Genomic DNA, 62386 nt, shown 5'->3' with positions numbered 1-62386 from the left:
CCGGCACCATGCCCCCGGCCCCGCACAAAGAGGCCCCGGCCGAGCCTCCCGATTTTCCCGGACATGCCCGGCTTTTGGGGATTTCCCCCCGGACGGGGATTTGAGCCCCCAAAAGCCGGACATGTCCGGGAAAATCCGGACGTATGGTAACCCTAAACAAACTCCTTTGAGCCAAGGTAAAAGTCAGCCATGAGCAGTGATGGCTTAGGAGTGACCAGATCTATACTTGGATCCCTGGTGATGAGATCTTGTAATAGACATGGACAGATAGAAGTAATCCAAGAGATGTGTTTCTGGCTGAGTTCATTCCCATGACTCAGATTAACTCTTTCAGAGGCAAGGATGTGCTCTGCCCCAAATTCCTCATTCAAACACTGAATCTCCCACCTACTCCATTATCTCAGACCCTCTCCTGTCTTCATATATGTCAAGTCTCACTCACTGGGTGTGAGACTCGCTCATTAGCATGCTATCTCACTCTCTCACATACATTCCTAAGCTTATCCCTCATTTTGAGTAAATATATATAGATTTAAAATATTTTTACTCAGGCACTGCAAGAGACAACAATAGATCCGAGGCCTGAGGTATGGGGCTTAGAGCCTGGAAAGCTGCTTTCCAGGCTTGTGTACTGTCTGACTCTGTGGTAACCATGGAGCTACAGGCCAGCATTCTATATGCTTGCGAGAAGATGCTCTGCGGGGTAGGGGTGAATATTTGAAGGTCAAAAAAATATGAGTTTGCCCCAAAAATGAGCAGAACTTGATTGAAAGTTTGCAGGTTCTGCAAAATACAGTTCAAAATTTAAACCACACTGGATAAATTCATGTTCTTTTTTCACAAGTAACCTGCGGATTCATAGAACATCAGGGTTGGAAGGGACCTCAGGAGGTCATCTAGTCCAACCCCCTGCTCAAAGCAGGACCAATCACCAGACAGATTTTTACCCCAGTTCCCTAAATGGCCCCCCCTCAAGGATTGAGCTCACAATGCTGGGTTTAGCCGGCCAATGCTCAAACCACTGAGCTATCCCTCCCCCCCCATTAGGGATCTCTGGGATCTCCAATTATCCAGGTTTTTGTTCCAACCAGCAAATAATTGTTTTTATTAAAATCCATTGGTTTGCATTGCATATATAGTTCTCACATGCCCTAGACTTTAATATGAATTAGGACTTTTAAGTGTTTCATTTCAAAACAAGCTATTAAGTGCTGGCTGGATTAAAACTCTGGACTACTGGATGTTGCCAAGCCCCAAAGATGAGTCTCTGTCTTAAGCAATGACCTAACATAACACCTGGAAAGTCTCACTCTTTGGCCTTGAATTTCACTCTTTGGGGCTGTAAATCTCACTCTTAAGGACAGACAACTCTTGGCATCTCAGTGTTGGCCATTGGTGCACTGTATGTAGCATCTCCAAGTCCTACTTGTTTAATATTTATCTGCTTTTATTTATGTCCTCCTTCTAGCTTTTATATCATTTCTTCTTCTTATGTTATCTGCACTTCCTCTCTTGCTTTCTCTCCATGCCATTATGTGCTGGCCTTGACCCTCCATAAAATGTTCTTTCCTCTTTCCTTGAAAAATATGCCCCCGTTTATGTCACCCCTTCCGGTCTCCTCCTCTGTCACACCAATCTAGGACTGAAGATTATCCACAGTGGCTAGAGAGGATCTGGTAGGTTAGCACAAGGGTCCCCCTGCGGTGGGGGAGGCTGGATTTACCTCCTCCAATGAGAATAGCATGACTTGTCTGAGATTGAAACAAATCAGCAGAGCAAGATCTGGTTGTGGGGGTTGCAAAACACATGGTCACAGGCCCCAAGGAGCCCACTGGTTACATAATCAGTAGTATGGCTCTCAAGGATTTTCCTACATATGTATTTCCTTCAGAATAACAGTGTTGAATGAGGCCTTTCAATGCATTCACTCTGTCACGCTGTTTACACCAGCTTTGTATGTTCATCTGAGATGCACTTAAACCAAAATCCTGGATCTGAATGTGCCCTTATTATGGTTTCTGTCCGCTAGTACACAGACATCCTTTGGAGAAAGTTTAAATCCAGATCTGAGTGTAATCCCATCACCAATATTCAATCAATCAATTGAACCGTGGATTTTTTTTTTTGATTTTTTTTTAGTATTGAAACAAATTGCTTATCTTCCTCCCAGATAATCCCCCTTTCTGCAGCTTCATATTCTCTGAATCTTTTAAAAATATAATCCTTTTTTGGCATGGATACATAACTGAACATTCAAGCAAGTTCATCTAAATGACAATGTAGTAGCATCCAGTCAATAACTAGGCCTCAATCCTTTTACTTGCTCTGCATACATGGACCCCCAGTGGAAGGCAATAGAGTTGACATCCGCTCAAGTGCCTGACTGCAGGGAGTAATATGCAGCACTGGAGACTATAGTTCTGTTTTACAGAAATTTCGCTTATTAACTTCTGTTTTCAGGGTTTTATAAATCAGTCCCAAAAATAAAATGGCTCCTGCTAAAAACTTGGTATGCTGTGCATAGGAATTATTTTATATGTATAGCTCATTATTATATTGTATAAAGTATCTTATTTATAAGAAAAATTTCCCCTGGGAATTTTTTTTTTTTGCTGTTTCTGAATAAGTGCAAAAATGAGTGTTCAGAATGTTTTCTCTTGAAACGATATTTGCTTTTCACAGCTCAAACAAAAAAGCTCAGTGCATCCAAAAACTGCCTCACCCATTGAGTGTGTTCCCAGATCTCAGCCAACAGCACTACTATGGACTAGCTGTGAGTAGCCGGAAGAGCATTCTGGGTTTTGATATGCAAATGAACACACCAAGCATCCCACTTTGTTACAGAATTTCTATATCTCGTACTGCCAGTCACTTTTGAACTGGGAAAATCTTAACTTAGGCGTGGCTTGCAATAGTGGATCCTTGGTTTGCCCATTTTTGATGTCCATCAGCATGCAGTAGTGCTTTGGTCTGGCGGAGATGAAGTTGGTAATAGGGGACAACACAAAAACCATAGAGACATGGAGGTTAGAAGTGGGGCTTTGGGCCTCCATGTCTTCATTGTGTGATTGAGTCTGTAGAACTAATTGCCACTGGAATTTTTGAAGTAAGCAAAGATAGAAAGCTAAAGCTAATGGTCATTTCAAAATAGCACTCATTACTCCAGGTTCTTATGTTACAGGCTACCTGATCTTATTTCTTTTTTCCTCAACACACTGGGTTGAAATGAATGTATTACAAAGGCACTCATGCATTATAGTGATGGCCTGATGGGGTTATGTAAGAAGGTACACAGAGGGACAAATTTAAGACTAAAAGAATACAATGCTATTTTTGTATGCTTTCCTTTCCAGTACTATTTGCAATCAAAATGTCCTCACAAACAAAAACTTCTTATAAAGAAGGAATTGAGGTTCTGAACTTTAAAGTCTGTGCTACTGCACATGCTCAGTAGAATAAAGAATGTTTTATTGACATGTTTTATTACATTGCTCAATGTTGCCCCGCATGTAAATTACGTATTTACATGCATTGCATCATTTGATGTAATTACAATAATTTTGTTAATACTTATAATGAACAATAAATACCCCTAATTTACAAAACAAAAACTACATGGAATGGAAATGGAAGGGAATGCACTGTTAAAGATTCTACCTTTCATACATAGGCAGAATGGAAGCACCACCTCAAAACTATAATATATTGGTTTGTGTCTGATGTTCCCTTACATAGCACCCTTACACTTGTGAAGGGTGCTTTATAAAGCAATTGCAATAATGATATACCACATTGCAAATAAGATTTGAATGTTTAATGCTTATCTGTGAACTGCTGCCTAGAAAAACTGGTGTAGTGCCCTTCACAAAATCTGTGTGACTGATAATTTAAAGGACACAGTAGACCAAGAAGCTCAATGATCTGGAAATATTTTAACCCCTTTCTTATCTATAGAAGTACCTTATAATTCTGCCATTCCGCAGCTGTTTCATTCAAGAGAAATGCAGTGCCTCAAGAATGAAAGAATGGTTTGTGTAGCACCCCACTGCTGCTAGACCCAGTTTTCTCCCCCCAACCATTTGCATTCATTTCTCCTCTTGTCTCGGTTGTTTTTCTCTCAGGCCTGGTTCTTCTCTTGCCACCCTGTTCAAATTCTTGAATGTATTTCCCTGCTGCTGGCTTCTTTCTCAGTCACTTGCCAAATATTAACTGGGTATCTATCAGAAAGGGTTTACAATCTAAAATCACCACAGGTAGGGACATTACAAACAAGACAAGAAGGTATCCAGAGTGTGGTCTGCTCATTAGAGTTTGAAAGTTTTACAAATGAGGTGGGATTTGAGTACTTCCTTGAAAGTGGAGACAAAGGGAATGTTGCTGCAGAAAGATAGGGCCTATCTCTATTAAGGAAACTTGCCCTGGCCCAAATAAATCCCTAATGTAAACCATGTGACTTACTCTAATAAGTTACCACAGTAAGTTGCACTGGGACACATAGGTGCCAACTCCGTGGGTGCTCCAAGGCTGGGAAAAATTGGTGGGTGCGAAGCTCCCCTCCCCACCTTGCCTCTGCCTCCTCCCGAGCACGCTGCATCCCTGTTTCTCCACCTACCTCCCAGTGCTTGCCGCCGCAAAACAGCTGTTTCGTGGCGTAACAAGCTCCGAGAGGGAGGGGGGAGGAGTGGAAATACGGCACGCTCAGGGGAGGGGGCTGGGGCAGGGATTTGGGGAAGGGGTTGGAATAGGGGCAGGGAGGTGGTGGAGTTGGGGCGGGGACTTTGGGGAAGGGGTTGGAATTGGGTCAGGAGGGGGAGGGGCCAGGGGCAGAGGGAGGTTGAGCACCTCCTGCGTGTGGTGTTCTGTCCCATCTAGTGCCACTGAGGGTATGTCTATACTTACCTCCGGGTTTGGCGGTAAGCAATCGCTCTTCTGGGATCGATTTATTGTGTCTTGTCTAGACGCGATAAATCGATCCTGGAAGTGCTCGCCGTTGACACTGGTATTCCTGCTCCGCGAGAGGAGTACGCGGAGTCAACGGGGGAGCCTGCCTGCCGCATGTGGACCCGCGGTAAGTACCTTGTAGTTCGAACTAAGATACTTTGACTTCAGCTATGTTATTCACATAGCTGAAGTTGCGTATCTTAGTTCGAACTGGGGGGGTTAGTGTGGACCAGCCCTGAGACCACTTAGAGCAGGGATTCTCAAACTGAGAGTCAGGACCCCTCAGGGGGTTGCAAGGTTATTACATGGGGGGGTTGTGAGCTGCCAGCCTCCCCCCCAAGCCCTGCTTTGCCTCCAGCATTTATAATGGGGTTAAATATATAAAAAAGTGTTTTTAATTTATAAGGGGGGTTGCACTCAGAGGCTTGCTATGTGAATGGGGTCACCAGTATAAAAGTTTGAGAACCACTGACTTAGAGAGAGAGAGAAAATGAGTTTGCTCTACAGCCTTAGCTAACGGCCAGTTGGCTTTTAGCTCGTGTGGTAGAGGCTCATGCACTGAGCTCCAGAGGTCCTTGGTTCAAGCCAACAACTGGGATCTGTTGACGTTACACTTTTACCAGTGTAGCTGCACGTGGCCCAACTTCCACAATGTAGACAGGCCCTTAGAGTGACAACAAACCTCTTGTCTTTCCAACAGAAATGTAAACTTTGCTGCTTTAACTTTGCTTTCCTGCTAAGCAACATGGAATGTATTAACCTCATACACACCCACAGTTGAAAGGGGGTGGCAGGAAGAAGAGAAAACACACTGAATGTAACTTTTCCCTCTCCGGAGAGGAACAGAGAGGAAACCTCAGATGATAGATGCTGGTCTCTGCGTTTGTTCTTAACTCTTTAAGGTGTTCTAATACCACCAGTTTTTAAAGAGAGGAGGGGAGGGGCAGGGCAAGGGGTTGCAGACCCAACAGCAATGCTTTTGTTTAAATCAAGCTGGGTAACTGAGGGGTGCATGCTAAGTGCTGTTTTACCACCACTGCTGCTCCCAGATTCTGAAAGAGACCCCCACTTTTTTCAGACCACTTCAAGCATTGAATACCAGTTGATGGGTGTGGCATAAGGATTTAAGTAGAGTAAAGGCTCCTATTAATGGGGTGGTGATGTGGGGGAATGGGTAATAGGAAAGCCAGGACAGAGATGGAAATGGACAAAACAGAAAAAAGGGGTAATGAGGCTTATGCTGGTGGGTGCCAGTGGAGATGAGGGAAGAGATCAGCAGGGGCAGCATCTGAAGGTGATGCTTTACACTTTTTGTATTCCTTTTTGGTACCTTTGAAGTGGCTGCTCTTTGTCCTGTGGTTTTTCAACAGGAGGGCGAATGGGATACTGAAGGAGGGTTACCTTGCCTGGCATATGCCCTATTAGGGGAAGGGAACAAATCTGTAGCACTGTGGGGGGTGGGCCAGGACGCCACACCATGAGAACTAGACCAGTTCATGTGCTGCAAGGCCTCGAACTGTGCCAGGAGAGTGCAAGGGAAGCAATCCGGTGCCGGGTTTTGCTAGGTCTTAACTGCAGGCTCCCGTTCGGGAGGAGCCGAGTTTTGTGGGTGGCTCCGGGAGGCAAGGCAGCTCCCCGCCCCTCAGCTGGGAGTCTGGAGAGCTGGGGGAAGGAAACTTCAGAGTAGAGCCGAGCGGCTGAGCGAGGAGCAGCTCGCCGGGATGGGTACGGGGTAGCAGCTCTGCCGGCATCTGCGCTTCCTTTCCCAGTGGCAGGCTGCCCGTGCAATCCCCCCCTCTGGCCCCACCATGTAGGGAAGCCTCCTTGCACGCCGCGGATTCCTCCCCTCCACCCCTCCCATCGCATCGCGCCGTGTCTCGCTGGGGTTCGCACCAGAGCGGAGGGGCTGCTGCGAGGGACCATGCTGAGCGCTCCAGCGCCCGGGCTGCTGCCGCTGCTCCTGGGGCTGCTGGTGCTGTGCCGGGGGGGCGCCGGGCAGTACTCCAGCGACCTGTGCAACTGGAAGGGGAGGTAAGGACGGAGCCAACCCCCCCTGCCCCGCCAGCCGTTTGGGGAGAGGAGGAGGAGCCCGAGCGGGACATGTCCCGAGCCCCAGCGGGGCATGTCCCGAGCTCCGGGGGAGGGAGACAGTCAGCGCTGCCGTGTCTCCCCCGGATTTGGATTATATTCTTAACGCGCTTTCGTTCAGTTTCTCCGTTTGTTCCGGGGCAGCTTGGTGTCCAGCCCGGCCATGCAATGTGCGGCTCTTCTTTAACATTCCGGCATCCGAGGGAGGGAGCGAGGGGCTTTTTGCGGGATGTCTGCCCCGCTTTTTAAATCTGGTTGAAATCGTCACAATTTGGCAGCCCCCGACCATAGCAGATTTAACCTCCCGGATGGGATCTGTTCCATCTGTGGCAGGATTTCACCCTTTCACCTTCTCTTCTTCCCTTTCTCTCCCCCCCCCCCCCCCCGCGTGGCTGAAGAAGAGAAAAGGGACAACTTGATTTTGAACAGTGTCTTTCCTTTTAATGATATCCCCCTCGGCTCCCCCTCCAAATAATTTTTCATTCCTTCTGTGTCGATAGAATGCCTCTGCCTCTCTGCAGTTGTTTAAGAGCTACGAGGCCAAGGGTTACGTTTTCGGGCTTGATTCTCCTTTCCTTGTCTCAGTTTTGCCCCATGTCACTTTCTGATTTCAGTGGACCGATTCCTTATTTACGCTATTTCTTTGGGGGGTTCTCCTTCCGGACCCCCACCCCCCGTCTCTCTGCCATTCAATATCTGTGTTTTGTCAGCAGTTTAATATTGAAACTAAAAGGCACGAAGGTCTTGATCAGATATGGTGAGGTGGATCTATAAAATGGATTTACATGTCCCTAGTCACTTTCTCAGTGCCTCTCTCCATAGGCTTATGTGAAATTTTAGGGAGTAGAGGCCCCGATCCTTCTTCCATTGACATCAATGAGAGTTTTGTCCGTGATAGAGGGAGGAGGAAGGAGTTGGCCCAGATATCTGTGTGTATGTGGAATTTGGATTTGGGTGTAGCCAAAAATCTTTCCCCTCTTTTGGTCTGTTTTTTTTGAGGCGGGATAGAGAGAAGGGGGTTGATTAACATTCCAGGAGTAACTATCAGCATTACCAAAGACGTGCCATGGGGAGATGAGGGGGCGGTAGTCTTAGCAGGCATAGGAAGGGTATTTCTACTGACCACAACACCTTCCACATCTGTGCAACCTAACACCGAAATAACCCGTTTTGTAACTCATGTCTGGTGACCTCCTACACTTGGCATTAACTTTGTTGTAATGCAATACACCTGCAAGTCATTTTTGTGATGAAAGTTGACTGTGTGTGTGTATACCATACACACACACAGAGAGAGAGAGGTAATTAAGGAATTGTCTGGCTCAGATATTTTGTTTTAATTGTTGGTGGTTACCTTGTTTATTTTTCATGTTTATTTCAAAGCACCTGGATAGTTTTGTAATAGGGTAAAGATTTTAGGCCCAATTCTCCACTTACTTTGGTGAAAATCAGGAATATTTCTGCTAAAGTCAATAGAGTTACACTGGTGTAAGTGAGAGGAGAATCAGGCTCTTTGTGTGTTCCCATTAACAGTTTACCTAGCTTCATTCAGATTTCACCTGTATGGAACTCACTGCTTTACCAGACTGATATATAAAGCTATTGGGCCAGATTCTGCTCTTAATTACACTGGTGGAGTAACTTCAATGCAGTAGCTCTGGATTACACCAAAGTCATTTAAGGCAAATTCTAGTCAATTGTTCTTTGGCTGCCATAACTATTCTAATCACCCTAGTTGTGAAACCTCTTGAACGCTCAAAATGTTTGGCTCCTAAACTTTAATCCTCTGTAATAACTTTACTTTGTCTTCATGGTTTTGCAACCTCTTCTACTGTTTATAATCTAAAAAATCTCTCATTTATATTCACAATCAAAATTGTTGCTAAATTAAGTACACATGTAGCATATATTTGGTTTTTGGTTTGGCTAAACCTGTTTTTAATGGGGTACCAATGTAATACAGTTAATGTAATAAATTCATGTGTTTAATCTGAATTGATTAAAATAAGAGTTTAGTTTAACTTGAAATGGAAGGATGTTTTGGAATGGAGATTGTTCAAAGCAGTGAAATGTGGATTTATTATGCTATATACTCTTGGTCCAGATTATTCTGTACAATCTGAAAGATGCATACAGTTGGCAACTATTTATGAACTTCTAGTGACTCATGACAATTGGTAAAATGTTGAACTATAAATCCAGTTGGGGGTGTGTGTGTTTGCAATGTACAACTGATATGGGACAAAGCCTTCAGTTGTCAATTTCAGTAGCAAATTCCTAACAATCTGCTTTTCATACATAGCTCTGTGGTTCTATAGTTTGGGGGCAGAGCCTGTCATCTCTACTCCACCACCCTGAGCATTTCAACTTTGCATAAACAAGGCCTAGAACATGGATGGCAATGTCATCTGTGCACCCATACAAATCCAGTTTGTTTTTTTTTAGGGCTCTTGCCCTCCTCCTCCTATCTGAGCCAGTGACCCTCCCACTGACAAGGCAGGGTTGGACATGGCTGTGTCCTGAGCCACTCAGTTTTTTGACTACCAGCCAAAGGGGATAGTTGAGAGAAATGTGAGTCATTCTTTGCTACAGAGAGTTTGGAGCTGAATTGGTGACCCAGGCTTGGAATTTCCCATTGTCACCGGTCAGCCCCATTTTTGCTTATTAAGGAAATGACACATCCTTGGTGATCCTTCCAGTTGCACAAGAGCAGAAGGGCTGACTTCTTAAAAATAGGTGGAACTGCCCATATTGAGCAGCTTATGTGTCACTACTATATCCAGAATGCAAATGAATTTGGAGCTCAGGGTGAGACAAAGGCAATTACATATAGATTGAAGCTGACCTCTTACCTCTTCTGAAAAGAAGTAGTGACCCCAGGACTGATAATTGAAGGGTATCATCTAATTGTCACTTTATGGGTACTGTTTGTGTGTCATCCACTCTATCCATAAAAGTGATTTTGCTTCTTAAGAATAAATACTGTAACTAACTTTTATTTAGACAGGGCAATCAAATCCCATGCTTAAAGGGCACAAGCTGTTTGCTCCCTGGGGTCAGGAAGGAATTCTTTGTTTAAAGTATAGCATTTTGCAATCAATTAGTTGTCTTTATAGCTGTCTGTCTACATTAGCAATTTATAAGGTGCCTATCATCTTGGTGTCTAAGTGCCATTGGAGGTTCAGTCTTCTTCTTACAGACTAGTAATAGGATATTGCCAGATGCAAGTAAGCAGACCCGATAGGTCAAGGAGTTTTTGGAATCGGTGAGATTATACACTTAATGTTTTGGACACCCATTTTCCATTAATGAAAATTGCCTGGTCCATATAACTTAGCTGAGATTTTCAAAGATGCCTATGATTTCTTTCAGTGTCTCAGATTTGCCAGGGAAAGTTTGCCATAATGTACGATCTGATTACTTACTGCAGGTGTCTTTAGCAAGGTCTTGCACTGTCTTAAAAGGCCTAATGGAGAACCCCAAGCCCCTGAGGAAATTAGAAACCATACCATGGTGTGGTCCAATCAGAATTCATAATTATTTTGTTTATTCTAAAGGTGTCCCATTTTCTTTGAGTGAAAAGTGCTGCTTTGACTCCACTGAAACCTAACCAGTGTAGCCTTTAACTCAGACTGTGGGCTTGTCTACATGAACATTTAGTTTGTGACAAGTGGGGTGTAAATCTACTCCACACTAACCTGCTGTGCTTTAAGTGTCTGCATGAAGCCTGCAGCCATGCACTAACAGTTCCCTAGCGTGCTTTGATCTACTCCCATTTCAAAGTGGGGTATTTCAAAGTGCACTAGGGAACAAGTAGTGTGCTGCAGCATGCTTCGCAGATACACTGTATGGCAGGGTTGTGTGAGGTCCATTTTTACACCTTGGCTTGCCACTAAATAAGTGTTTGTTTAGACAAACCCTAGGAGTAAAGACACCTCCGTCCAGCCCAGTTCTTCCATGGACTGGCTGTGTGACCTTGGGCAAATCACATTGCCTCTCTGGGCATCTGTTTACCCGTCTGTAAAATGGGGATAATGTTGCTTTCTCCTGTTTTTAAAACTGCTTTGAGAGCTACAGATGAAGATCGTTGTATAAGAGCTAAGTGTTCCTATTACAGCCATCTTTCCCGCAGCTATGGTGGACACATTCTCATCTTATAAACATCGCCTGTTGCATTGTCATATATAATAATTGGTTTCACAAATGGCAGTAATGGATCTTTCAAGACCTGCAGTTATATGGCCCTTTGAGACTTCAGGAAGGCTAAACATCAGGCAGACAAGTTCAGTGGAGCAACATATCTCTCTTGGGATCTGTAGGAGGAAGTATTGTTTATTAGGACCTACTCCTAGAACAAACAGTACAACGGGGGTGCCTTATTCATTAACACAACCATAAAACAACTGACCTCTTGCTATGTCATATATTTAAAAAATAAAAACCTCAAGTTAAATTAAAAATAGCTTTTATGGCCTCTGCATTATGTGCCTGTGGGACAGTTTATTACTGGGTACTGAGATGTAAAAATGAAATTGAACAAACTTTCAATATGGTGATAGATGGCAGCATTATAAAAGTTCCATTTCATTTGGACTAGGTCTTTAATATTCTGCAGGTTTACCTCAAGTTTTGAAATCTGCTCAATTTCTGAGTCCTCCATTATAATAGAGCTTGATGTATACAGCAGGTACCTGTACATAAGAACGGCCATACTGGTTCAGACCAATGGTCCATCTAGCCCAGCATCCTGTCTTCCAACAGTGACCAATGCCAGGTGCTTTAGGGCAGACAGTACTCACTGTATCTGTCTAACAGCATCACTTTGTTGCCTGTGGAATGTAAGAATTTTAGAATCAATTTTCTTTCATTTGAACAATAGCATGCATGTGTGTATATATATTTTTGCCATGCAAAAATTCAGTCTCAATATTGGGATCACCTGCAGCAACAGTTTTATTGTGTTTGAGCTCCCTATTCAGTCCCTCACCTTTCCCCATATGTTTTAACAGTATCCTTCTAGGGCAGTGGCTCTCAAACTTTTTTACTGGTGACCCCTTTCACATAGCAAGTCTCTGAGTGTGACCCCCCCCCTTATAAATTAAAAACACTTCTTAATATATTTAACACCATTATAAATGCTGGAGGCAAAGCGGGGTTTGGGGTTGAGGTTGACAACTCGCGACCCCCCCATGTAATAACCTCGTGACCCCCTGAGGAGTCCTGACCCCCAGTTTGAGAACCCCGTTCTAGGGTGAAATTCACGCCGGTGCAGAGGACCAGCACAAGTCCAATGCATCACCTAAGTCTTAGTTTGAGGGTTTATTTGATATCTCTGTGATGCATAAGCCCTCTGCCCAAAAGACCAACTTCTTCATTTCTGGTTTTGGCTGAGTGTCATCGCACAAAACCAGTATTGAAAAATTGATTTTTGTGGACAAGATGTAAATAGGCAGTCAATATGAGATATCCCATTGAAACTTCTGTTTCTTGAATATGTCAAGTACTACCGTGTGTCTGAGGGCAAGAGAATAAAGGTCAGGAACTGGTCGCTCTCCCCCATCCTTTGTGCTCTTGATGTGGCTTTCAAGATTATTCAAAAGCACATGTTTGCAGACAGTATTATTAAAACTGAGTTTTTCTGAGCTTCCTTGTGTAACCTCTATCAAGTGGGTTACATTGACACTAACAATAATGAGTCACATCAACAGTAAATGCAAACCATATGTTGGTTTGTTTTTTTCCTTTTTTATACACGGCTTCTCGTAACTCGTCTAAATGCTGTCTGAGTTTAAATCCAGCATCGTTTGTTCTGTACCTAAATATACTGAAGAAGTGGGGAAGAGGGAGATGTGTGTTGGAGATGTGTTGAGAGACCAGAATTTCATGTTCATAATTTATGCCACGTTAAAATGAGTTCTGTGTCTGACTCTGCCACAGACTTCCTGTGTGACCTTGGACAAGTCTCTGTGCCTCAGTTTACACATCTATAAAATGGAGATGTTATGAGGCTTAATTACTTAATATTTGTAAAATACTCTCTCATGGAATGTGCTGCAGAAATTGACTTTTTTTTAAGGTTTCCAAGGAGGAACCTTTACAGGGAAGTTGAAGCTCTTAAACTTTATTTTTCAATACCAGATCTCCACTATAATGTTTCATGATCTTGCCTATTCAGAATCGTTCACTGTATTTTTCTGCCTATACAGTACTGCCTTAGAATAAACATTATTAAACACCGTTGTTGGTTTTTGTTCTTATTTGTTCTTAAATCTCACTGCCAAACTTTTAATTATTTCTATTAGAGGAGAGCCTTGGGGCCCCAGCTGAGATCAGGGGCCCACTGTGCTTATAGGCTGCTTAGCACAGAGGGAGAGACAGTTTCTGAGCATGGGAGGGGAAACATAGGCACAGAGTCAAAGTGACTTGCCCATATCTGTATAAGTTAGTGGCAGGGCTGGGACTAGAACCTACATTTTATGATTACCCGTCCAGTGCTTTTCCCACTAGACCTCACACTTCCTTTGCAACCATTTTGAATGCTGAAAAATTTGGAAATGTACTGTATATTTTGGGCCATATCTTACAAAACCTTTAGTTACTCACATATGTACAGGTTTTCAGGATTGTGCACTATATCCAGTAATACCAAGTGACTATACATCAGTAACATAGGGTAGATATCTTTTAGGGCTGTCCTTAGTTTAGGCCTCATTCAGGCCGTTGAGGCTCCACAGATCATACAGTTTAGGCTTTGCCTACTCGCAAGTGAGATACTAGTCTGTTGTTTACCTTTCACTGGAAATTAACTCTAGGTTTTCACCTTTTGTCTACCCTCTTTCCGATGTCACTAGATTCTGCTGCAGTTCTTGTGGGGTGTTTTGCATAGGCAATGGAAAAAGTTAAGGTTTAATTCTGAATTCATTTTGAATTGTGATTTAACTTCTTATGGATTTGTCTGGAGCTGTTTTAAAGCCCATCCCAAAATATTAACACATTTCACAGTCTTGATCTGCAAGATGATCTCTGTCAACCACGACAATGGATCAGGCCCGTAGTGCTATAAAGCGTTTTGCTGACTTACCTGTTTTCTGAGAATTATGACCAATGTTTAAATAGTTCTGCTACTCATCTAATTTCCCTGTTCTCTTTATCCCTAGTGGCTTAACTCATGAGTCTCACAAGAAGGATGTTGAACAGGTCTACCTCCGCTGTTCTGAAGGATCAATAAAATGGATGTATCCCACAGGAGCACTCATAGTCAATCTGCGACCCAATACATTATCTGCCTCTTACAAACACTTGACTGTTTGCATAAAGCCTTTCAAGGACTCCGCAGGAGCAAATATTTATTTGGAAAAAACTGGAGAACTGAAAATGTTGGTCCGAGATGGAGATCGCAGCCGCAATAAAGTGTATTGCTTTGGTTATGATCAAGGGGGCTTGTTTATTGAGGCTACCCCTCAGCAGGACATTAGCCGGAAAATTACAGGATTCCAATATGAATTGATAAACAAGGGGACGGCATCTGATTTGCACACAGTTTCTGGTGAGTTTTGAGCAGTTGGCTGCATTTTCATAGATTGTGTTGGATATATGACAGATGGTAAAGTTAATAAGTGGGAACACATCAAGATCTGAATTTCATCCACTTTTAGGGCATGCTAATAAATTCTTCTTTATGTAGAAGAATAGTTTTGTGTGAAAGCTAGTAACATGGATTGAATTCCAAAGAACTGACCCAGAACAGCACGGAGTGACTGATTCTCCCCTCACATACCGTCTACACTATGGGCACTGCAGTGGGACAGCTGTGGTGTTGCCACTGTATCTGTAGGGTAGATGCTTCCTACAATGATGGAAGTGGTTTTTCTATCCCTGTAGTTAATCCATCTATCTGACTGGCAGTGGCAGCTGGGTCAATGGAAGAATTCTGACCTAGCTGCCTCTAAACTAGGGAGGGAGGTTAGGTCAGTTTAACATAATGTTTGGGGTGTGTGAATTTTTCACACCCTGAATGACATAACAAGGTTGATCTAAATTTTAAATGTAGCCCAGGTCATAGTGGTAAACAAAGTCAATGAAGTTACACCCATTTAAAGCCAGTGTGAGTCAGAATCAGGCTCCAGGATTCTTGCTTAAAACTATTTCCCAGCTTTTATTGTTTTAAAAGACCCCAGTGCTGCATGTTTTGAATAGTAAACATTTTAACAAGGAGAAATGCCTTGTTTTTGTTTTGTTTTCTCTCTGCAGATACTCCTACTCTGCTGACCTAATTACGCTTTACAGAGACAGAAAGTGGGTATGGTAATATCTTTTATTGGACCAACTTCTGTTGGTGAAAGAGACAAGTTTTCAAGCTTACACAGAGCACTTGAAGCTTATCTCGTTCACCAACAGAAGTTGGTCTACTAAATAAAAGATATTACCTCGCCCATCTTGTCTCTCTAATATCCTAGGATCAACTAATCCTGTATTTCTTGTCCACTGAGACCACTCATTGCAGCTCCCTGTCCTTCTAAAACCTCTGAGATGAGATTTGCAGTGTATCCTGGAGAACAACAGGTATAGGTTATTTTGTACCAAATGAGGGAGTAAGTTCCAAAGTTAAGACCTTCATGGGGAATATCCTGCTGGTGGCCCCCTCTCTTTTAAACTGATCTCTACTGTGGCAGTATCACAGGAAAAGAGTGGTGTCTCTGAAGTAGTCAGGTCTCAAGTCACTTAGGGCAAGTTAAAACTCGCATCTTAAACTTACTAAACCCTGAGAGCAATATGCAGTCAGTACAGATTCTGAGGCACTGGTGTCGTGTGCTCCCAGTGAAGGACACCACTCAACGAGTGGTGGCATAGCTGATGATATTCCATTTTCTTATTCTCCATATTTCTTAGATTGCATATATAATTTATTCCTGCAGTGATTTATGCCAAATAGGAAAAACCTCTAAGAAAAGACTCCTGCTTTCCTTTTGTGTGTAAATACTTTCTATACTGTCAAGTAATTCTAGTATTTGTATGTCAGTTCACATATTGCATCTCTGAATACAGCTGTTAGTTTATGATTGTATTCATGAGGTAGTGAATTGTTAGCTTAGTGATATAGTAAGGTTATAAATCATGCAACACCCATAATAACTGATAGGTGGCGCATTTGCCATTAAAACCAAAAAAGTTAAAGCAATTTTATTAATGATGTTTTTATTTCATTATGTTACTTGTGCAATTTTATAGCTGGATGTCTAGGCTTCATTGTGTCTACAGAGAATTATCTAATGAGTCTTGATTGCTAAAAGTGACACAAAAGAAGTCACTTAAATATACACAGAGGAGCTGTTTCCATTAAGATCACCTCTGCAAAGAATGATATACTGAAAACAGCATATGTTAACTGCATAGTAAAATCCCCCTGTGGAAAACATTAACTTTAAATACTCTTTAAATCTGGTGTTTGAAAACCACCGAATCTGAGAATTTTTCTCTCTTTATTGGGGGTGTGGGAAATATAATCAAAATTGTAACAAACCACTCCATGCATTTTATGCTTTTTTTTTTTTTTTTTTTTTTTTTTAAAGCTAATTTTTCTGGTACGCAAAGTTAGAACATGAAAAATAATTGCCCTGATCCTGCCATTTACAATTCACTATCAGAGTGCTGAATCTGTGTGAAGTCAGGCCTCCTGTCTGTGTAGCAGTTCACCCACATATTGTAAACTGCAGAATCAGGACCAAATATACTAAATGCATAAACTTCTACATTTTTGGAGAATTAGCTATATTAGTGCTATTAGTTCTTAATAAAAATATTTTGTTTGTTAAAATCTTGGAGATATTTTGGAATTCAGAGTTGATCTCATTTTGAGCCTTCCAGAAGCCAAACCGGTGACTGTATGTGATCCTATTCTTTTCCTTTGATAAGGATATTAAAAGTCACTTTTTCTAAGACTACTCCATCTTTAATTGCTATAGCCACTGGTTGAATCCCAGTGCTGTTTTCCAGAACAATCTGATACGTATGTGTTTTAGGCCATGTCTACACTTACAAGCTTATAGTGACACAGCTGTACGATCGCTTGTGTAGCCGTGTTATGCCAATGGGAGAGAGCTCTTCCATCGACATAATAAAACCAGCTCAGCAAGCGGCAATAGCTTCTCCTGCTGACATAGCACTGTGCACACGAGTGCTTACGCTGGTAAAACTAATGTCGCTCGGAGAGGCGGGATGTTTTTCACACCCCGAGTGACAAAAGTTTTGCCGACAGAAATGCTAGTGTAGACATGGCCTATGTGCGTGCATGCATCAGATCGGCCATAAAGTGTCTGTGTGATTTGGAAGAACTTTTTTCCCTTGGTGCTAATCCCACGACAAAATCTTCAGATCAAACTCAAGGGATCTTCAAGTTATATTTTAAATTATCGTTGTCTGGTTTTGGAACCCCTAGCTCCTGGAGGCATTCTACTCATGTGTGTATATCCTGTGTGGCTCCTGCCAACAGTCAAATGAACCTGACTTAAATTCTGTGAATACCTATATGTCTGGTGGAGCTGCCAAATAAGTAGCTGCCTACCCCTGTAACAGATCAATATGTCTTGGGTATCTTGACAGATCCTGGACCAGCCATTCTTCTGTAGCTGATTCTGTTTTTCTATAAAATCATTGATTGAATGCTTGCTAACTGGATTGCAAACTTATCTCCAGACAAACAGAAACCTAATAAGCAATCAGTTGATTTCTCAACTACTGTTTCTTCAGCTGAGAAAAAAGGCCCAACCACAGAGCCTTTACCTTACATAAATTGAAAGCCTGATGTGAGGGACTGTTTGTTACTTTGGCACATGCTTGGATTCTGATTATGCGACTGTTGCAAATGGAAAAGTGAATCTGATCTTCTGCTAGTTACAGTCTGGCAGAGTTCAACGTAGTTGGAAAGTATCTACTTGAAGAGTAGGTTGAGGTGCTGGTGCAGATCAAGGCTGAGATGCACTGGCAAAACTGTACAGGGAAACTTTCCCTTTTCCTGGACCCAGCCAGTGCACTTTCAGGTGCTCTAAACCAGGGGTTCTCAAACTGGGGGTCAGGACCCCTCAGGGGGTCGCGAGGTTATTACATAGAGGGTCGCGAGCTGTCAGCCTCCACCCCAAACCCCACTTTGTCCAGTATTTATAATGGTGTTAAATATATAAACAAGTGTTTTTAATGTATAAAGGGGGTCACACTCAGAGGCTTGGTACGTGAAAGGGATCACCAGTATAAAAGTCTGAGAACCCCTGCTCTAAACTAAGCAGTGTATTTTAAAAGATTAAGAATAACAAAATAAAACAAAAAAAAAGACTTAAGTGACAAATACCCAGGTGCAGTTATTCTGCACTTTCCATTCCTCAAGCTAGAATATTTAATGAAATCAGGTAGTCTAAAATTTCTGTGCCCTGTTTCCCTACATAGTGGTGGTGTTGTTTACTGGTGATATTATTGTACTCTGCCCTTGAATTTATTCTCTCTTCCTAACCTGGCATCCCAGCACTGATTAAAGAGCACAAGTCATCTGTTTAATACTTTAGTGACCTATTGTGCCCCCAGAATCCTGACATTGCAGGGTGCATCAATAAATCAGCAGAACTTGGCAGGCTGCCAGTGATTTAATTAGAGGATCCAGAGTTTTATTAGTTTACCATCATTCTTTCTCATTTAATTGGAATTTAGCAAATAATACAGTGAAAAATGTAGATTCTGAACAGGCTTCTTAATGTGCTTAGAGCAGTCAAAAAACATTCTCATAGCAACTTGAATCTTTCTCATAGACTTTAAGGTCAGAAGGGACCATTATGATCATCTAGTCCGACCTCCCGCATGATGCAGGCCACAAAGCCGTCTTAAAGCTAAAACATTGTGCTTTAAGATTTCCTAAATCTAAGTTCAACCCTTTCCTTGGCTGTAAATCTGCGATAGCTTCATTCATCATATTTTCTAAGGCTGCTCTGGAGAGCTGTAGAGTCTCCATGTTGTACAGAGACATGTTGTAATCCAGATTATATTAATTCAATACTGGATGATTTATAGCATGGCCTTTATTGTTTTAGTGATTTCTATTATGTGCCCACTTGTAAAAATACCATAGTGCTTTTAACTAATTGGAAAAAAGTAGCACACAAGAGGCCAAATGCATCCATGGTGTAAATCAACCTGACTTGAGTGCATTTATGCCGGGGATGAATTTGGGCCCACATTTCTAGTGGGGAAAACAGGTTTTCCAAGATTGGCCACCCCAAGTTTCTAATTTAGCATTGACTAAAAGTGAGGACTATCTTATTAAACAATGCATCCCACAATCGTCTGTAATATGTGGATGCAGTCTACATAAACTACAGGCCCCACAGTGCTATGCTCCAGGCTGTGTTGAGAGGCCATAGTTTAGATCAGGCCGGAGCTGATCATTACACACTGGGACCTGTAGGCTCTGCAGGTTGTACCTAATATTAACGAGGAGGATAGCTACAACAAGTGGCTCCATCTGATGCAAATTAGCTATGCCCAAGAAAGGTTACCTTGCCCCTTATGTAGTTTGTTAAAGTTTGGTGACCTTCGTTTCATACATTCTCCTCTAGATACATCAAGTAGTAGCCTAGTGTATTGCTGATTCTCCTAGTCTAAAGGGGCAGATGTGTTATGCATTTTTGCTCGCTAGCAGTTGGCAGTGAAGCAGCATTGCTGCCTTGAGCCCCTAGATACGCAATTTTCATCCATTTTACACTGGGATCATTGAGTCTGATCCAAAGCTCAGGTAAGTCAATGGGAGTCCTTCCATTAACTTTAATGGACTTTGGATGAGGCCCTATGTTCTTAGAAGGTTGTTTGCTCAACTGCAGACTTGATTCACTGTGACGTTCTGGCCAATGGCCTTTGAGAAGCAGGAGAAATCTCGTTTGCTTGGGTTGTTAAATGAGATTCTTTTAATATTTACACTTACCCCGATAGCCACAGGCGCCGACTTGCTCAAAGCCCCACTCCCACTCCTCCCCTTATCCCAAAGTCCCACCCCTGATCCATCCCCTCCCTGCAGTGCCTCCCACCCACTGCTGAAAAGCTGATCACTGAGCAGCTAATCGCAGGTGGCTGGTGGGTGTTGAGCATCCACTTTTTTTTTTTTTTTTTTCTGTGGGTGCTCCAGCATCGATAGCCCTACAATAGATGCCTTGACTACATTAGAAAGGATTTTCCAGTATAGCTATACTGACAAAGCTTCCTAATGGAGATGCAGCCTATACTAGCAAAAGGATTTCTGTGACTGTTATAACCCCTTCTACATTAGGGCTTTTGCTGGCACAGCAGTGTCAGTTAAGCCATAGGACTTTTTTTTCCCCCTCCATACTCCTAACTGACATTGCTATGCTGGCCAACGGTTTTAAGTATAGTAAAACTAAATTTTCTACCATAACAACATCATACATTCAGTTTGTAAAAGCACGGAGGTCTATTTTAGGACATTTTACTTCTCAGGACCCTGATTTTTAGTAAAGAATCCAAAGTAAGAAATTACAGTGATAAAATGTATAGAACTTACTTATCTTGGATCTTTTTTGGGGGGGACAGGGGGAATTGAGGTATTTTCAGCTGAAAAAAAATTGCTATTACAGCTGTCGAGTAAGGACCAGGTTTGGATTCACTTACTCATGTTGAGAAGCACCTCACTTAAACTATTGGTGTCTAGCACAATGTCAGCTATATAGTCAAACTTGAATAAGGAAGTGTTTACCACTTCACATAACACAAGAACCAGGGGAGGTTACCCAATAAAATTAGTGGGAAGCAGGTTTAAAACAAACAAAAGGAAGTACTGCTTCACACAAGACACAGTCAACCTGTGAAACTCGTTGCCATAGGATGTTGTGTTGGCCAGAAATATAACTGGGTTGAAAAAAGAATTAAGTTCATGGACGGTAGCTCCATCAATGGCTATTAGCCAAAATAGACAGGGACGCAACCCCATGCTCTGGGTTTCCTAAGTCTCTGGCTGCCAGATGCCGGGACTGGAAAACGGGATGGGTCACTTGATAATTGCCCTGTTCTGTTCATTCTTTCTGAAGCATCTGGCATTGGCCACTGTTGGAAGACAGGATACTTGGCTAGATGGATGATTGGTTTGACCCAGTGTGATCACTGCTTGTTTGTATGTTATGTTCTTGTAACTTGATTGCTGGAGTTCACTGAAAATATTCATGTGACTGAGAGTTCTGTGCTACCGAAGTCAAACTTTAACAGAAATGTTCTTTATCTTGATGACATCTATCCATTATAATGCAGGTTCTGCTACCCATTTTATGAGTTTCCTTTATTAATGCCCGGTGGCTAGCTGAGAATGTTTATAGATAACTGAGGTGCAACACTCAAATGTTTAAAAAAAAAAAATTGGATAAATCCAGTTTTCTAATTGAGAACAATATCCAGCTACTTCCTGTAAGCTGTTAATTCACTGGCTCGAGCTGGTAGAAAGTGTTGGTACAGTGCAAATATTTAGAAGCTTTCTTAACTCCGAGTCAGCTGTTTCCTGTGCCTCCCTTGAGCACTATAAGGGGTACAACAAGACCCTAGAAGTGGGTCACCCTTCAACCCCAGCATTATGAAAATGCTAATAGCCTTCAGTTACTGCAGCACCCTAGGGCACATCTTCACTGGCAACGTTAAAGCGCTGCCAACATGGCTTGTATAGTTGTGGCACTCTAAAAAACCCACCTCCAAGAGGGACATAGCTCCCAGTCCAAGGGGCGAAGCTCCCAGCACTGGTGCACTGTCTATACTGGCAGGTTATAGCGCTGAAACTTGCAGCGCTCAGGGGGGTGTTTTTTCACACCCCTGAGTGAAAAAGTTGCAGTGCTGTAAAGTGCCAGTGTAGACAAGCCCCGACTCTGGTCTATATTTGGGAGCAATCGTGCCTTCTGCTTCTTGAACTAGTGGTGTTGCTGATTCTCATTGCCTAAAAGAGCAGGTGCATTTTGCATTGTTCACTGCCTAGCAGTTGGCGGTGAAGCAACATTGCTCTGTTGGGCATTAATTCTGCAAACACTTAGGCCTTGGCTACACTGGCAATTCACAGCGCTGCACTTGCTGCGCTCAGGGGTGTGAAAAAACACCCCCCCCCCCGAGTGCACCGAGTGCAGCGCTGTAAAGCGCCAGTGTAATCAGCGCCTGCAGCGCTGCACGCTCTCTCGCAGCGCTGCAAGCTATTCCCCTCGGAGAGGTGGAGCACTTGCAGCGCTGCAAGAGAGCACTTGCAGCGCTGCAAGAGAGCACTTGCAGCGCTGCAAGAGAGCACTTGCAGCGCTGCAAGAGAGCACTTGCAGCGCTGGCGGCGCGACTACACTTGCGCGGCAGCGCTATGAATCCACAAGTGTAGTCAAGGCCTTAGGGATGTGAGTAACTTTAGGCTGTATTTCTCATGTGCATAAGAATTTGTGGGATCAGAGTATTGGCATTGGATTACTTTCCCATCCACAGTGTGCGTGCTCATTGGCTATATTGGCAAAAGAGATGGTGGAAATGAGCACGGCTCCCAGTGCATTTTAACTAAAAGCTCGGTGATCTATGCATTTTACAGGTCCTGGCTTCTGAGTCACTGTCATCATTGAGAACCATTGGTGAGGAAAGTTATGGGGACTGCTCTTTAATTTCCAGTAGGGCTGTCGATTAATTGCAGTTAACTCACGCGATTAACAGTGCTATTAATCGCGATTCATTTTTTTGAGTTAAACAATAGAATACCGTTGAAATTTATTAAATATTTTTGGATGTTTTTCTACATTTTCAAATATATTGATTTCTGTTACAACACAGAATACAAAGTGTACAGTGCTTACTTTATATTGTTATTTTTTATTACAGATATTTGCACTGTAAAAATGATAAAAAGAAATAGTATTTTTCAATTCACCTCATACAAGTACTGTAGTGCAATCTCTTTATTGGGAAAGTGTAACTTACAAATGTAGATTTTGTTTTGTTACATAACTGCACTCAAAAACAAAACAATGTAAAACTTTAGAGCCAGAAGTCCACTCAGTCCTACTTCTTGTTCAGCCAATTGCTAAGACAAACAAGTTTGTTTACATTTACGGGACATAATGCTGCCTGCTTCTTATTTACAGTGTCCCATGAAGGTGAGAACAGACGTTCGTTCACATGGCACTTTTGTAGCTGGCATTGCCAGGTATTTACGTGCCAGATATGCTAAACATTCGTATGCTCCTTCATGCTTCAGCCACCATTCCAGAAGACATGCTTCCATGCTGATGATACCCGTTTAAAAAAAAATAGTGTGTTTAATTAAATTTGTGACACAATTCTCCTCCAAGGAGTTCAATGTCTTTTTTGTTTTGTTTTACCCGCATTCTGCCGTATATTTCATGTTATAGCAGTCTCGGATGATGACCCAGCACATGTTGTTCATTTTAAGAACACTTTCACAGCAGATTTGACAAAACGCAAAGAAGGTACCAATGTGAGATTTCTAAAAATAGCTACAGCACTCAACCACAGGTTTAAGAATCTGAAGTGACTTCCAAAATCTGAGAGGGATGAGGCTTGGAGCATGCTTTCAGAAGTCTTAAAAGAGCAACACTCAGATGCGGAAACTACAGAACCCAAACCACCAAAAAAAAGGAAAATCAACCTGCTGGTGGCATCTGACTCAGATGATGAAAATGAACATATGTCAGTCCGCTCTGCTTTGGATCGTTATTGAGCAAAACCAGTCATCAGCATGGATGCATGTCATCTAGAATGGTGGTTTGAAGCATGAAGGGACATGTGAATCTTTAGCGCATCTGGCATGTAAATATCTTGTGATGCCGGCTACAACAGTGCCATGCAAATGCCTGTTCTCACTTTCAGGTGATATTGTAAACAAGAAGTGGGCAACATTATCTCCTGTAAATTGTAACCAAACTTGTTTGTCTGAGCGATTGGCTGAAGTAGGACTGAGTGGACTTGTAGGCTCTAAAGTTTTACTTTGTTTTGTTTTGAATGCAGTTTTTTTATATAATTCTAAATTTGTAAGTTCAATTTTCATAATAAAGAGATTTCACTACAGTTTTTGTATTAGATGAATTGAAAAATACTATTTCTTTTTTACTGTGAAAATATTTGTAATAAAAAATAAATATAAAGTGAGCTCTGTACACTTTGTATTCTGTGTTGTAATTGAAATCAATATATTTGAAAATGTAGAAAACATTCCAAAATATTTAAATAAATGGTATTCTATTATTGCTTAAGAGCGTGATTAATCGCGATTAATTTTTTTAATCGCTTGACAGCCCTAATTTCCAGTGAACATCAGAAGCTTATGAAGCTACCATAATAGGTCCAATAGAAATATGTTCTGGAATTCAGTAGGTTAGCAACCAAATCCTTTGGTGGGATTTCCTAGCTCTCCGCACAGGATTAATTCCAGTGAGGAATCATTCAAATTTCACTATTGTAAATCAATCATTTCTTTTCTTTTCTTTTAATTATTATTTCTTCTTTCCTAGAATCATCTGTTTGTCAGATCTGTTAATTTTTACTAAATAACCCTCAGAATAGAAGCATTAAAAAAAATTCTCTGTCTCTGGGATTAAGGCCATGTCTACGCTAGCACGTTTACAGCAGCACAGCTGCACCGATGCAGTGGTGCCCTGAGATCGCTCGTGTAGCTAGCTATGTTGGCAGGAGAGCATTTTCTGCAGACATAGCGCTGTGCATGCTACCACTTAGGCCAGTGAAATTTATGTGGTTCAGGGGTGTGTTTTTTTTTTTTTGTCCACCCCCCATCTCTGAGCAACGTAAGTGGTAGTGTAGACATGGCCTCAGGTTTGCCAAGAAAAAAGAACCACTTGCTGTGGTGTATTTGTGTCCACACAAAGCAGTGGAATATGTTTCATAGCACTTCATCAGCCAGTATTCATTTGTTGATTGCATAATTGGCTTCAAACAAAGAAAGCTGCATTTCAAGCCAAACCAAGGCTACACCCAGAAACAATTGCTTGTGAGTGAGCTGCCTCCAGCTGTGAGGCTTTTGAGGCAGATTTTCTGATAAGAGTAATAGGTTATTAGGAAAACAAAATTGTGCTTTCTTCCCTTGGTTCATCCCCTTCGCACACATACTCTTAAATAAAACTAGTTTTTGTTACCTGTGCCCAAAAGATGAGATCCACCAGCCAGATGCAAATTAATGGCTAAAGAACAAAGCAAAATCCAATACCACATACTTTAAAAAAAAAAAAAAAAAAAGAAAAAGTCAAACAAAAATTGAAAGATGGAGGATTTAGTGTGAGCTGCAGTGAAGCTGTTGTTACTGGCAAGCATCTAGTTTGGCTTGATTGGTCATTTGTAAAGTACATGCTCATCTAAGCAGGGAGGCTACAATGGGATTAGATTTGAGAATCCAGAAACTTGTTTGAACCATTTATGTGACTCTGGAAATTTGGGACAAATTTGCAGTAGTTGGCAGAGATGGTGAGATTGAACGCACAAGAACCCCTTGCTGAGAACTGATCTCCCCCAAAGTAGTGGTAACATATACAATCTTAAACTATTTAAACTGGGTGGTGGGGAGGAAAGCTTGCAAGGCCTGAGTGAAAGGTAGAAAACGGAACGTTGTTTGCATCAACACCTTTAAAACTTTGGAGAGGAGACCCTGGGTTTCAAAAAGGACTGTTGTGTAACATTTTTTTATTAACAAAGTCCCATAGAATGCTTCACCCCATTACCTGCTTTCATGTTTCCTGAGTAATATATAGGGAATTTGGTACTGGATCCCCTTTCTTCTTTACTCCCCATACTCCAGTGTAGTATACAGCTGTGGCTGCCCTTTGATGTCGCCAGCGCAATACAGTCTGCTTCTTCAGTGAGCCGGAGGAGGTGACAATAGAGTTGTAATGATAAATACACAGCTGCAGGGGGAGAGGGTAGAAGAAAATAGCTTATTTTTGCTAGACTCACCATGAATGTACTTAACTTATTTCTCAACTCAGTGGGCAGTCAAAACCAATAAGCAATCAGGTACATTATGCAGACAGCTGGGGTTCTGTTTGCTCTGACCCTTATGTATAGCAGAAGATAGCCTCACAAACAGATTGGCGATCCAGCGGAGTTGCTTGGCAGTCTCTAATAATGCTCCTTGCTTGCGCTACAAAACTGTTTAGTTTGCTAATTCCTGAGGCTGTAGTAAAAGAAAGGACTGGTGATGGGGGGTGAGGAGGGGGATTGCATTTCCCCCCCCCCCCCCCGGAAGGAACTCTGTTACTACTGAAATGTGGGCCAGGTTTTCAAATGTGGGGACCTGGTTTTAATAAATTGCAGTGTAGAAAACTTCTTAAGCTTTAATCTGCTACATTATTTACAGTAAACACAAAATATACAATGTAATACAGTACAAATACTTGGAATTTGTTTAGGGCCTGACTTTCACTGCCTTAAACCTTCCAGAGTCACTTGTGCAGTTAATGGTAGCAGTTTATACCCATATTGCCCAGGTGTAAATGCCTGTAAGTGGTGCAAGGTAGCATGGAAAGTCTAGCCCAGCTGGCACAGAAGCATGATCTTATTGCAGAGAAGAATCCTGTATTGTTTTCCAGTATATGAATCTGTCAAGCCCTGCAATCAGAAATGAGCACGTAACTTTGAATGGGAAAATAAATGTGGCCCTCAAGACCAATTATGTTTCAGAAAATGTCTTAAAAATTATTAGTTGTTGTTTTTTGTTTTTATAATTCCATACACAGACCCTAGAGTTCTCCCTCACATAGAGGAATTCCACTGCTAGAAATAGGACTTAAAAAGGGCTCTTATGTCTTTTTTTTTTTTTTTTTTTTTAAGGCTCACTTAATCTTTGATCTTTCACTACCTCACTTTCAGGTTTAACTTTAACCAGCTTCTTGTCAATTAATTTCATTCCACTCAGATCCATGCTGCATATGGGGGACAGGAGGGTGGTTGAAAAATTCCTGGCAAGCATCCAAATTGTGTTAATAGGTACCAGCTCTCTTATTTTTTATTAAACTGATACCAGAGAGCAACGGGGAAATTCTGAAACTAGAGCAGAGCATCTGATTTACCGTATAGTTTCATTAACACAGGAGCATGAAATGGGCGACCTATTGGGGAACGTCTACCCTACAGAGCCTATACTAGCATAGCTATGATGGCATAGGTCCTAGTGTAGATGCAGCCTATCCTGATAAATGGAGTTTTTCAGTTGATGTAGGAACACCCCTCTCCTGAAACAGCATTAGCTGTGTCGACAAAAGCCCTCTTCCATAGACATACCAGTATTTACACTGAGGGTATTGTTGTCATAAGTGTTTCAGTCAGAGCTGTGGTTTTTTTCACAGCCCTGACTAATGTAGCTACGCCGATATACCTTGGAAGTGTAGACCAACCCTTAGTCATATCTTGTCAACTGTAGATTAACATCCTATATGAGGATTTCTTTCTTTAAAAAAATATTGTATACATAATTTCATGTTCCCCTCAGCCTGTAGCTAGCACATCATTCAGGGGAACTGAAATGTGAAACATATTGCTACTACCAAGACGTTCCAACACTTACTCATTAGGGGAGGGAAGTGGCTGAATCATCAATTTCTGCTGAATTTAATCTTGTTTTAAAATAAGTTTTCCAGTCCTTCTGATGATAAAGATAACTTTGTGGGCTGTCTTCCTGAGTCTGCAGCCACACCGCTCTAATGCCACTGATACTGCTCATGGCTATTTTATGCAGCAAGGAAGAGCGAAGTTAATACTCTGGTCAGTGTCACTATTACTGTTCAGAAATCTGTAGATCAGACAAGATTTGTGTCCATATCACATTGCTGCTGCTCAGGGAAGATAAGAGTAGTGGTGGAGCTTGTTATAGGAAAGCAAGAAAGAAAACTGGATGCTATGCTATGGGCAGAATGTTCCTTTTCCCTTCCAGCAGCTAAAAGATGGGAGGAGCTTCAAATGTCTCAGAGTCTTACTAGCCAGAGGCTGATATAAAAGATGGAATTGCTCATTTGGGTCCAGGGGTAACACTCTGTAGAAGTCCCAGCACCCTTCTGTTTTCCAGTATCAGGGGGTAGCCGTGTTAGTCTGTATCCACAAAAACTGCAAGGAGTCCAGTGGCACCTTAAAGACTATCAGATTTTGCCCAAATAAATGTTAATCTTTAAGGTGCCACCGGACTCCTTGTTCCTTCTGTTTTCCAGCAGCTGGAAGATTAGCTGGGCTACTCAGCAGGGCACTGCCTGTGTATCTCACTGGTGGTGGGAGCACCCCCTCTTCAATTTTTATAGACTTCAGGCAAGTACTGCCTTTTGACTGGTAAAAGCTACAAGCGCTGTCCATTCAATTGGTAGATGCCTGGGCTGCTCTAGGTCACTTGTGTGGAGATGATGCTTTTGGAAGGGGGCAGCTGCTATGCACAGGGGAGCAGAGAGGCTTGAACTGTGGGATAAATAAACACGGTTTCTTTTTTTTTTTTTTTTTTTTTTATGGCTTCATATCAGTGTTTTGTGTACATACAGACACAACAATTCCCACCAGCTTGCGTTCACTTTTTTTTAATGGAGTTGTGGGGAAAAGCAGAGAAATAGCTGTTAACGATTTGCCTGTACAGCAAAATGAAACAAAATAGTGTCGGTTTTGTGGAAAAAAGCTCCTGCTAAGTCCTGCCCTCTGGAGTAGGAACAATGCAAGGGATTTAGCTAAAAATTCAGTCTGCACAAGTGATTTTAAGCACAGAAAATATTCATTACGTGCAGCCAGCTCTGCTCCAAAGGGCTCATTGCAGGCAGGTTTAATAGGAGTTACAGGAATGGTGGTGGTGCAACGGCTGATTCGCAAGAGTGCTGATCTGAATGAGTGCCCCTGCTGTAGTTCAGCCTGGCTGAGGCAGGAAAGCCCTGCCCTTGCTTGGCTGAGTCAGGCCTGCCTGGGTCTGAGGCTGGCACACAGCACAGCCCCTGCTCTTTGAAGGTTCCCCTGGGAATAGGTGGGCAGAGAGGAACAGGGAATGAGTCGAGTTTCGTCTCTGCCCTCCTTCCCTGGTGTGTGTACAATCTCTTGGTGTGGGTGTGTACAACCCCTTGCTCAGGGCTGAGCCTGAAGGTGCAATTTAGCCCTATACAAAGCTGCTTGAATAAAAGAGCTGTTCTGCATTTTCTAAATAAATGCATGTTTGTGCATCTAGCTGGCCTTTGATCTGTTTTAATGGAGTGAGTGCTGTGGCTATGAACAGCAGAATGAGGTTAGCTTGCCAATTTTAAAAATAAATACTACTGAAGATTCATAGTGTCTTCTGCCAAGTGAAGTTTCATTTTGAAAATGATGTTTAAAAACCAGGCTCATCTAACACTAAATCCCTTTGTCAGGAACTGTTGATGTAAACCTGCTTCTTCAGTATTTAGAACTTTAATGCTCTCTTGGAAGAAGTTTCTGTTAAAAGTTAAATTCTGATTTAGGAGCTCGCATGGATTTTATATTTCTCAGAGTGCAGAGGTCATTGTGTCTCCAACAATAAGGTTTAGATTGTGCTCCCCCAACCCCTTCTCTCTTTACCGGGAAGGAAGTGGAATGAACTCAGGCCTCTGGGCACAATCCATGACACAGCATCTTAAAGTCTGAATTTCATTAAATGTATTTGCAGGTTAAATTACTCTTGGAAAATTAAATACCATAGTTCCAGTCCCTGCCTAAGGCTTGTAGATTTGTGTATGTTGAACTGAACATTGAAAGCGAGCTAAGCCAGGGAATCAGAGCTGATTTTTTTTAACCTCGTCTTGCTGTACTTTTGTTGTTATAGAAGATAGGTGCCCTCACTTTCATTCTGTTAATGCAAGGCTAGATATTGTCTTATTTTGCTTTTTTGGCAGTGATCCCTTTGTGTAGACAGCATTCTGGAACCGTAACACCCAAGTTTCAGCAAAAGGCTCATTTGTAGGCTCTTTATGTATGCTTTAGTGCAGGGGTGGGCAAACTACGGCCCGGGGGCCACATCCGGCTCCTCCGACGTTTTAATCCGGCCCTCGAGCTCCTGCTGGGGAGCGGGGTCCGGGGCTTGCCATGCTCCATGTGTTCCATGGCTCCACACAGCTCCCAGAAGCAGCAGCACGTCCCCCCTCCAGCTCCTACTTGTAGGGGAAGCCAGGAAGGTCCACACACTGCCCCTGCCCCAAGTGTTGCCCCTGCAGCTTCCATTGGCCGGCAACCACAGCCAATGGGAGCTGCAGGGGCAGCATCTGCAGATGGGGCACTGCGCAGAGCTGCCTGGCTGTGCCTCCGTGTAGGAGCTGGAGGGGGGACATGCCACTGCTTCCAGGAGCTGTTTGAGGTAAGTGCCGCTTGGAGCCTGCACCCCTGACCCCCTCCAGTGCCCCAATTCCCTCCCCCAGCCCTGATCCCCCTCCCGCTCTCCGAACCCCTTGGTCCCACCCTCCTGCATCCCAGAGCCCACACCCCCAGCCGGAGCCCTCACCCCCTCCCGCACCCCAACCCCCAATTTTGTGAACATTCATGGCCCGCCATACAATTTCCATATCCAGATGTGGCCCTCGGGCCAAAAAGTTTACCCACTCCTGCTTTAGTGTCATGATTGACAAGATTCAGGCCCCAACCATTGGTTCATTGACCTGCTATGTGTGCCAACTATTAGATTATCATAGGTCAGCTGTAGAAGGGAGGCATAGTGTTTAGTATCCTCACTCATGATCTTTGTTCTGGGCTGCCATTTATATCCGCTCTGAGGTTACCAGTTCTGTTCAGCTTTGCCCTGCTTAATGACACTAATATCTCCCAACAAAGACTGTGAGCTGAATTTATCCCACATGTGACTCCATCAACTGCAGTACAGTTCTGTATGCAAGAGTTTTTCCCAGTATGTCAAATGCATGAGTCTTCTCTTCTGCTGGTCAAAGAAGCAAAGTCATTCTCAAACCTGCATCCTGATGTTATTTAGCTGAGCACGTGTTCCGCTGCTGTATGTTTGTTATACAGTTTGGAACTTTCATAGTAAAACATTAGTATAGGAAAGTTGCAGTGGTTGCAGAGAGTCATGTAATACTATCCAAATAAGAGACAGGAAAATGCCATAAAGCAAGGAAGTGAGGAGATGCTCCTTTGTGTCATGTGGTCAGGAGTCATTAACTTCCGCCACAGCTGTAGAGAAGCTCTCTGTATTAGACCTCCATATTTTCTCCATCATCTGATTGAAATGTGATATTTTTTTTATTTTGTGGCTGGAGGTATTGTCTATAGTGCAGGTGGCTTGGATGTAGTTCTGTTGACATGAGGTCACAGCTAGCCTGTTTGCGTCAGATTTAAGATGACTGTCCTTTCACAATTCAGGTCCAGGTGCATTGATACCATTTCAGGCTGCATTTTGGGATGGGGTCAGGCGGGTCTTAGAATCCAGATCCAGAATGCTGATGGGAGGAGAAGAATTGAAGGCTTATCTAGAGCAGCACTTCAGATTTCTGTGATAAGTGATGCAGATTTCCCCTCCTTGTGTGTTCCTGCTCCACCACCCCTCAAGCTACATGGTGGGTGTTAGAGCTCCCCAAACTGAATGAAAGGTAGGTGGTGTACTGGTTGATGCAGGCACAGTCATAGTCTGGTAAATGGAACACTTGTCCAGAAACCTCAGCTACCACTGGTGCAGAATAGTGGCTTTTTGGACTGAAATTCATTTCCTGGGGAGATGTTGAACTCTTCCAAAAGGAAGCCTAAGAAGGCCTTGGGAAAATTAACTTATAAGGAAGGGCCTGCTCTGACTCGAGGCAGCAAGAGTGGGATTGGGCCATGGAATAGGAATATTTTGTTTCTCAAATACTCCACCGCCAGCAGAATCACTGGGACAAAACTCATTTTGCTGAATCTTAAGTAGAAATGACTCTGTGAGAAATGCATATTAATCAGTGGCCACATCTGTGCATTTTAAAATTAAGTTTAGATCACAGGAATCATTGATGATTAATATTTTGAAGCAGTTTATTCCATGTGAATTTGGTGCTGACATTCCCTGGAGACTGAAGCCCTCTGGTGGGGCCCCAAAATAAGCACAGTGCGTATTACTGCTGTGCAGAATTGCACTAACCCTTACCTGGAAGGAACACCGCTAGGACTGTAAGGGACAGTTCAATCTCCCGGGCCCCTTCGGTCCTTGCTCTGTCGGCTGAGACTGCCAACAATCAGGATTTGGGGACTTCAACAGCAGAGTCAAGGGGAAGGGTTGGGACGGCTTTGTGGCCTGCATCATGTGGGAGGTCAGACTAGATGATCATAATGGTCCCTTCTGACCTTAAAGTCTATGAGTCTATGAGACAGTGTTTTCCTGGGCTGAGCTTAACTAGTAGGCATTATTAGGAATCATGTTTATTGTGGTAGCACATAAGGACCAACAAAGAATGGGACCCCATTGTGCTAGGCACTTCACAAACACAGAGCAGAGAAGTCCCTACCCTGAAGAGTTTGTGAACTAAATAGACCAGACAGACACAAGATGGGGAAACAGGCTGTTAACACAAAAGCAGAGTGATGACCAATGTGATGGCAGCAAATGTTTGGTTAGTTCCATAGTTTTTTGGGGGTCTGTATTTAGTTAGGAGGGATAAGAGCTTCAACCAGGCTCAGGTTCTCCCAATGGGTTTTAAAGTTAAAGCTAGTGTTCATCTGATTTTATAAATAATCCTTTGAAGGATTGTAATGTGAGAGAAAGGCATCTTCTCTGGGGAATGGGAAGTACAAAGAAACCACCATTGCTCCCCCCCCCCACTGCACCGCAGGCACGTACTCCTACTTCTTGAAACCAAAGGATATGCCTCAGTAAAGTGGTTTTCTGCAAACACTTTGCATTAAGCCTTTCTATTTCTGCCTAAAGGGGAACCCTGTCTGCCTGCTGTTTACCAGCAAGGTTCTTGTACATTTCAACATGTAGGCTGCTGATGGTAATAGGGCAGAGGGATGGCAGGAGGTGGGCTCAGTAAACCAGACATCTTGGGCTTGTTGAGGGGATGTCTCATGAGAAGCTGGAATTTTTCACTACTGGACACCTGGCCTTGGCAAGATGTTTAAAGATGCATGGTTGGACAAAAATACAAGTGTGGCTGAAGATTCTGCTTATTCATGGTGGTTTGGAAATTCCTGACATCGGACTGATTTTGCCTCTTGTGTAGTTATTTGCCTCTATATTGAAGGGGTATGAAACAGTCATTCTGATTTGGTAGCAGCATTTGACACCTACTTTGCCCAGGTGTAAACAATGAGTTATGGTGCAAGACATGGGAGAGTCGAGATGGCTGAGGATAGTTACTTATAAAACTTACGGTACATTATTGTAGGTAACATGGGTTGTATGTGTTCTGAAGGGCCAGTGTGAGGATTCTGGAGGGAAGCAAGTTATTAGGGATTTCATCTTAAAATGTAATCTCTTCTGAACCATCTCCTCCCTCAATTTCAGGTGGTAGCAGCAGCTCACATATGGCCATATGCATTTTGGAACTGTGCTACACATCAGGGGAAGAGGGACAGCCTCCGCTGTAGATTTGGAAGATCCCAAAAGCTGGCTTTGGGATTCATCTAGGTTGTTCCCCAGCATCTACCCTTGACTCTTTGGCTCCCTTATCACAAGATGGTGGATTAAAATTGCACTTTAATCTAGTCTCTGTGTCGAATGATATCTCTTCCAAACCCATTCATCTTTACTTCCTTTCCAGCACATGCTTTGAGCTTAGAAACACCAAGCAGTGATCACCTGGATTTGCAGTTTATCAGCAGTCTCTCTCTACCCCTATTTCCTCTCTCCTCCTTCCCCCCCCCCCGTCCTCCCCATGGGAAGGACAGAGAGACAGGTTCAACAAGTCTGCTGGCCAACAAGTGCAGTCTATTGTTAGTATCACCATGTCCTCCTCAGTAACATCAGGTTCAGAGGGCAAATCGCTCAAAGCAGCTGGGACATGACTGCTAGCTTGTGAGGAATGATGTAATTACATCCCCCTCTGCAGTGAATTGAATAGAGAGGCCTTCAGAGGCACTGGCTGGGGGGGCTACCTCAGGTTACTTCAGGTCAGGATACTGTCAAAATCCATCAGAGGAATTCCCAATAGATTTGGCAGCCGACATGCACAATGCAGGCATTATGCCATGAGCGCTATAGTTGAGTTACAGGCATCTGGGCTTTGGAGGGAACTAATAAAATGTTGCTTTTTTCTTCTGCTGCTGCATGAATTAAGGCTTGTTGAATTAATGAGTTTTAAAAAATCAAACTGGTTGAAGTTTGGGGTTTCTTTTGTCTCTAGTTCCGATAGCTCAGTGTTGAAAGTGAGAGAACCTGGTAAGCCACAAAACTTAGTCAGCAAGCAGGGGATGCAATGTGGAGTGTGGGGAGAATATCATCCTGCTGTGAATTTGATGCTCTTCTCTAATAACTGTGCAGGTTTCTTCATAAAATAACTTCAATCAGATCCTAATTCCCCTGGGACAAAATAAATGTTGAACATTTTTGGTGTAAATAAATATGCTGTCCACATTGTAGGATGGGGCCAGGGTGTGCATGGCATTCTGGCCTTGGATGGAGAAAACATATCCAGCCAACAGCCTGGATCAGATGTTAAGTATTGTAATATGTGTAAATCAGCACTAATTTAACACATCGTATGTGTTATACCGGGGTGGGCAAACTTTTTGGCCCGAGGGCCACATCTGGGTATTGAAATTGTATGACGGCCAATGCTCACGAAATTGGAGTTGGGGTGCAGGAGGGGGTGAGGGCTCTGGCTGGGGTTGTGGGGTGGGGCCAGAAATGATGAGTTCAGGGTGCGGGAGGGGGCTCTGGCTGGGGGTGCGGGCTCTGGGGTGGGGCTGGGAATGAGGTGTTTGGGGTGCAGGAGGGTGCTCTGGGCTGCGATCAAGGGGTGCAGGAGGGCGAGAGGAGGATCAGGGCTGGGGCAGGGGGTTGGGGCACAGGGGGGTGGCTCAGGGATGCAGGATCCGGGGGGCGCTTCCCTCAAGTGGCTCTCGGAAGCAGCTGTATGTCCACCCTCTAGCTCCTACATGGAGGTGCGGCCAGGCGGCTCTGCTGTTCACAGCCCCGTCCACAGGCTTCGCCCCTGCAGCTCCCATTGGCCACAGTTCCTGGCCAATGGGAGCTGCGAGGGCAGCGCTTGGGGCGGGGGCAGAGTGCCAAGCAGAGCCTGCTGGCTGCCCCTATGCATAGGAGCCAAAGCAGGGACATGCTGCTGCTTCCAGGAGCCGCGCAGAGTGGCCCCCAACCCTGCTCCCCAGCTGGAGCAGGGCAAGCCCTAGATCCCCCTCCCCAGCGGGATCTCGAGGGCTGGATTAAAATGGGTGGCGGGCCATAGTTGGCCCACCCCAGTGTTATACCATAATAAAGCACATGTTTTTAAAAAATCCCTGGGATTTGTTGCTCTTCATGAGACTGTATAAAACTGAACTTTCCATTTTAATGACTTTGAATGTATTCTGCCTTTTATGGTCAGTTGGCCTCAGCAAGGATCAGTATTTCTCTCTTCCCCACCCTCACCCACTCACGCACACTCATTGCACAGTATACTTGGTCGTCTGAATGCAAGTGACAAAAAGATGGTAGGTATACTGTGAAGGGAGGTGTTCTAGAATATGCTTTGTGTTCCACCATTGGAGGTGCTGCAAGTAGTTCTGAATGTGCTTCAGCACCACTAAACTACTATGAGTCAGCTTGGAACCCGAAAGGACTTCTGAGTAATGGTTTAGTGAGAGATGTACTAAGCACTCCATTTTTACCTAGAATCAGAGGCGGATTAGGGGTTTGTGGGGCCCCTGGGCCAGAGCAAGTGGGGGCCCCTCCCCATCCCTTCCACCTGCAGTCCCCCTGCCCCATCCCCCTTGTTCCTGCTGGGAAATGGGGTCGGGACATGGGCCCTTGTCCGGCACCCCAACTGTCCCAGTGGCTAATCCGCCACTGCCTAGAATTTGAAAGGAAAAAGTTAATATAGTGTTCTCACTTTAGTATCAATGTTTCTGAGAGCCCACTGTTATAGGGACCTGGTTCCATATTTCAAATATACTAACAAATGTCCTTATCTGTTCTCTACCATTAGACTATTAAAATTAAAAGAACCTTTAATGTATCATTTGCTTTTCAGGTCTAATGCTGTTATTTGTATTGCACTCTGTTTTGAGAACTAAAATGGGCTGGTTGTTCTCATGTGCAGATATTTTGTTTGGGTTTGTAAGAGCTACAGAGAGATACTGGATCTAAACACACACAACTGTTTTCATTGACATTTTAAAAAATCATCAGAACTTTTCCATTATTAGGTTTTACAAAACCTCATACAAGAAAATGTGTTTTTTTGGTCTGGACTTCCTAACTTTGTCACATGCACTGAATTGGGGTCATAGAGGACTGTGTAAGTTCTATTAAAATCAACGGAATTAAAGTACATGCATAAGTGCTTTGCTAAATCGGCCTATGTTAGTTTTGCTAGCTATCAGAAGGTTTGAAAGTTTGGCCTGGATACCAATCAAAAGAAATTGTGTTAGAAATCTCCCATTCAAGCTTTCTTGTGAGACTTCAACTATTTCTTGGTTCTGTCTGGGTTCGGTACAGTGCTTCCAAACTTGACTGAAAAGTGGAATGGTATAAAATAGCACAAAAATGCTGGGTAAGGGAAAGTGTGTGTGTGGGTTTGATTGTTTTAATTGTAATCCTCAGAAGTTCTGTTTTGGTTCATGTCTTTGGGTAAAGGTTCAGGTCAGGGCCATTTTATCAAAACCACTTTGCCTATTTTCTTAGTCTGTAGCTCTCAAGAATTTCACAGCCTGTTTTGAGTTATTCTCTCAAATCTCTCCTGCCCAGAAATGTGCATTTTGTGTTCCAGTTAATCCTATTAAGCTGTGTATTACATGATGTATTAATCATCTGACTGGTAGTAGTAATTATTCTCTTTGGATCACTGCTTTGATGGGACCTTTGAAAACAAGACAGATTTGCTGTGTCTTATGTTGAAGAAAGGTTATGCTGTCTAAAATAAAAAGGATAAAAGTTGAGCATTGAGGAAATAGCTAAGCTAAGGAGCCTTATTCATATTTGTCTAAATTTACCTCTTAGTGCAATGGATGAATTTGCCATCAGGGTTGAAAGTTGGCAAATCTGCTTATTCAGTGTTTCAGATGATGATTTTGGGTGACTTTAATTTGCCTTAATCTCGGATTGTCTGATCAACTAAACTTTGCTTTTTAACACTTAGCCTTGTCCCCATTGTGTGATCTCCATTTAGCTGTTTTAGCAGTTGTGATAATCCACAGAGAATAGCACAGTTGATATTTTTTCATTTTTCTTATTCAAGTGCAACCTTAAGATAATATCAAGCAACAAGAACATGCTCTGATCCTCAAGCATTCAACAAACAGACTTAATTAGTATTGCTAGATAGTGTAGACCCTGATAGTAAGCAAATTCCTTCACTCAATAGGGTATTATAGAAACATCTGTACTGCTACTACAGTACCTTCTCTTCAGAAGTAGCTGGCTGAGTACAAAGAGGAGCCACATTCTTGCATTGATTAGATTAGTGTAGATACTCAGATATTTCTAGCAGTACAGGAAATGGTCTTTGTACTACTTAAGTTTTAACAGATATGGGCTTGAGTTTCCATTCTGTCTTGATGTCCTCAAACATATGCTCCCTCCCCCCAAGGCACTGGATCTTTATCTGTTGTTAGGCTAAATTGCTTGAGAAGTAACTCAACTACACTTATATAAATTATAGAAAGGAAGTTTTGCCCTAATAGTTTAAATCCAATGTGATCTTCAAAGCTTTTACAAGGGCTTGGTTGCTGAGCATTCTCAGCCAGTTGGGTTACTGGACCCCGAGTGTTTAGTCATTTGAATGCAAGCCACTTGTTTACTAACACAAACAATCCCACAACTTGTCTTCCAGTCTCTCATTATCTCTGCCCCCTTTCTTTCTAGCTCCCTGCCGTCCCTGCAGTGATACAGAAGTCCTCTTGGCTGTCTGCACTAGTGATTTTGGTGAGTTTTTTTTATTTTTTTCTTCTCTGCTGCTGCTCCCCCATTCTCTCCCCCTTACTATGGTGTTTGCTGGATTTGGCTACAGACACCGCCGCAAACAATGATTAAATTTAAACACCAAATTGCAACAAACAGGGAACTTTCACTGGTTTCTGTAAACAAACTGTGGGCAAGGGACACACAAAGAACCAAGAGAGAACATTTTTATGGGAGGAGACATGAAGGGCCTCAATTAAAGCCATTGTACTTGGCTAGCTCTTTCTATAGAGGACAAAGAGAGACCTAGCAACAATAATAGAGGTAGAAGTTCAAAGGTTTCTTGGGGGCATGCAATAGGATTTTCCCCTTGATGTCCTAAAATGGGCCACTAACAAAAGACCAAAGCTGTTTTCTTGTCAGATTTCTGAAGGGGGAAGTTAATGTTCAGCTAATAGTTGTAATGGCAGCAACAAGCAAAATGTATAGACCAAGAGAAACACAAATATTCTGAACATGCTTTTGACTGTGTTGTAACTTTTTTTCTTATTATTACATTACTATTTTAATGCAACTTTCTCATGCTTGAATTTAAAGTAATAGAAACAAGTGGGCCTGTGTAGTCTAGGAGATGGGCTGTAAAGATTATAAATATCCCTCTTAGTCATTTGAACTTACTAGGTCACATTCAGAGGTGATGTAAGTGGATATATCACTCCTGCTTATATCTGCGCTGAACTTGGAGCCAAGCCTTCAAAGCAGTTTCATGTAACCCTCCCTTTATTTTGTTTGTGTCCTAGTTGTCAGGGGTTCCATCCAAGATGTAACAAATGAGGCAGAGCAGCAAGAATCTGTAATAGATATCCACGCAAACAAACTCTACAGGCAGAAGAGCAAAGTCTTTCAGCCCACAGAGGAAAATGGGAGCTGGCGGGGACAAATAAAGACCCCACTGGAATGTGGGGTGAGACCAGGAGATGGAGACTTCCTCTTCACGGGACGCATGCAATTTGGGGAGGCCAGGTTAGGCTGTGCCCCTCGTTTTAAAGACTTCCAAAGGATGTACAAAGAGGCAAAGGACAAAGGGCTAAACCCATGTGAAATTGGCCCAGACTGACGCCCCCTATTTGGCTGAAGATTGCTCTTAGCGCTTGGCCGGAACTAATTCCTGGCCCTGGTGAACGTTCTGAACAAAACGGTAATTAACTAAAAGCATGGAGAAATCTGGTGTGCAGAGTGAGAGCCACGCGGAACGTGTCCATGGAAGCAACAGAGGTACGAGCTCAGAAGGCTGCCAAGCAACCAAGGCTGGATTTTTAACCCATCTTGTCCCTATGAACTAAGTTATTATATTTTTTTAGCAATTTCCTTAGGAAAACAAGCAAACAGAAAACTCCAATGTCTTAAAAAAACCCAATGAAAAGCAACCTGCCCTTGTATCTTTTTAATACTAATGTTTAAAATGTCTTAAGCTGATGTAGCATTTGATATGGCGTATTCTGTATAAATGGTTGAGAATGTGATAGAACATGGTAAAATCATCTTAACATTGATGCTTTGTAAAAAGCTTGGTGTACAATTCGAAGATGTTTCTTATGACAGAAATTTATGGAGCCAAATTCATCTTCTTTTTTATTTGAAAGAATGTACAATCACCGCCTGCAATTTTTCGTTCAGGCTGGCGAATAGTTTCCATTCCAGAGAAATAAAGGTCCCTGGATTTGACCCACATTGTTACGACTTTTATTCTCCTTCTCCATAATTGTAGCCTCCATAGGTCCAGATGTGCATGTGGATCAAGCATCCATATGCTATAGATTACTGCTTGCGTATTTTGTGGCTGCTGAAGCCCAAGTGCCTATGTGGGGTTGGGAACTGCAGTGGTTTTCAAAGGGGGAGTAGGATCTATTTTTGGAGATTTCTTAAAGAAACATATCCCAGGCAAGAAGCTTTGAATGACTCTAGCTTTTCCCCTGGTAGGTCACTTGGGAAACCAGTCCAAAACAAGTATTTCCTCCACCTGGGGCACGTTCTAGCTGTAGGCAAACTGGGCAGCTGCCCAGGTCAGCGGATTCTGCCTAGAGTGGCAGAGGCAGTGAGGCCAAGCCTGAGTGGTACTTGACCCACTCATGATAGAGGGGGCAGCTGAGCCAAACCTGATGGAGTGGCGCTACAACCTGGAGCTTCCCCCATCCTGCCACCCCTTCTGCCATAACTACTGAACCATCAGAAGGCTCATCGTGTTCCTCCAGAAACCCCTCCATTCCAGGGTATAGCAGGGGGGCAGCACGATGAAGTTTTGTCTAGGGCAGCAGATTGTCTTGAGTGGCCTCTGCCCCCTCTTTACTTTTTCCATTCTCTAGGAGACTCAACTGGTCTGTGGTAGCTCTCTCTGACATGGGCACTTTCACCTGAAGATGTTTCGCCAAGGCAGGTTCATCCCCTCCTATTCAATTTCACCTGGAAAATAAAACCCTTTTAAAATGAACAAGAGGTTGGTTCTTTTGCAGTGAGGTGGTGTCTGAATGACAATACAGTAGCTCTCTCTGAAGCAGCGATGACATTCCACATAACCTGTTGCTACATATCTGCTTCAACTCTTTTTTTCTGGTGTTTACAGTGGGCAATAGTGATTCTCTTCCCCCTCCCCCCATTGAGATTCTAAAATAGGCCACTATCGTTATGGAAAAGTCCTGTAGGGTTTAATAGAAATAAAGTCATTGGGGTTCTATTGAAATTATTTGCCAGGGTATGGAGGGGATTCTGGGAAAGGAAATCCCCACTAGGATCCTCTTGCAGAGATCTCCCCATGTCACAGGCTTTATCTCCCTTTACCTGTTGAGAAAGTCATGGGGCCCACCCCACAACTCACACTTGGAAGACCCCAGCAAGAGATCCTCTGGAGGCTGTGGCTAGTCACACAAAGGCCCTGTACCTCTTCACAGGCTCTGGCGGTAGACAGTCTTACCTGCTTGGCTGTATGAGACCTGCACTGATCCCTGCATGTGGGGGTCCCAGGCAGTGAAGAAAAAAAAATTTGTTCTGTGCTGTTACCTTTTTCTGACATATCCATGAGCTTGAGGGAGGGCGGGGGATGATGTGCTGATCAGCCTAACCCATCTCTTCCCCCTCCTCCAGTACAGATGCTGGTTCATGTGGATGAGTCTCTACACAGTGCCTGAAGGTGAAACAGTGTTGAAAAGGGCAGCTGAGCCTCACCCCGTTTCCACATATGGGGGGGGGGGTTCCTCTCCAGGTACAGATTGATGGTTTGATCTAATCCACAGAATATATGGAATTCTATCCTTTCTATAGTTCTTAACCTATAAAATTCTACGGTGGGATAATCATTCTCTACTAAATCCTGCAAGATATTTCACAAACTCTATAGAAAGTCTATCCCTTTCTATTCATTTCTGTGGGGTTTTTCCAGAAGGGTAACAAAAAGTCAATAGATATTTTTTATGGCAGCTTGTTAGAGAGAAAAAATTGGATCGAATGTTCAGCCAGCATTTGTAAGAACAGCAACAATAAATAAACTCTATACCAAAGGATGGACACTTTATTATTCAAAACATGGCTTTGACTGTGGTTTAATTTTTGCGACCAATCCCCTGCACTTCCCTCTTCCTCCCACTACAATGCTTGGAATTAAGCCCAGATTGTTCCCTTTCGCTTCCCTTGCACTTCATTCCTCAAGCTGGGAGCATAGGGGGCAGAGTGCGTCACCTTTTGATATTGCAGCTCTGCTATCAGCTGAGTTAAAACATCTTAGTGCATTCTCCGGAAAGCTCCTTGCACCTTCTGCTACTGACAGGTATCAGGGGAAATCACAGCGCTCCCTGCCCCTGCTGCTGTGCTGTGCCTCACCTCTCCTGGAAACTGCTGACACACTTTGTTAGAAAAAGCCTTTTGAGTTGGCACATGCTCATCACACTACTGGGAATTGCTTAACTGAAATTACAAGGGAGTGAAGGGAGTGGTTGAATGGGCAATAACTTAGTACAAAGCCCAGCTCTTTGGGAGTAACACCTTTCTATGCAGTGTTTCGGTCTTAAACCCAGGTTAGACGGCCAGTCATGCTGCAGCCTTTCCAGCATACCATGTGTAATTGCAGCCTGCTCCACCTGCAGGTTGGCCTGCTGCCACTGACATACGTATATAGGCGTGTGTAATAGGTATGGATTCTCTTCAGTGAAGACTGAGTAAAGGTTTTTTTGGGAGGAGTCCACTCACAAACTGAAATTACAGTTCTAATGTTCTTACCATTTAGGTTCTGAATCTGCTGAATTAACCCCAAATAGGCCAAATTGTAATGTAGAGAGGTACATTTGTTGCCACCTAATGGGGATGATTTGGACGAAGATGATCCAGGTTATTAGATCAACATGGACAAATTAGGTAGTTGCAAAGTATTTTTTTCCAACCAGTCTATTTTGCTGGAGAAGACACAGGGCCCCTTGTTACCTAGACCTAGTACAGTAATTAATCAATTGTGCATGGTGATGCAGTAAAGTGGTGATCATGGGGTTAATTGGGTTACCCAGAGTACTTGGGGATGGAGCCAAGCTGCACCCCTCCCCTACTTCCTGTTTTATCAGGGGGAGTTTTCCCACCAGCTCAGTTTGTTGTGAGGCAGCTGAAAGAGCAGCGAGTTCCCCAGCCTCAGTCCTGTGAGTAAAGGGTTATTTTTGTTGCACTGAGTGGGCCCCTAAAAAAGTCCATTGCTGCTGTCTGAAGTGAAGCATGGGGGGAGGGAGGAGCATGCGGGGTCTCCGTGCCCCCCAGATTTGCTGCTTGGCTTGTACTGAGTATGCTCAGTGACACTGCTGAAGCTGGTTGCCTGTCTCTCTTCCCTCTCCCCTTCCCCTCCTCCCCCTTATTGGCAGGCCCAGATCATCCCTGGCTGCTTTCCCAGTAATAAATGAATGCTGAATGTGAGTTTCTTTGCTGAGAGCCTTCTAGCTTGATGGCACCCACAATATATAAGACTAGTGATGGGGGGGGGGTGTGTGCATTTGCATCTTAACTCTGGGACCTACATTTAAATCATGGTTCAGGTTGCAAGTGAAAATTAAGTCAATGGCTTCCCTCACAGTTCCTGATTTTTATCCTTAAAGGGGTGTGGTGAGGAGGTGTGACGCTCCCCAAGGGAACCAGGGTTGTGAGGCACCTCATTACCACCTGCTCCTAGTGGGGAGTGGCTTTGTCTGTGCCTGCTGCAGATCAGCTCCCTGAATCCACAAGCATTGGCTTCCAGGCCTCATTCTCTCTTTGCAAAACCCCTGAGTCCTCAGAGCATGGCTTGTTGTGTCCAGACCAGGGCAGGCACTCAAGCACATGCTTGGGGCAGCACCTGATAAGGGGCGGCGGGGGGAGCGTGGCGCGGCATTCCGTGGGGGGGTGCTCCGGCGGCGCGGCACTCGGCGGGGGGGCGGCGCGGGGCTCGGCGCTCGGGGGGGGGGTTCCAGCGGTGCGGTGCTTGGCGGGGGGGGGGGGGACTCTGGCAGCGCGGCGGCAGGGGGTGGTGCTGGGGGGGTGGCGCTTTTTTTTGCTGCTTGGGGCAGCAAAAAAGTTAGAGCCGGCCCTGGTCCAGACCGTTATCCACCGAACACTCTCAGAACTACTAGGACTGCTGTTCCCAAAGGAACAGTGCACACCAGCTTGTAAGATCCAGCTCAAGACCAGCCCTTTGCTTAATACCACAGCACTGAGATATGTCTAGTGAAAACAAGAATATGTTTATTATCAAAGATTCAAGATGCAAGCAATAGTGAGTAAGAATATTGGAACCAAATGGTTACATATAAAACAAAATTGTAACATTCTCTCTAGAGACTAAACTAACAGGTTAACCTCCTGTCTAAAGAAGTTTTATCTTACCCAACATTCTCCTCAGTGTTTTCAACCAAGCCTGACTGAGACCACTTTTTCATGAGGTAAAAGCCCTCTCCTTTTATTCCCTCAGTTGGGGGGGTGGGGGGGAGAGAGAGGCTAGATGCCTTCTCTGCCCCTAGATATAGTCAAGCAAATCTTTGAAGTGTTCCCTCCAGAGTGGGTTATTTCCTCCACTTGCTTCTTCCTGTTAAGTTTTTTTTCTCTGAAGTCCTCTGCAATCCTTCATCTTCATTCAGCTCAGATAGATGATAAGCAGCCCACTGTGAATGAGACAATGCTCCGTTTACATGTGAACAGATAGATGAATAAACATCTCATATGACAGAAAACCTGTTTTTTTGCCTTGGCAAGGGACTAGAACCTATAGACTGAAAACATATTTTCTGTATATACACATAGCTCCTTACATAGTCTTTGTACATAAATTATATGACGATTATGGTGACCAGAGTGACACCAGCTTTTATTTAAGATCTCACATGACATTGGTGAACAAGAATGTACGCACCAGACCCGTGAGAGGCTGTAACCCTCTACAACCCTTTGCCAGTTGTCACTGGAGATCTGGGGGGTCACAGGAGCCTATTACCCAACATAGTAAAACTCTAGACAGGACATGAGGAGCTTATTGCAGTAGGTGGGCTGGCAGATTTGTGTGGGTGCCCTTAACTGGAGTATTATGGCGTAGCAGAACATACGGGCTTGCGGGAAAGTTTGCACTGCCTCAGCCTGCTGTAGACATGGCAATTGTTCTTTACTTTAAGTAGCAAGTACTTTGGAAGGCAAAGGAATGCTATTGTGACTCTGATTGAAATGCCTGTTGAGCCTACTAGATACCAATAAGAAAACTCAACAGCTTTCATCTAAGTAACATTTACATTTTGTCTCAGTTCTTGGCTATGCTAGACTAAGGCCTGGTGTACACTGGAAAGTTGTACCGATATAACTATTTCAGTTAGGGGATAGGGTTTCTTACCAATATACCAATACAAGCGCCAGTGTGGAGGCAAGGATATAAAGGTGCCTTATTCCCTGTCCTATATGGAAATGAGTATAGTGCTATCAAGCACCTTTATACCAATATTACTGCATCCGCACTAGAAGGGTTGTTGTACTGATATAACTATACCAGGATAGTCAAAGTGATACAACTTTCTTGTGTAGACAAGGCCTTGTTTCCTAAAACCGCACCCTGTTGCTACTTCCCATGCAGCTTCACTTGTAGCAGTGACAGCAGCAGTACTAGTGTAGACAGGCCGCTGGTGTTTTCAGCAGTATCCTCATTTTCCCATTGGAAGCATAAACTTACTCAAACCCACTTTCACGGGCGGAGGAGAAAGGATTAAAAGTAAGCCTCGTTGATCAGAGCCAACGTGTGATCTGTTTTCTTCCATGCAGCTCCGATGACTGCTTATGGGAGTTACCCCTGCAAGGTGAAAGTTCCCCCAGGAATTGCTACATTCTGGTGGGTGGCCTTCTCCTGCCACTAGTAGCCTTTTAAATGAACCATTCAGTTGCTGAATTGTTGTAAAAATCAAAACACTGACCAACCGTGTTGCTGTGATACCCTCTAAAATAATGTGGGAGTTCCTCTCCCTGCCCATGATGTACTTTTCTTGGGGACTTTTGTCAATGATGCAGGTTGTACAAAGTAGTAAACAAAAGGCAGATGCTGGCTCCAGCCGCTGAGGTAGAAATCAAACTAAAGCCACGTTTGTCAAATAGAGAATGACAAAATCAGCAAGAAAGGCCCTTTCGAGCTTCTAAGAGGGGAGATGGTAACAACAGAGAGCCAAAATAAACATATAGAAAAAGCGGACAGCCGTGACTGGCAAGCTGGGGGTGGAGGTGGGGGTGGGTGAGGAAGTAAGAGGTGATGGAAACTTTCATCTCTAGCTCACTGGTCAGAAGCCAGCACAGGTTGGCAGCAACTGAAAGTTATCTCCATTGCCAGTCCACCAGTTCAGCATCTGGCCCATTGTGTTTTTCCAGGTACACTTCTACCTCGATATAACGCTGTCCTCGAGAGCCAAAAAATCTTACCGCGTTATAGGTGAAACCCGTTATATCGAACTTGCTTTGATCCACTGGAGTGTGCGGCCCCACTCTCCCGGAGCACTGCTTTACCGCGTTATATCCGAATTTGTGTTATATCGGGTCGCGTTATATCTAGGTAGAGGTGTAACTCTCTTTTCAGTAACTCCTTGTCTCATAAGATACCATGTGCTGAGTAGCAGCTGAGGTCTGTACTATGATAGACTGGGTGCTGGAGCAAAGGTGGCTCTGTAAACCCTCTTTTACCCTTCCTACAAGGAAAAAGTCTAACTCCCAGCTTGACTGGAAGATCTCAGGGTGGAGCGCCAATGGGGGACAACGACCCACCGATCCAAGCATTGGCTGGATATGGAACGGTGATGAAAACGAAACAGCCTTGTGAAAAACATTTTGCTTTTTCGCATCCACCTGGCTGCCAGGGACCCGTCTACCTTGATCGTACACCGAGCGGCATTCAGCAACCTTTGCCAAAGGGGCTGCAGAATGGCAGAAAGTTAAATGAGGTTGCTCATAAATAGCTCCTCTTCCCACATAGCCTTTTTTCCCTTGCTGCCCAACATGGTAGTAGTTTTGCGTGGGTGAGGCAGAGGCCGAAACGCCCAGCACCTCCTGTCATTAATCTGTGTGTCAGGCAGCAAAACGTGGAGGTACAGGTTGGGCAGAGTGGTGTCAACGCTGTTCTGCATTTTACTGGCAGGGCTGTGGAATTTGTCCCCAGGCTTGCTTGTTTTGTAATGTTGACAATGCCTCAGTAATTCTACTGAGACCAATCAGTGATTTTTAAAGAGATGGCTCTTCTCAGCCACATCGGGTGTGGAACATGGCTCCCCACCCATGCTCATGGGATGCTGATCATGGGCTAATTTTAAGAACCACACCTATTCATCAATTGGTTAAAAGAAATCTCTCCTGTTTCCTCCCACCCCCCACCCCCACCCCCGTGGGAGAGATACAGGGTCTTTATCTATGTAATAATCTGGCAAACAGCCTTGCATATGTGGGGATTTGCAAACCTCTAGAGGAGAGCACAACTATCATGATGTTATAGAGAGACAGAGAGGCAGCTCCTATGACAGGCGGGCCCCTGCCGATTGATGTGCTTGAACTTTAAGATCAGAAATAAGCACTCATTGTGGATGAGGTTCTGGATGGGAAGCCAGTGTAGCAGATGGAGTGATATGTTCTCTTTAACTAATATAACCAAGCAGCAGGGTTGCTGTGGGTTGAATTAGCGGGAGGCTCTTTGTGGTATTCCCTTCCTTCCCACATTAAAATGTGTTGCAGCAGATATTAAAGGGGAAATATCTGCTGTGTATAAGTAAGGTCACAGTCAGTTAAGAACATAAGAATGTCCATACTGGGACAGACCTTATCTAGCCCACTCCCAGTATCCAGTCTTCCAATATTGGCCAATGCCAGGTGCTTCAAAGGGAATGAACAGAACTGGTAATCAAGTGATCCATCCCCCGTCACCCATTCCCAGCTTTTGGCAAAGAGAGGCTAGGAATATCATCCCTGCCCATTCTGGCTAATAGCCATTGATGGATCTATCCTCTATGAATTTATCTAGTTCTTTTTTGAACCCTGTTATAGTTTGGCCTTCACAACATCCTCTGGCAAGGAGTTCCACAGGTTGACTATGTGTGAAGAAATACTTCCTTTTGTTTGTTTTAAACCTGCTGCCTATTAATTTCATTTGGTGACCCCTAGTTCCTGTGTTATGAGGAGTAAAGAACACTTCCTTAGTTACTTTCTCCACTCTAGTCATGTGGAGTAAGTAAATAAGGAAGGACATTATCTAATATCTGTTCTTATCAGTTTACTCCTTCTCATTGAGGATGCTACAGCAAAATAAAATGTACTCTGCTACACATATGGAACCTGCACCTGTTTCCTATTGAATTCAAAAGAGCAGCATAGTTCCTTTCCATAGGCCTGGTCAGGGCCAGCTCCAAGCACCAGCCTGGCAAGCAGGTGCTTGGGGCGGCCGCTCCAGAGAGGGGAGGCACGTCCAGCTATTCAGCGGCAATTCGGCGGACGGTCCCTCACTCCCGCTCGGAGCGAAGGACCTCCCGCCGAATTGCCGCCGCAGATCGCCATCGCGGCTTTTTTTTTTTTTTTTTTTTGGCTGCTTGGGGCAGCCAAAACCCTGGAGCCGGCCCTGGGCCTGGTATGTTGCTGTGTAAGCAAGTGTTGCCATTCTGATGGATTCCCAAGCCGCCAAGAGTTTCATGCATGTTCCCCTGTGTCCCCATTTTCATTGGCACATCATGGCTCACAGCTATGGGCTCTCTTTGGTGTCCAAGGGTTTTTGATTTATGGAGAACCCAGGAAGCGGGGACACTCCACTCACCTTGGTACTCTCTATGTGCTGACCAAAATGGCGATGTTATTTAAAAAGATACCGGAGTCAGGGAGGAGGCTGCCTGCAAGTGCTCAAAGGGGAGAAAGCAAGGAAGAGGAGCAGCAGCTTGCACTCCTGGGGCAGCTGACTAAACATTTTCTCCTGCTGTTGCCAAGCGCTGACTCAGGCGTTCTGCCGGTTACTAGCTCCTTCTAAAGAAACAAGAAAAACCTGCAATCAGCATCAGATTCAGAGGCCGTGGAGCTGCAGTGGGGATGAGCCAAAGATCCTTTCCTGGCTGGCTGCCTCCTGCACGCCTCAAGGGAGCAGGCGAGAAACAAAATGAAGGTCTCAGGGCTGCTTCTTTATGCAGATGTTACAATCTGGTTGTGGAACACATGCCGTCCGCCTGAGTGTAATTATTGGGGCAGGCCAGGTGTTACAGCAAGACAGCCTATGTAGTAACCTCCCCCAGCAAATGGGTGAATCAGTGCGTTAGGTTCTCCCTCTGATTTACAATGCATCTCTGACCCAACAAGAGAGTTTCCAGTATAACTAGTCACGCATGTGTTATAGCAAAACTACAGGGTTGTAGGAATACCTGAGTTCGAGCCACTGAGCGTGTTGTGAGAGGATGACTGGCCTAGGAATAAACACACTCCTGGGCCTTGTCTCTTACTGGAGATGGATCCAAGCCACAACATTCAGATCCGGTTCTGCATTGCAAAGCTCAGGGGTGCTGATCATTGCAAAGATCTGGGATTTTGGTTCTTCCTGTTATAAAAATAAGGGCCATTTGAGATTAGGAGCTTGGTTTGGATTTGGAAACGCTCCTTGCACAAATTTTGAGGGTGTTCAGATCAAGGGATCAGTCAGTCGGTCTACCTGTCCAATCTATCTGGCCACTCTCCCTGTGGTATCTGAGCATGGGTTTTGGTTGAGGCTTTCTGCCAGGGTTCCTCTGAGACAACATCAGACTTCCCAGGTTGCCTCACAATGCAATACTAATGGGCTGCTCTGTTTTCCGTTGCAAATACCAATCTATCTTTTATCCCAATGAAGCGCAGGCTTGGTGCAATTTGTAACATGAGTCTGCAAAGTATTGGATGCCTGAGCAATGGAAGTGGGGGTGGGGAGGCAGCCTCTCAGAAACCCCTCATAGCTGCTGTATCTCAAGTAAGAGAAAGTGGCTCCCGAAATGATCTGCTTCAGGAAGGAAGGGATTTCTTAGCCTGGAGCCCAGGACAATGTTAGAACGAAGCAAAAGTCCTTAGATAAATCAGTGCGGCATCCCAGGCAATATTCCCACTTGACTGGAGAGTGTCAGAAAGATGATCTTCCCTTGGAGGAGGAAGTGGGAGGAGAGGAGTAGACACAGCTTATGACAGTGAACACAAGAATGGCCATACTGGGTCAGACCAATGGTCCATCTAGCCCGGTATCCTGTCTTCTGACAGTTGCCAGCAACAGGTGCTTCAAAGAGAGTGAACAGAACAGGGCAGTTTCAAGTGATCCACCCTCTGTTGTCCAGTCCCAGCTTCTGGCAGTTGAAGGTTTAGGGAAACTAAAGATTTGGCAAAATGTTCTGAATCCTGCACAAACAATAATCACAAACATCCAGCATGTAGAGCTTATTGTTACAAATATAACGGGAATCAAGCTGGCCTACCCTGTGCTGCTCTTTTGGATTCAATAGGAAACAGGCGCAGGTTTCATATTTCCACATGTGTAGCACAGTACATTTTATTTGCTGTAGCATCCCCAATATGTGGTAGTGCAAAATTGGTGGAGGCGGGGGATATCTGAGAGGCAAAATGGAAGCGTGTTCCTGAGCCATCTTACAGCACCAGAGGCAGCCCATCCTCCATGTAATGATGAACAGGGCAGGCAGTGACCAGCCTGTCTCCTGTGAGCCTCCTGTTCACAAAAGGCCAAATCCCAGTCTCTCTGATGGCAATGGCAGCTTTGCAATGAAGGAAGAGGAAGAAGAGGCTTTCTCTTACCCTTTGCCCTGTGTATTTAGATTGTAAGCTGTTTGTGAGAGGAAATGTCTATGGCTTTCTGTACAATGCCTGGCACAAAGGGTCCCTGATCTCGACTGGTCCTAGGCACTACCACAATAAACATGTTCATAATCATAAGTTAAGAGAAAGGGAAGGTTTTAGTACATGACCGAAAGAGGGAGAGGGACCGTGCAGCTCGGAGGACAGGGGAGACTTGGCCACTTTGTCTCAGATGAAACCTTCCTTTTCTCTTTCGCTTATTGAACAGCAGGCGGAAGATCTCCAGCCAGATGTGGCAATGACCCCACCCAAGGGGAGGGACAGGCAAGCAGGCCAGAATTGTGGAGGGGTTGGAACAAGTGTGTGAGGGTGGAGGCAGATATGAGGTCAGAGAGGAAGGGTGGCAAGAGTCCCTGCTGATGTAGGGGATTGCTAAAGAGTTCAGAATAGCTGCCATCCGTGTCACAATAGGACTCACACGCCTCTGCACTAAACACAGAAGAGCAAGACTGGGCATAAGGGAAGTTGTTGGGTCATATGTCCATCAGCTTCCCTGTGTGGTCACGTATGTTGAGAACTGTCTAACCGATGTGTGTTTGTGTGTGGAGGGGAAGGGGGGCATGGCGAATGGCCGCAGACTCACCAACCACTTTCTCCGGTTAATTAGGAAAGCACTGAATCAAATCAAAGTCCAGCTGGTTTGTACCCATGCTCTATTTGCATGGAAAGCAAAAGAAAAAGTAAGATCAAGTTCCTCATCCTGGAGTAGTGATTGGGAAGTGTTTTCCATTTGGAAATGGATTTAGAGCTCACCCAAGTCAGAGTCCGGCAGCTCTGGCACTCTGCACATGGGCACTATGCAATCGCTCCTCTGCCAGTGCCCCTCAGTCCATTCTTGCCCTTCCTTTGCTCAAAAGGCGAAATCCTGGTCCCACTGATATCAATGGGATCTTTGCCATGAACTTGCATCCCTATAGCAGCCCCCACTGACAGTCCACATTATTCTTGTCCTGTCCTTTCCTTTAGCAGATATTAATTATATTGTGGTTTGAAGCAGAGGACAAATACTTAGATGAGATGCAAACAAACTTATTTTTTAATTATAGTCTAAGCTAACGATTTTCCTAGAAACTTGTCAAAACTTTGCACAGAGGCTGTCTATTGTACAGACAACAGAAAGCTAGTGTTGGATTCTGTGTATGCATTGTCTGTTCTGCAACCCACACAGGGAGACATCATTCTGACACAAACAAGCCCTAGTACCAGCATTAGGCACCTGTGCACTTGCCCTAGCATCAGGGATGAATATAGGTGTGGTTTCCAAGATCACATGGAAAGTGCAAAGTCCCCTGTAGCAAGGATCTTGGGGCAGCTCTGCCTAGATGAGGGAATGTTTTTCCTTTTGACTATCAAGTGTTATTGGTTTTCCATGGAATTTTTTTCCTTAGGACTCATCCTGAATCAGTCAGTATTCAGTTCAATTCTAATGCTGCTGAGTCTTAAATTCAAAAATCCCAGCAAAAGAACAAGCCATTGACCTATCTAATGAAAATTGTCCTGTCGAAGTCTGGCCCACGTGCACCTTTCCTGAAATTGTTTTCTTCCCCCTCAGGTGGACGCTTCAGTCTGTGATTCCCTTTCACCATGAAAGGCATCTTGAACCATTATTGGTACTGTGCCATGTTTTGACTCTGTACATAGGTGTGTCTTGTAGACTCTCCTCCTGTACATGTCGGGTGATAGATGACAGATACTGGAGTATTGGGTGGGAGAGCTGGAAAGGCAGGAAAGAATAACAATAAAGAGAACAGTGAAGGAACCTGACACCACTGAGCTATTCAAACAGAGAGAGAGCCAAACTCAACCCCAGTGTAAGTGGATGTGTATGCGGCTGCTGTGTTTGCCTGAAATACATACTCTGTTAGAAGGTGTTGATCCTACTGGGAAAAAGTTAAGTGGGTTCTGCTGATGCACCAAGGCAGATGTCTTATTACTCCACCTGGATATAAGGGAGGTGGGCGTTTTTCTCCCAGGAGAGGATCTAGGGTGTGGGCTGAGCAGGCCTAACAGAGGAACAGAGGAGAAAGCTTGATCTTTATTTTATTTTGTTGTTTTGTTTGTTAAATCCAAAACCCAGCAAAAGGGAGAGTTTGCACACTACAGAGCAGATTAGAAAAGGTACCTACTTAGAGAATTAACTTCTACTGAGGTCAGATGAGCTTTCCCCCTCTTCTCATCAGGGCTGAAGTTGGCTCTAGCTGCTGAATCTTAACATAAGGACATATTATGAGTGGGGAAGGGAAGCTGATGTTAAGCAATGCTTGTGTAACTAGCCCATTTTGGGGAAGTTACTGCAGAAGTAGTAGAAGTAAACTAAAGAGAAAAGCTGCTCTTTATATTGCACTTCAAAGAACAAAACACTCATGAGACTAGTTTTCAAAATTAAGCCTTCACTTGACTCACCTTCCACGCACCTATGGTCTTTTGAGAGATGAGGGCATTGCATTTAGCAAAGCAGGACAAGCTGAGGTATCCATTTCTTAAAATATTGCAAAATCTGCAGAATGTGTGATGTTTATGAAGATTTGTGATTGAGGCTAACAGGGGTGACAAAGAATTCAAACTGACACATTATTCGCTGAGTAGAGAGATATATCCATGGAAGGCTGGGAACAAGGAGAGTAAAACCCTTGTCCGTATGGCCTCATGACTGCCCTATACGGGGTTGATATATATATATACAATATATATATATTGTACAATATATATGTCTGGCTTTGCAGGGAACTGATAGAGACTAGCGGGCAATACTGCCCCAGACTAGCAGCACTCATGCACACAGCAGAAAGATGCTCACCCAAACTCCCTGCTCTCTACTCTCAGTGGTGCTTCTTTATACATACTTCTTTTCCTTACATAAGAGAAGTTTCCCTTGAAATGTCATGGCTCAGCCATGCCTCCTGGAAACACTAGAGAAAGCTCCCGGAATCCAGAGGGAGTGTTAAAACAACCCCCCTGACTCATTCCCTCCTGTAACTAAGGATGTAAATGCAGCATCAAGATAAATAGACACCATGTGTGTCAGTTCACTGCATCCCTGCAGAGAGAACTCAGGTTGATCAGCTGTAAAGTGGGAGGCTGCCCCTAGGTGAGAGCTGAAGGAGCAGCAGCTCCAGCAGAAATAAATGATATGTATGTACAAGCAGGACTACCACATCTTACCCCACAGAGAGGTAGCAACCTTTAGATTCATCTGCTTATTCACAAAACAGGATCTGTACAGCCCTCAGGAGTGTCCAGCACTGCCCCTGAGCCAGAGAGCTGTGTCTCTCTTGGAGTAAATTGTGCATACTGCAAACACTTGCTGTTATTTAGATGGATGAGAGATAGCTCACCCTGGACCTGAGTTCAGCTACTTAACTCTGTAAACTCAGTGTACACAAATGCTGCAGAAGAGTTGATGGAAAACAGAGAGAGGGAGGAAAATAAAGAAAGACCCTTCGAGGTCTGAGCTGCATGGAGTAATATTTGGGTTTGGTGACTCCCTGTATCTTAGTGATGGGAATGCAGGAAAGCTTTCAGAGTCCAGAATATACATGGAAGCTGGCAAGACCATGGACTAATATCAACAAACCTGTTGGAAGAGCAGATCCTGTCCCTTCCCACAAAGCCACAGTGTTATTTTTCTTTCAGCAAACGTATTGAGACAATGATAATGCTGTGCAGCTTGGCCGTCCAGGATGACTTGATTTATTAGGAATCAGAAACAATTGCAGCTGCTGAAAAATATGAGCCTTGGACACAGAAGGTTTTTTTAATTTTTTTAAATCCTCAATCTTCCCGCATGAACTAAAAAGAAAAGAAAAGAAAAGAAAAGAAAAAAAAAAGGCCCCTTTGCCTGGTCCCTGAGGAGGTTCTCCCTCGCCCAGCTCACGATTCATGGGAGGCTACCAGGCACAGTTGGGCTTTCTGTTTGCTTTTTAAATACTTTAATATTTGTCGGAGGAAGAAAAGAAGCAGGGAGGGAATGGGGAGAGGAGGCTACACAAACAGCTGGTTAACATTCATAACATTCAAGGATGGGGGGAAATTCCTCTGCCACAGGTACTGAGTACAGCTCCTGTCAATGGGCACTCTAGGCCCTATTGACAGTCCAGAACTGGAAGGTGCAAAGTGGCTCAGAACCTTTCCACCTGGTGTGTCTTCTGTATTGGGCCTTCTGGGGGTTCCCAGGCTTGATAACAGGATGTGCTCAGCAGGAGGGCCGCACCTCTGGGACTTGCCCGCACCTCTGGGACAGGCCAATTTTGATGCACTTCAGAGCATAGTGTAAAGTCCCTTGTTTGACCGGATGTTTATAAAAGGGAATCAGGGTTTTTTTTCAAATAAGCAGGGGGCTCCATTACACTCTGCTGATGTGTCACTGATTGTTTTATTGATGCAGAGGGCCCATGTGCCCTGGCAATGGGCTTCGATATGGATTTCTACATCAATGACTAACATCGCGTTTCTGTGTTAAAGGGTTAAACAGCTTGTCTCTAGTTTCCAGCTGACTTTGTGAGCTAAGTTTCACTGGGAAGCACACTGTTTACATCAAGATGTTATTGCTGTTCCACTCACTCTGTGAAAACTGGAGGTTTCTTCTACAGGTAAAGGAGCAGAAGGCCTCCTTGATACCACCCAGTTTTGCTGTTATTAAATCAGAACTTTATGGGAATCTTTTATGTAGGACTATCAGTTACTCGCAGTTAACTCACTCGCAATTAACTCAAAAAATTAATCATGATTAAAAAAAGTAATCGTGATTAATCATAGTTTTAATCGTTAAACAATCACTACCAATTGAAATTTGTTAAATATTTTTGGATTTCTATTGCAACATAGAATACAAAGTGTACAGTGCTCACTTTATATTATTATTTTTGATTACAAATATTTGCACTGTAAAAATGATAAACCAAAAAAATAGTATTTTTCAATTCACCTCCTATAAGTATTGTAGGGCAGTCTCTTTATCGTGAAAGTGCAATTTACAAATGTAAATTTTTTTTGTTACATAATTGCACTAAAAAAACAAAACAATGTAAAACTTTAGAGCCAACAAGTCCACTCAGTCCTACTTCTTGTTTAGCCAGTCACTAAGAAAAACAAATTTATTTACATTTATGGAAGATATGCTGCTCACTTCTTATATCCAGTGTCACCTGAAAGTGAGAACAGGCATTCGCATGGCACTTTTGTACCCAGCATTGCAAGGTATTTACATACCGGATATGCTAAATATTCATATGTCCCTTCATGCTTTGGCCACCATTTCAGAGGACATGCTTCCACACCGATGACACTTTTAAAAAAAAAAAAGCGTTAAATAATTTGTGACTGAACTCCTTGGGGGAGAATTGTATGTCTCCTGCTCTGTTTTACCCGCATTCTGCCATATATTTCATGTTACAGCAGTCTCGGGTGATGACCCAGCACATGTTCATTTTACGAACACTTTCACTGCAGATTTGACAAAACACAAAGAAGGTACCAATGTGAGATTTCTAAAGATAGCTACAGCACTCAACCCAAGGTTTAAGAATCTGAAGTGCCTTCGAAAATCTGAGAGGGATGAGATGTGGAACATGCTTTCAGAAGTCTTAAAAGAGCAACACTCCGATGCGGAAACTACAGAACCCGAACCACCAAAAAAGAAAATCAACCTTCTGCTGGTGTAGCGTGACCAGATGTCCTGTTTTTAAAGGGAAAGTCCTGTTTTTTGGGACTTTTTCTTATATTGATACCTATTACTCCCCACCCCATCCCGTTTTTTTACAGTTGCTATCTGGTAACCCTATGCTGGTTGCATCTGACTCAGATGGTGAAAATGAACTTGCGTAAGGCCGCACTGCTTTGGATTGTTATCGAGCAGAACTGCATGGACGCATGTCCCCTGGAATGGTGGTTGAAGCATGAATCTTTAGTGCATCTGGCATGTAAATATCTTGCAACTCTGGCTACAACAGTTCCATTCAAAGACCTGTTCTCACTTTCAGGTGACATTGTAAACAATCTCCTGAAAATGTAAATAAATTTGTTTGTCTTAGCGATTGGCTGAACAAGAAGTAGGACTGAGTGGACCTGTAGGCTTTAAAGTTTTACATTGTTTTGTTCATGAATGTAGTTATTTTTTGTACATAATTCTACATTTGTAAGTTTAACTTTCATGATAAAGAGAGTGCCCTGCAGTACTTGTATGAGGTGAATTGAAAAATACTATTTCTTTTGTTTTATACAGTGTAAATTATTTGTAAATAAAGATAAAGTGAGCACTGTACACTTTGTATTCTGTGTTGTAATTGAAATCAATATATTTGAAAATGTAAAAAACCACCCAAAATATTTAAATAAATTGTATTCTATTATTATTTAACAATGTGATTAATTGTGCTTAATTTGTTTAATTGCGCAATTAATTGCGATTTTTAATCACTTGATAGCCCTATTTTTATGATTCATTCTCCAGATGAAACATGAGTGTGTTGTATTTGCCTGTAATGATGGAGCTGTTCTAATTCCTGCTCTTTTGGCTAGATTCTTCCTCAAATGGCGCTGGGTTTTTTCTCCGCTTGAAGAACACGATCATGTGGGATGATGTTTTTCCCCTTGCTTTCATTACATTTCTATTCCATTAGCATGAAAAGGCTGCAATGAATCAGTGCAAATTAGCTACATTCAATTACTGCAGCAGGGGCTATGCAAGGTCTATGGAATGGCTGTATTCAGTTCCTTTCCTCCTGGGTTTCACTGACATTTCAGATAGTAAATTAACAGTTCCTTCTCTCCACAGATGTTTTCTGTTGGTCATAGTTGGGAAGAGTCCTTAGATTCGAAATCCATGTGCTTTATTTGTGGTTTCCTTGGCTTGTCAGAATCAGACTAATGTACAGAATACGTTCAGCATTGGCTGCTTCTGCAAAATAGGCAGTTGAGCAGTGGAACTCAAAAAAAGAAAGGGAACAGAAACAGATCCTCTCCAGTCCAGGAGCCTATGGTGCTTAAGGGTACCTGGCACACTATCTTCATATTATCTCCCTGTCCTTGAAAAGGAACAATGAGAGAAAAAGTGACTAACAATAGCCACACCTCTGCAGGTGTTTTTAAACGTCTCCTCTCTGGAAGATACCAGGTTTTTCCTTCCTGAGCCGGTGCCAAAGCCACTAAAATACAGACCAGTTGGAACAACACAGTAGGTTCAAGCCACAGTGAGGTCACAGGAGGAATGAGCTGGATCCTGCTGTAACTGCTCCACTTGCTTTCATCATAAACCACTTTCTGTCAGCGTTGGAAAACTGCAGGCGCCGGGCCATGTAATTACGATGAAAATGAAAACATTCACAGGTGCAAACGGCCCTCCTCCAGCCTGCAGAGGAGACAGAGGCGCCCCTGGGCTTTATTTGAAGTTAAGAACTTGAACCTGAAATGGAACAGGCTGTTTTGCCAGAGCACTATGGGTATTTTTACTTTGATTGCAAGTGTGGAATTTGCATGTCTTCCACTGGGGCTTTGTGCGTCACGTTACCTTCTGAAATGCTATACTGCAATATTAGATTAGTGGTCCTTGAAAGGATTGGGAATCTGGATCTGATTATTCTGGTTCTGGCTCATCTGTGTGTGTATACACACACACACACACACACGCATGCATGCATACGCATATGAGCACACACGCATATGAGCACACACACAATCAACAGTCAGTGTCAGTTTTAAGTAAGGTACTTTTCTTTTCCAATTTGCATTCTTTCAGGGCTAGGCATGTGTGACCTACTGTGATGGTTCTCTGAGCTCCAAGAACTGTGAGTCACATTGTTACCCCCTGCCTCCAGCATGAGGGAGTCTTGCTTGCGGTACCTGAAGGTTAGCTCCCAAACACCAGCAGTCTTTCAGCCACTCCAGCACTCTTCTCTGGGCGGTGCCAACCCTGTCTGCCTTGCAGGTTAACAATAGGTGCTCCACAGTACCTGATCCACTCGAATTATTCCCCTATGATATCCAGCCCCTGGCACTGGTAATTACAGAAATCCCAGATCCTCTGCCCCCACTGGTGCAGTGTATCCTGGTTTACCAGGTTTACCTTAAACCACTGCTCCTGTATAACACACCACACTTGTAATAACACAGAAGAAGGCTTATTTAAGAAAGAATAACGGTTTCACTAGAAATAAGAGGGAATGATGGAAACACATTATTACAGTGCAAGACAAAATCATAAAATGTGAACTAGGGCCTACATTTATTGATAGTCACCTTTCCTACTCAGTAAAGTAGGTTCTCTCCTCTCCCAAGTTCAATGTGTTGCAGATCTGGCTGGCTTCCCAGAAAACAGGATGGATCCAATCTTTCTTGCAAAACACGCTGCTCACAAGACAGTCTTCTCAGTGAATGGATGCAGAGGGTCTTTCTCTACCCTCTCATAAACTGAATCAGTCTTTTGGCTATTCACAGGCAGGGCGATCCCCGGTTGGTTACATCGTTCCTTTTTACCTCCAAGGTGTTTTGGTTGTTCCCAGTTGTCTTTGATGGTTTTCTATGAATTGTTCTGTGATGGGGCAATGATCGACAATTGAGCCTCACATTACCTTTCTACTGACCGGGGCGTTGAGTGGGGAAGCATGGCAAAGCCCTCCTGCATGAATAGACCGTCATCAAGTAGTATTACTCCCTGGTGACTCCAGGGTCATACATTATTCCTTAGTATCATCCGTACACACGTCATGCCAGGATTATGAACAGCGACAAGTTGCAAGCTTTCAGTAGAGACCTTACACGTTGCTCTTTATGGACAAATGCCCTGTAAGCAATGTATTTGATGTAGTGAGTTTGTCAGGTCTGAGACGAGAGATGTTTGCAAAGAACAGAGGACCTTTTGCCAAGGGGCCTTTGTGTCATACTTGCTCTTCTGAGCTCATTCTGTTGCACTCTATGTGATTCCAAGGTCTTTAAAGTTAAATTACAAGGTGTCTTGCAATGGCCCCATATGCTGGATACCAATCAGGGGAGAGAGTGCTCAGTATCTTTGGTGGATGGATCAGGAATCAGGCATCTTATAGTTCAATTCTAAATACCTCCAGAGCTGGTTGGAGACTGGAATTCCCATTCCAAGGAAATTGTGAAATTAAAAAAAAATCATTCTGAAAAAGAAAAAACCTTGAACTTTCCTGTGACATGGGAATTCACAATTTTCACTTAGAAAAATATCTGAGGCTCCCTGAGCTTCCCAGAGCCCCAGTAGCCTGCAAGGTGGGGAGCCGGGCAGCTCAGGGAGCCTGAGAGCTGGGCTGTCAAGGAGCCAGGGGGGCAAGGTGGCAGAAAACCTTCCTTGTTTCCACTGGAATTTTGTCAACATTGACACAGTCCTGCAAAACATTCTGATTTTGATGAACTGGCATTTTCTGACAGAAAAAAATTCTGCCTGAAAATTTCTGACCAGCTCTACCTATTACAGTTTAATAAAAAAGAATGTGATCTAAGTTCAAAGTTTGGTGTTAAAGAATCGTAGTCTAACCAGTGGGAGGTTTTGCTTTCGGGATGGGTGGGAGAAGGAAGTTATTAGACTGGGGATGATGAAAGTAAAAAGAAAATTGACATATCTTCATGCCTGCAGAAGCCACTCAATTGCAATATATTACAAATTTAGTTTTCTGTCTTATAGTAGCAGAGTCCCAGCTTCCCAGTATGAAGCAATTTAACAGTGCTGTGATTGGCTGAACGATCTCTATCATTAGACACATGAAAAATCCTGGCCTGTGATTGGCTGATGTGTGTGTGTGCATGATGTGCAGTTTTTAAGGCCTGGAACAAAGTTAACCAGAAGCAGAAGTGAACCAAGGCAGACTCTCTGATTAAGAGCCATTTGGCTTTTTGTTTAGGGGCATGACATAGCTCATGGGAGTTTAACCACTCCCCTGAGGTGTGTCTCAAGCCTACTCCCTGGGGCTTCTACTTCTTTCTGGCTTCTGTCCTTTCTCCATGGGTTGGGGTCTGGGTTCTTTTGGGGGATGCCTCATGCCTTCACCCAAGGTGACTCCTCACTGTGCCCAAGACATACAGGGGTGCTGACCCTTGGGAAAATGAATAATGCTACCACCGCTGGCAAGGAGGATATAGCCCGGTACACAAGAAACAATAAAGTACATCAGTACAAGACCCACCCAAGAAATGAAACACTCAGAAATGATAAGGGCGATACTTATTGGGAGTAGGATAATAGGATCTGGGGAAGGAAAGGGTTAGCATTAACTAAGAAGTACTAGTACCATCAACAAATCAACCAATCCTCTGCTTCCCACCACTCACAACTCTTCCCAACCCCCAGCTCCTTCCTCGGCACCTTCCCAGGCAGATGGTTCCCCGAGGATGAGTCCAGAGATGAGTAGTGCAGAGCTGTGAATGCTGACTTTCTTGAACAAACAAACGAACAAACAAACAGGGTCATCTTACAGTGTCACTTCTCTGGGTGGGGCAGGGTCCACTCCTGGCTCCCTGGTCTGGAGTCTTGTGCAGGTCTCAGCTGGCTCTCAGTAGCCGATGCTGGGTCAGATCTCTGGTCTCTGCAGGGCTGGAACTGCCTGACCCATGCAGTAGATCCCACAACAGTGCAAAGACTCCCTTTGTGGGAAGGGGAAGTTAATCAGAGTCTCCTTGAGCTGTTCTGCTCAGATCCCAAGCCAAACTCAAAGCTCAAAACTGAAACTAAAATGAGTCTCTTTGCCTCCAAGTCAGGCTGTCCCCTCTCACTGAGGGGATGAGCAGCACCAGCTCATCATTGGCCCAGCAAACCGGTAGTCCACTTTACATCATGCAGAATCCTCCTTACTGGCTTCAGCAGGAGTTTCTAATCCGTTCTGTATCCACTCCTGACTTCAAACCTACTGGGAAATGTTGTCAGGGGGCTTTGGTGGCCATTATTGTTGTAGTCCATAGGGTGGTCCTAGAGGCTCAGTTCAGAGGTTCATGAATTGGCAAACTCTAAGTGGTTATAGGAGCATAATTCAGTTCTGTGCTATCTCAATTTCTGACAGTGGAAGCTTCTCTCCAAAAACTCAAGCTTGCTGTATAGCATCATGAAATGTTTGTGCCTTCAGGCTTCCATGTTGTTTCTTGAACTGCCATGCTCCATCTTTACAAGACTGGGATTGGGGAATGCTCCATACAAAGCGGCTCTGTAGAGATCTTTGGATCGCAAGAAAAACACCTAGCACCCTGTGGGCACTGCCAGGAATAAATAATAAATAATTATATCAGGTGCAGAGGGGTCAGCACAGGCCCAGGCACCACTTACATCCTACTTATGTCCTCAAACTAGGGTTTAAGTGGAACTTAAGTTGGAATAGGCCTTGCCATTCATCTGGTTTTAAACCAAACAGTCCTCTTATTGGGTGTTTTGTCCCCTGTCTGGTACTGCGACAAAATCAGATGTGGGGGCACTCTTTTGAAAAGCGCACCACTCCATCCCTGTTAGAGTGCGAAGTCACACTGGCAGGGGACAGAGTGGCTCTTCAAAATGGCGTCCTCTGTATGGTGTGATATCACACGCACCATACGTGCAAGGTCATGCTGGTGAGGGTCGGGTCACTCTGGTAGGGTGGGCCCATGCCCTTCCTGAAAGTACCGGAATGTCTAGTATTCTGGAAATGTGTCGGTGGCCACCCTAGGCCTTTCGTTGGCTCTCTACACTGTGGTGAATTTCATCCATTGTGAGGCTCATATCGGGGTGAGGACTGCAAAGATATCAAGGGAGCCACAGGTCAGAAGCCGCATGGCCTGAACAGCTTCAATGTACCCAAAGCAGTTTAACAGAGGAAAGAAGGACTAGGATAGCATAGAAATCCAGAGGATCTAAAAGTGTGGTAACAACAACAACAATAATAAAGTTGTTATTTGTATTGTACTACAGTAGCTCATGGCCCAGGGCCCCATTGTGCTAGGTGCTGTACAAACACAGAACAAAAAGATGGTCCCTACCCCAAAGAACTTACAATCTAAGTAAAAATACATAAATAA

The 62386-nt window shown here is 43.8% G+C and overlaps 1 protein-coding gene across 1 annotated transcript; it reads left to right on the top strand.

The window, feature by feature from the left end:
• The first annotated feature begins 6599 nt into the window (after positions 1–6599).
• On the top strand, positions 6600–39763 carry METRNL (meteorin like, glial cell differentiation regulator). Its single transcript, XM_034790247.1, has 4 exons — positions 6600–6972; positions 14187–14575; positions 38003–38062; positions 38839–39763. The coding sequence occupies exons 1-4, from the start codon at positions 6863–6865 to the stop codon at positions 39153–39155; spliced, it is 876 nt and encodes a 291-aa protein (XP_034646138.1). The 5' UTR covers positions 6600–6862; the 3' UTR covers positions 39156–39763.
• The last annotated feature ends 22623 nt before the right edge of the window (positions 39764–62386 follow it).

This window comes from Trachemys scripta, chromosome 14 (genome assembly GCF_013100865.1).
Source record: "Trachemys scripta elegans isolate TJP31775 chromosome 14, CAS_Tse_1.0, whole genome shotgun sequence".
In the NCBI taxonomy this organism is placed as follows: domain Eukaryota; kingdom Metazoa; phylum Chordata; order Testudines; family Emydidae; genus Trachemys; species Trachemys scripta.
This window is presented reverse-complemented; position numbering and strand designations above follow the sequence as displayed.

Bases quoted from the DNA above. Each gene is read 5' to 3' on its own strand.
- METRNL (XM_034790247.1), top strand. From the start codon at position 6,863: ATGCTGAGCGCTCCAGCGCCCGGGCTGCTGCCGCTGCTCCTGGGGCTG. The intron at 6,973-14,186 runs GTAAGGACGGAG...CTTTATCCCTAG, and splicing joins CTGTGCAACTGGAAGGGGAG to TGGCTTAACTCATGAGTCTC. The intron at 38,063-38,838 runs GTGAGTTTTTTT...TTTGTGTCCTAG, and splicing joins TGTCTGCACTAGTGATTTTG to TTGTCAGGGGTTCCATCCAA.